At 35.8% G+C, this 72089-nt stretch overlaps 2 protein-coding genes across 2 annotated transcripts in view; both read right to left on the minus strand.

Moving 5' to 3' along the window:
- LOC145031511 (wall-associated receptor kinase-like 6) overlaps positions 1-5433 on the minus strand; it is an 8962-nt gene extending 3529 nt beyond the window's left edge. Inside the window, exon 1 of the mRNA XM_078980082.1 lies at positions 3967-5433. Within this exon, the coding sequence (XP_078836208.1) occupies positions 3967-5398 (1432 nt within the window). The 5' untranslated portion in view covers positions 5399-5433. The remainder of the gene's footprint in view (positions 1-3966) is intronic.
- A 26552-nt stretch (positions 5434-31985) lies between these two features.
- LOC145031512 (wall-associated receptor kinase-like 6) lies at positions 31986-35259 on the minus strand. The gene is made up of 2 exons (XM_078980083.1): positions 33683-35259; positions 31986-33279 (listed from the first exon to the last, which is right to left on the minus strand). Exons 1-2 carry the CDS (start codon positions 35190-35192, stop codon positions 32117-32119), a joined length of 2673 nt encoding a protein of 890 aa, XP_078836209.1. The 5' UTR covers positions 35193-35259; the 3' UTR covers positions 31986-32116.
- Between the last annotated feature and the right edge of the window lie 36830 nt (positions 35260-72089).

Here is a 72089-nt window from a genome sequence, read left to right on the forward strand (position 1 = left end):
TGAGCACGGCATACCACCCGCAAACAGATGGGCAAAGTGAACGGACAATACAGACCTTGGAAGACATGTTAAGGTCTTGTGTTATTGATTTTGGAGGGTCGTGGGAAACTCATTTGCCGTTAATTGAGTTTGCCTACAACAACAGCTATCATGCAAGTATAAAAGTCGCACCATATGAGGCTCTATATGGCAGGAAGTGTAGAACTCCATTATGTTGGAATGAGGTGGGGGAGAAACAGTTGGCTGGACCTGAACTTGTTCAGCAAACTACCGACAAAATCCAAGTGATTAGGGATAACATTAAGGTTGCTCAGGATCGGCAGAAAAGTTATGCAGATAAGCGGAGAAAGCCAATAATGTTTCAGGTCGGTGATAAAGTTATGTTAAAGGTGTCCCCATGGAAGGGCGTTGTTCGTTTTGGTAAGCGGGGGAAGTTAAGTCCTCGCTACGTTGGACCCTTTATAATTAAGGAACGAGTTGGAGAGGTAGCCTATCGATTGGAGCTACCAAGGGAAATGCAGGGCATTCATAGCACATTCCATGTCTCTAATCTAAAGAAGTGTCTAGCGGATACCACCATGGAAGTGCCACTTCAAGAAATCAAGGTTGATGAGAAGCTACGATATACAGAAGAACCCATTGCGATTATAGATCGAAAGGTCAGAAAGTTAAGGAATGTGGAGATACCACTGGTGAAGGTTCATTGGAAGTATCATAAAAGTTCAGATGCAACATGGGAGACCGAGCGAAATATGAAAATTAAATACCCTCATTTGTTTGCCTAATTCAAATTCCGAGGACGGAATTCCTTTAAGGAGGGAAGTTTGTGGTAACTCAAATTTAAGATATAGAGATATATATGTAATTAGATTATATCATTATAATAAAATGATTAATTCAAGGAATAAAGAGGTAATTAGGGGAGAATTATGGAGATTAATGGCAAAAAACCGTCATTCTTCAATATGGTTGTAAATTCGAGCAAACGGGAGGACTCCTTCAGTTTTTGAGTTAGGCACTATATAAAGCTTGAGAAATCATGTGAAAACCCCACTGGAATTGCAAGAAACAACTGTGATTCGAGGGAGAATTCGTAGATTGAAGGTTGTGAAGATATTCGTGATTTCTTTCGAAATTAAGGTAAGTTCTTCTAATTTTAGTTTAAAATTAGTTGAAATATCGCTTTAGATTATATATGGTGTGGTCTAGATCGATCGTATGTCCTTGGTTTGGCTATGAAGATGTTGAATTTGATGGTTATTGAAAGAGTAAAATTTGGAATAAAATGATATAAATAGTTTTTGATTATATGATTTTATTTTAGATTAAAATGGATTTATCTTAGTTAGCAGCGGAGATAACTGTTTATGGGTTTCACTCAATAATTTGACGATTATTGGGACAAAATCAAAGCTGTAAAAAAAAAGATAAGAATGGCAGAAATAGAAAAAAAACGGGTTAAGAAGGAGGAGAATTCGGGTAAATTTCTATGGGTGGGCTTTCAAAACGTATCATTTGATTTGTAAATAGATATATAACAGTAAATTTTCCTAGTGGCCCAGTTGTCAAAGGCACCCCCTATTGTTCCATCCATAAACAGTTACAGAAAAGACCCTTATGGTTTAAATCACTTGTCATATTTTTGAACTAATATATGTTTAATCGTTACAGTTTTAACATCTTGCCATTTACTTTTATTGTTATAAAGGGGTGCATTCTAGCCCTTGAAGTTTATGTAATTAAATATTCTACCCAAATTTATTTAATAAATAATTAGTTTATTATTTCCTTTAAAAAAATTTACGTTTTAATATATATAAATTTTTAGCATGATAACTAATATATTAGCTGGCCAAACAAGGCGTACAAATAGTCGAACCCCACACCATGAAATCATAAGATGTTTTTAGGATTATGTCCTCAGAAAATATATTGGTTAAATGTAGGGTGCGTGTAGCGTGAAAAACTTTGGTTAAGACCTAACGCCAACAAGGTGAGTTTCGTGTGAATTTTGTGGTTGTTTGCATGAAAAGTTGATTCTAAATTATTTGCAATTATATGTTACTGTTGTTATTGCTATGAATATTTGTGTGAAATTTTGTGAATTATTTCATATAAAAGGGTGAAAATGGTGGGTGACATATAGGGAACAGGTGTATTTACACGGTCTTATTATTAGTCGTCGTACAGGATGTTAGTACGCGGCGGAGAGCTTACGCTCTGTTTATCTAGCCGTAAGCATATTTGTTGTGCCCGGCGGAGGGACTCATTCCCTGGAAATGACAGTAGTTCCCTAATATGTCATCAAGGGTGGAAAGAAATGAAAAGATTTATATTGATAAATTGTTGCATTATTTTTATTTTATTGACGTCAATATGCATAAAAACCACGAACTCACTAGGCCCTAGGCTTACCCATTAGAATCTTTAAATGCACGCAACCCAGGAAATAACGTAACAAGTGGCTGCGGGAATGGAAAGGATAAATTTCAGACTTGAAGAAGGCGACAAGTTTTGAGGAAGACGTAGCGCACCAAGTGTTTAATTAAATCTCTATTTGCTTCCGCTATTATTATTAATAATTACATTAGTATTTGAATCTTGATTTTTGGAAGTTTTGGGACTATGTTAAGTTATATTTATATTTGAAATTTGGGGCGTTACAGCTTATTCATGTGTCATACATACATGTAATAAGTCACAATCAATAAGTTTAGAAATCCTTAATTTATTAGCTTATAGGTTATAAGTTATAAATTGAAAATTATTGATGATTTTTCATAAACTTTGCTAAACACCTTCATAAGAGGATGGTCAAGAGAATCTTTCAAATAAATGGGGTAAATGGTTAGTTATAAAAAATGTTATCTACTAAGATAAGTTTTTAATGATAATATTTTTTATTGATTTGATATATTAGGTAATCTATAATATTAGTTAGTTACGGATGTTGTCAAGATATTGAATGATCTTTATATCGTTTAGAATTTTATATTCATGTCATTACCAGGGTTTTGACTATTTTTAATAGAGAAATTGAATATTCTTTTACATTTTATTTCTACATATCATTCTACCCAATTAAATATTGATATGTATAACATTTAATTTTCATTTAATAAAATTTAATGATATTTTAGGATAATAGTATTACATATATCATTATTTGAATATATAGGAGGATTTATAAGAACAAAAGATAGAAGAATATTTAATTTCTCTTTTTAATAATATTTTTATCTATGTAAAGTACTTTCTTTGTTATTGTTTTATATATCCATTTGAATAAATGTAATTAGTAAAAATCATAATATTTAATATTTTAATATAATTATGAGTAAATTATTAAAATCATAATAGAGGTTTGGACAAAATTATGCGTGTAGTCTAGTCTCAAACTTTTATTTTACATTCAGCAATGGTGGATTTAGGGGGCTCACAGGTGGCACCGACAACCCCTGACTTTTCCAACTGCAGTGAAAAAGTTCTCGAAAATTTTTAAAATTTTTATTTTTCTATTATCGTGCAAACCTTAATTTTTTTGTTTAACTGCCACACATGAAACACATGAAACATCACCTTTGCTGCTGCTGCACACCGACTAGCCGCCACCATTTATCCATCCCTTACTTCACCCCCACTGAGATTATAATTTGTTGGCACAAGAACCACCCCCATTGAATTTTTTCAAAAATACAAAACTGATAAAAACGTATATGATTTCTAATTATAAAAAAACGATTATAAGATTATATAATATTTGTGTAATTAGTATTTTATATTAGACGTTAAAAGGAGCTACATAATTAATTACTCAAAAATCATAAAAATTAAAAAATTAAAAATTAGTTAAACAATAGATGAAATGTTGTAAACTAAACGAGGTTAATTATAAAACATTAAAACAAATGGTTAATGTTTTAAGGAAAAAAAACTAAAAATAGAACAAGATCAAGAATGCCTTACCTAGAATAACACCCAGTGATATTTTGTTCTCATAAAGACACGTCACATCCGAGTCCAAGCCCTCGTTAATGTAACAATACCCCCCTCTAGCTTCGCAATCTATGCATTTTTTGTCTTCTTTTGTGTTTCCACCTTCGTCCATGTAGCCCCATTCCAGTGATACTGGAACAAAACTCTGGTCCTCCACAGTAGATTGACTTGAAAATCTTCCTTTCATGTATGAATTCTTATCCACCAAGAAGGCAGACCTACTGCAGCTTACATTTCCAGCATGTGATCCTACCAATTCAGTTAGATTCAAGGTAAACGATTTGAGATCATAAGTCATTGTAGTTTCACAACAACCGATGCCAAAACAGTTGTTTCTTTCACTAACACTCTCATTGCCACAACTAGTTGAACAACCACCGCTAATATCTCCATTCTCATTAATGATGACGCCATTGCCACACCCTTCAACAACGAATAAGTTACCGTTTTTGGAAAAGTAAAACGGACTTCTGTTTAGGTCAAGACTACTATTCTGGATTGGATTCTCGCAATCCGAAATCATAGGGACATTAACAGTGAACCTTTCAGATTTTATATCCAACAACTCAAGATTGTTGAGGGCCGATAAATATGGTGTCGAGGAGTTACAATCGATAGTGAACCATTCATTCCCTGAACAGCTTCTTCCAATCCCGAAAGGATATCGAATCGAGACATTCCCACACATATTTTTGCATCCTACTGAAGTATCATTTCCTTTCAAAGAAAGCGACACAGGAACAAAAAGGTGGTGTTGAACAATAGATAAGCGACCAAAATTATTGTCTTGATATTGATCATACGCCAAGAAGACAGATCCGCACGAGGTTCCATCTCTATCCAGCCTTTCCAAGCCTGTTCGATTCAAGGTAAACGACCGGAGATCTTGAGGAATTGTAATTTTGCAACAACCCACACCGAAGCAATTCTTTATGTTACTTACAGTGTCCTTGCGACAAGTTGTTGAACAACCAGTAACAATACTACCGTTCTCCATGATGATGTCAGCATGGCCACATCCCTGAACCATCAACATGTTATTGTTTCCGGAATAACGGAAAGGACTTGTGCTTAGGTCAAGACTAAGACTGCTGTTCTGGAGTGGGTTCTTGCAATCAGAAATCATGGGGACATTAACAATGAAATTTAAGGATCCAAACCCTTGCAACACCTCCACGTTGTTGAGTGCAGGAAGATAAGCCCTCTGTGAGTTACATTCAATGTTGAACCATTCGTTCAGAGAACAGTTTATTCCGATCCCAAATGGGAAACGAATACTGGCCTGGCCACAGCTACGCTCGCATCTCGGTTGGATGTAGTTATGTGCTTTTGTGAATGTTGTTAACGAAATCAGGATAAGTAAATGCAAAACTTGAAACTGCTGCATTTTATTAGCAACCATTGAAGGTGGAAAATGGAAGGAGGGATATTAATAATCAAAACTCAGTGAATTTCTGATTCTGTGCTAAATTGTGCTGCGAGGTTTATTTAATGGACAAATTTAATTCATGGTTTACCTTGAGTCAACCGGTTGAAACTTTCCCCCTTCTTTATTTACACAAATGAAACAAACCAGTTAGAATAAGAACAACATATTTAATACAGTATTTTTTCTATTGGTTTAATATTTAATTTCTCTTTTACAAAACACTTGCTATAAAGTCTACGCTTTTAATTTGTCAACAACTACTTCGATGGTAAATTTGGTTATTATATTATTTAACTTTGGAGGGAAAGAACCCAGTCCTTTCGGAACAACTTTTGTCAAAAAAATAATCAGTAAAGTAAGATTTTTGTTAGAAAGGATTTCTTGTTCGATGCTAAATAATATAATGAAAATTAACGACATAAAATTATAATTATCTATCCTCCATCCTGTGTAATTTTTTGGAGCACTTAAGAGAAAATATTAGCTTCCTGTAAAAAAAATTATATTAAATAACAAAGATTATTTTTTGTTGAAGTAGACTACCTACTCAATAAGTATTTTAAGTTGATAAAAAATGTAATTATATGTTAAGTTAAAAATGCTAATTAATACTATGATGATGAAGGTGAAATTTTGTTACTCAAATTTTGTCTTCTTCGATGCTAAATAATATAAAGGAAATTAACAACATAAAATTATAACTATCTATCCTCCATCCCGTGTAATTTTTTGGAGCACTGAAGAGAAAATATTAGCTTCCTGTAAAAAAAAATTATATTAAATAACAAATTATTTTTTGTTGAAGAAGACTACGTACTCAGTAAGTATTTTAAGTTGATAAAAAATGTAATTATATGTTAAGTTAAAAATGCTAAATACTATGATGATGAAGGTGAAATTTTGTTACTCAAATTTTGTGTTTGATAATATTTGGTTCACGTGTAAGATGGCACAGAAAGCTCGAGTGTCATGTTTAAATCACTACTAGAAACTTGACCTTTAGCAACAAATTCAGCTATGGATTCTATCCGTAGCTAATCAACGACGACTTACCAAGGGATCAACGATGGAATGCACGAAAATGTTGACTAACATACTTTAGAGAGGCACTAACGAGGGATCATCGACTGACTGCTAATAATATCTAGATAAAAACATTTCATCGTTAATCCGTCTCAGATTAAAACCTTTAGCGAGGGAATAACGATGGATTGCTAAAAACGCTCGCAGAAAATTGACGCCTCGTTTTTTCATTCCCCACTTTTCTTCTTTTCTGGTTCCTTGGTTTATTTTCATTCCAACATATATCTTTCCCAAAGCCCTAATTGGCCTTATGTCGACTCAAATCCCTCTCACATCCTCTTTGGCTTCCCTATCGATTCGTCTCCATTCCTCATTGACTCATCGTTTCCCTGCCAGTGTCGTTCAATCCTCTATTGTCTCTTCAAAGCTCTTAGTATAACTGCTCAACAATCTCCAATCGAAGAGGAAGGAGAGTTAACTCTCAAATCCGTTCGAGTCACGTTTCCGATCATGGCAACTAGGAAAAATCTGACCACAACTAATCACCTCCGTCATTTGGAGTCAATGGCGACTCACCCGTCGGGTGCCGGCAAGATACGAAAGCTAAATGTCGTGATACTCGGTGAGTCTCTTGCATCCGAGGAGGACGATCTCGTATTTCCCGGTCACGATTTCTCCCAACAGGCATACGTACCCTCTCCTCAAAAGGTATCATCCTCAAAATTGATCAATAGCAGATCATCTACATATATTGTTTCATTTCGTCGGAAAAATAGAGTCGATGTCGAGTCAAATACATAAGTTCTTGCTAAAGGTGATACTCTAGTTTTGATTATTGAGAAAGGATTGATGGCTACATATACATATAGATCTGTTATTTCAATGAGGATATATTTTGACCTAACAAGAACAAAGAGGACAAAATTCCTATTTTAATTTGAAGTCTTCTACTTTGGATTTTCAAAATACGAAGTGAACTTTAATCACAAGAAGGAAAATGACCTATTCGATGTTCTTTTTAATAAACATTTTCATCATATAATCGATGATTTGGGGCACCATTTCAGTACTTGGAGTTGGAGATATACAACAGATCAATTGAAGATCCTGGTGGCTTTTGGTATGATATGGCGCATCAGAATTCTATTGGAAAGAGAAATGGGGTCAATAGGTTTACTCAGAGAATCTTGATGTTACAAATGGGAACATCAAAATTGAGGTAAACAATACTTTTATCTTTCTGACATCTGCCTCTTTCATCTTGTATCACAGACCTAAGAAGCCATTGGCCATTCCTATATATCTACTCGGTGGTTCAAGGGTGGCATCACCAACATCTGTTATAATTGCTTGGATAAAAACATAGAGTCTGGGAATTGCGATAAAATTGTAGATGTTTAGGGCTAATTGCAAACATGGCCCTTCTCAGGCAGATGTTTGGGGAATTGAAGAAAACCCTAGTTATGGCCCTTCTCAGGAAGATGTTTGGGGCTAGTACCGAGAAGGTCTTTTTAAAATTCCGTCTCTTCTCTCTTTTGTTTAATTTTATGTCCTTCTAATCGGATGATGAAACTGTCTGTTCTTCCTGAATTTGGTTAATTTACAGGTGAAAGTGGAGAAAAAAACCTGGAAAGTTGATGTAAGTATCTCCCTTCTGAATTATTTGTTATTCCTGATTATGCAGAGGTAGCTAACAAGATTGAAACATGGCTCATTTGCAGGCTGGAAGTAGAACTGTTGGTTTGGAACTGACGACTCTTTCAAGCACCCACCAGTGGAGCTGAACCTAAGTGATGCTGGGTTCCAGGATCGGTACATTGTTCAAGAAATCATTACAGAAATGGCAAAGAACGGACCAATTAACGTTAAAGGAAAGAAGGGTTTCAAAGGTTTGCAAACAAGTATTCTTATATATATATATATATATATATATATATATATATATATATATATATATATATATATATATATATATATCTGTGTGTGTGTGTGTGACATTCGTCCTACCAATGTGCTCATGGTGTTTTATATATGTTGTATCGGTATTAGTACTCAATGAGATTGATAAACTTTCAAGAGAAGCACAACACTCTCTAAGAAGAACATTTGAAAACTTCAGAGAAACTTAAACAAGCTAGTGAAACAGATCATCGTGCTGAAGTTAGTGTAAGTAATTGATTCCTTCTCAATTCTCATACACAAACACATCAAAAAAGATTTACACTCCTTTAATGGTGATTGATTTTTGTTTTTTTGGAATGCAGACTAGCAAAAAGATTATAGATGCTAAACTTGCAAAAGATTTTCAAGCAGTTCTAAAAGAATTTCATAAAGCTCGATGCCTTTCAGCTGAAAGAGAGACAATTTACACTCCTTTTGTTCCTCAAACTGTTCTTCCTTCAAGGTAAATGTCCAATTCACATATGGAACTAAATTGAATTAACTTTGTGAATTAACAGATTGTTATGGTTGTATTTGCAGTTATGCAGCCAATGAAATCGATATATGCTCAGACAAAAACTCATAACAACGTGCACTTCTTGTGGAATCGAGAAGGTGAGGTGTTGTTGTTCTTCCGTTTTTACCTTTTTATGGCCATGTCATCATTATTTTTATAAGTTTTTTCTTTGTGTTGTGTAGACAGGAGGTTTTGTTATTGGACAATGAGATTGCGTTTAATGAGGCGATTATTGAGGAAAGAGAAATACAGAATCAAATTGGGGAAGTAAATGAGATTTTTAAAGATCTTGTTGTTTTGGTTCATGAACAAGGAGCCATGATTGGTAAGTAGCTTGAAAGTACAATGTTGAAATGAAAAAAAAAACATAAGTGCAATGCTATATTAAGGAAAGTAAATTACATGATGTTTGTTTTTTCAGATGATATCGGGTCAAACATTGAGAATTCTCATGCTGCAACTGCACAAGCAAGAATCCAGCTTTCAGAAAGTATATTTATTGGTTAGTTTATGTTATTTGTTATTGTGTTGATGAGCGTTTTAATTTTAAATATTTGTCGTATGATCCTATGTTGTGACAGCTCATCAAAGGTTACTGAAGTTGTTCGTTCTCGTTGTCTTAATGTGCAAATAAGTGCACCAAAAGAAGACCAGATCAGTATTTGCAGTTTCAATTTTAGTAGGGATGAATAACTGATGATTATACATAGGAATATTAATAGGGATTTATGCCGAACTTTGTTTTTTTATTCAGATTGTTAGGGTTCTGGAATTTATTGGCAAAAAGGAGTTTCAGGAGGGCTATATTGTCATTTGAGAGATTTTGTGTCCAGCAGTTAAGATCAGTCTTTCACTTTTTCTTATGGTTTCTTGTGTCCAGCAGTTATGATCAGTTATGACCTTCTCAGTGGTCCATAATGGTCTATACAAATGCTCAAAGATCAAATCCCAAAAGAGAAATTTCTGAAGACTAATATGCAAACATGGTATTTTCTTTCACCAACATGTTTTTTTTATATATTTTTTGGTTGAAATCGGAATTCAATTCCATTCTATTCTTGTATTTAGTTTAGCTTCAAATGAATAGACCATAATGTCCTTCATAAAGAGAAAATCATGTTTCCAACAAATACCATGTCTTATTCCATTGCAGAAAAAGTAAGTAGAACTTGGTTCGCCTAATTCCATGGGGTTTAACTGGAATCGGAATCCAATTCCATTATGGTCCATTCGGATGCAATGTAAGATATGAAGCAATGGGGAATATGTATGTGGAAACTCAAAATATGAGACAAAATTGAGATTATGGTACATTATACTTAGAAATAAAAATCAATAATTAAACTTTGATATTTGATGATTTTGATCATTTTGGTAAACATTGATATTTGATGTTTTTGGATGTTTTGTTAAATTTTGATATTTGATTTTAGTATTTTAATATTAGTGTTTGGTTTTGGATTGTATAGTTATATGATTCCCTTGGTATTAATTTGTTATTGTTTAATTTGGAATTGTATAATTTTTTGATGTTTTTAGTATTTTTTTGTTTTAGATTTGTAATAAAAAAAATTAATATTATATATTTGCAAGGGATCAGCTACGGAAACAAAAAAAAATCACATCTAAAATTTGCTAATGATTAGCGACGGACATATGAAAAGACATATAAAGAGGTTTGCAAGGGATTAGCGACGAAATATTTTTGTTGTTGATGTCCTGAATAAAGGTAGTAATGGACCAATTTGCGATGGATATTCCGTTGCTAAAGTCGTCGCAAGGAAAAACAAGTCTGTCGCTAAATCTCTAGCTAAGTCATTAGCCACGTTATATTTGGCTATGCAGTAAGTCTGTCACAGATCTGCCGCAAAAGACCTTTAGTGACGAAATAGCAACGCATTTATCTGTCGCAAAAACCCTTGTTTCTAGTAGTGAATGGTGTGGAATTCCAATTAGACAGATTTCATCAATTTCTGATTTTTTAAAATTTGCGGCTGCTTGGGTCTCTGCACTTGGAAAAAGATCGATTCTCAAGGTGATTTCCTTTTCTCCACTTTGGTACACTTGGTTAGCAAGAAATGATAAAGTATTCAAGAAACGAGGGCTGACAATTCGTAATACTACCCGGGCTGACAATTCGTAATACTACCCGCGACACGATACAAAATAAATAGGTTTGGGTTTAGTTTTTCAACCTGCCAACCCATTTATTAAACGGGTCATATATGAGTTTCTCAAAAAATTAACGGGTTGACCCGCCAACCCCTTTATATTCTTAATAAAAAAATTATTTTATTTTTAAATGTATTTATGTATCCATTAATAATATTTAATAAGTATTTTATAATATATACCATTGATTTATAGACCATTGACTTTTTTGACATTTTGACTCGTGATGGATGTTCTAAGGTCATAAGTCGTAACATATAAGACTAAGTTGGTAACATGTTTCTATAAATGTTTTTAATTTTCATTTTGATGTTTAAGATTTTAATGTTATTCAGATATGTTTGCATCAACCATTAAGAATTTATTCATGTTTAATTGTCAATTTTATTTATGAAATCTGACCCACGAACCCGTCAATATATGAACCCATATAAATAAATGGGTTGGCGGGTCATATATGGGTTTATGTTCCAAACCCGCCACACAGTGACCAGCCAACCCGTGACCTGTATATTTAAATGAGTCGTGTTTGGGTTGTATATTTTGACCCGCCAACCCGTGACACGACAACCCGAACACGACACGACTGTCAGGCCTACAAGAAACTATGCACATCTCCTTCCAAGATTGTTGATAATGTTATCTTACAACATATGATTTGGTACAAATATAGAAGTTCACAATGTTGTGGTAGTTGGGCTGATTGGAGTGTTTCCTCTTTTAATCATCTTATTTTGTAAATTGTTATTGTACTTTTGCCCTTCCATTATGCTACTTGTTAATCATCCCTTTATGTCCATATATTTGTTGTTTCAAAAAAAAATTGGTATAATCATGTAACACCCAGAATCCAGGAGGTTAAGTTAGGAAAGGAAAAACCATAAGTCGATGAGTCAACTCGTCGAGTCTAATGAAGAACTCGACGAGTCGAAGCGAGTTTCGTGTCATGGGTTAAGTGGCCGACTCGGCGAGTCTGGTCTCGGTTGGGAAACCCTAAATTCAGGACTTGGTGCCCTATTTAAGGATCTCACTCTTATTCAAACAGCCTCATTATCAGCCTCCATTACCCAGACCATAAACCTCGAAACCCTAGTGCCTCCCATGAGTTTGTAAGCCATTTTGAGAGATCTTGGGTTTTCTTGAAGCTTAGAAGAAGAAGAAGAAGAAGAAGAAGAAGAAGAAGAAGAAGAAGAAGAAGAAGAAGAAGAAGGAGATTGAAGGTTCAAGGAGAAGGTGATCCATGGATTTCGTTCCATTCTCATCACTTTGTTGTAATCAAGCTTCTAAGTGGGTTTGGGCCGTGAACTCCCTTAGGGCCGAAAACTCATGCCTTAAGTATGAGTTTACTCTCCATTTCCTTCGTTTTCAACTTCCACTCTCAAGTTTACTCCCCATTCTCTCTCAACTATCATACCGTTCTTCATCCGATCTCCCCAAAATGTAAGTGTTTCTCGACTTGATTTGTTGTTATAAGATAACATCTAGTGTTTATACATCATTTCATCCATTCATTCTTGATTTTCACTTAGATCTTCAAAACACCAAGAACACATACTAGTGTTCTTGCACCTTAAACACCCAATCGAGCTTCTATCTTGTAAGTATACTTGCCCTAGCTTCTTGTGTGCTTAATATGAACTTGATAACACTTGAAAATCATAAGAACGAAGGAGTTCACGACCAAGGATGTTCTTGGGCCGTGAACCCCTTTTAGGGTGGCAAAATGGACCCTAACTCCTTCCAAAGCCTTGGATGCCAACCTTGGTCCTTCCTAGATGTGTGTAAGACCTTAAACAACAATCAGAACAAGTCCCCTTGGGAGTTTATGCCACACCGCCAAACCGGAACGACGGAAACGTTCGGGGGCAGATGACTTCATGTAGTACCGTAACAATTGAATATATAGTAAAGAAAGCAATATAACCATCATATATATAATTGAAAGTTTACATTGTTGAGAGGTACATGTTCAAAACCAATTACAATATGATGTCAAAATATGAATTTAAACTGGCGCCGCAGCATCCCTTCTTCAAAAGTTGTTTGTTACATGTAATTACTGAATCCCTGGGATATACAAGTAATTTTGAAAGAGTAGATCAGCATTTAAGCTGGTGAGTTTCATAAGTATATAATGACAATGTTTGTATGAACTAAAATGAAATGGTTTGTTTTTGTTTGCTTGTTCCTAGAAAATCCCATATTTTCTACTAGTATAAATGTAGCCTTTTATCAAGACCAATGTTTGTTTCTAGAAAATTTATGTTTTTCCGTATGTGGGTGGCAGTTTAGAAGTTCCAAAACTGTAACAAAAAATGTGTTTCATGCCTAGAGTAGCTAATTTATGTACATATAAAGTTGCCAAGACGTCTGAAAACCCCATAAATCAATGTGTTTTTAATACTCCATGTGAGTTTTACAACTATGCTATTGAGCAGGACAACCTATACACAACGTTCTTCAGGCATTGGAATGTTCTAACGTTTGTCACCCTAAATAGTGTATTGTAGCTAACAGTCAGGGTGCGGGGTTGTCAATCCCGTACAGATTCATACACAAACACCATGCTCCCCCTCCAAGGGATTCTGGTATATAATATAGGACTTGAAATGTGTACTCGAACGTACGTGAAGTTTAATGTCTCACAAAACTTAGTATAAAACAGATTTACATATGAAAATGTTCGTTTGTTCTTGTATATGAAAGTATCTCCTTGAGATAGAGTTTCTAGTATGTAAAAGTTTATGATGTTCTCGTAAAACTATACCTATTATAGTTTTCCAAAAGTGTGTTTCGTTTGTATAGTAAACCCTAGTGAAATTGCTCCCTTGTTATGAAAAGTATATCTTTTCTGGTGTCAAAGATGGACACATATACATAAAGTATAAACAAAGTGTTTGATTTGTATATATATATAACAACATATTTCATTTCAGAAGACAATATGTTATCGTGATATATTTTGCATACGAAAGTTTCCATATAGTAGTTATAAATCACATATGATTCACTTGATAAAAAGAGTATAATGAAACTTTATATAACACATAATTATAATCGAGTGTTTTTCTAGCATTTCCCCCCTTTAAAAGCATATAAAAGCATTTATAAAACATTTAAAAGTGTAGATTATAGGGGTATGAACTCACTTGAAAGATCGAAGAAGGCGAGATAAAAACCGAGGAGAACTTTGACTCGAGAAAGCGGATTTTCTCGGGATTCTCGGGAATCTCAGGAGCACAAACGACCTTCGAGGCTTAAGAGTGGGGACCGGGGCTTTGGGATATTACGTGCACGGAAAACGAGGCAAAAACGCAAGAAAGATGAGAGGAAATGAGCATTTTCCCCTAAACCCTCACATCCCTTTTATAGGGACTGGGAACCGCCTCGGTACGTTGGGCGTACGCGTGCGTCATGCGTGACCGGATCCTCGACTGCCTCGGAGCTCAGATGGGACGGGGCATAGCCTCGCATAGGGGGCGACGTGGACGATCCGAGGCCTAGTCCTCGAGTACGCTAGGTGTACGAGTGTACGCTGGGCGTAACTTGGATTGGCCCGGGTGACTCCTCCTTCGGATAATACCGAATTTTGATTTAAAAATTTATATTTTTATTATTTAATAAACTTCAAAAATTCATATCGTCTTCATACGAACTCCATTTTCGATGCTCTTTATATTCACTCATAGGTGAGACTACGCTCTACAACTTTCGTTTAGACTCCGTCGGCAAATTTTGAAAATATTTTTATTATTTATTTTTAAAAGGTCAGGGTAAGAAAATTCGTTAGAAATCCATAACTTCTTTATCCGACGTCTGTTTTTTCCAGACTTTTTATCATTGAAAAACCATTGTCAAGACCTTCGATTCTCATTCAGGTCATTCCGGCCAAAATTCACTCAATCTCTGTTTCGAGTTTTTAGCTGTCTATTGTTATGTCGAACTTGGAAAAATCATAACTTTCTCATACGAAGCCAGATTTGGACGTTCTTTTTATATACGCTCACGGTTTAATGATATCTAACATGGTAGGTAACCAAATAGAGACTTTTGCACATTATATTTTCTAAGTTAATTTCATTATATCAAAAGTGGTTAGAATACTTGACTTTTTAGGTCATTACATAGATTCGAAATATCGGGTTGTCACAGTTTATGACCGTAATCACATAAGGATATGGTCCTTAGGCCGTGAACTCTACAAGGTAGTGTTAGTATTCCCCTAATGCTTTCCTAATTCTTGGACTTGATCATCGGATGCTCAATCATGACTTGTAAGACCTCAAAACACATTTTGGCACTTAGTACCATGAGTTTACGGCCATAAACTCATGGGGAAATGGTCATGGGCCGTAAACTCCATAAGGAGTGGTCCTTTGGCCATAAACCCAAATGACATGCCATACAACCCGTAGATGCAACCTATTGGTACCATTAACACTTGAATCAAAGTGTTTCCATATCCTAAGGTGTCTTAACTTGATTAATTACTTATAAATTGACTAATTAGTTATATATGTTTATTATATGATAACTAGGCTCATTGTGTGTACAAGTCTCCACTTGTCACCTAGCACCTTGTCCAACATTCCGTACAAACCACTCACTACAGGTGAGTTCATACCCCTTAATTAACCTTTGAAATGTTCTTAAATGTTTTTAAATGCTTTTATTAGGGGGGGGGGGGGGAATACAAGTTGAAACATGGTAGTTATTAGATCAATCACATGTGATTAATAACTAGCATACTAATGAATTTTCCATACTTTAAACTGTTTTACCAAACAAATAACTTTAAACTGCTTATCAAACTATTTTACATGTTAAACTCTTTATCAAATACACTTTTGTATACTAAACCTTTCTTTTACAATTTTCAAACTTATATATTGTTAAAACCATGTCTACTTCATGTATAGTTATATAAATAAGGCTTGAAGGACTTAGAACTGATAACCCACTTTACTTCCTATCCTTGTTTGGTTATGGACTTAAAGTACCCGGTTGTTTGTCTGAGTGTCGTTGAATCCTTAGTTATATATTATGTATATAGGTATAGATATAAAGACTTTTATCTCAGTTCAGTACATTCAGTCATACAAAAAAGTCTACTAATAAACTATAATAGGTATAGTTTAGGGTTATACTACTTGGTACTTCTAGTCCAATTAAGCATACAAGAGTCAGTTCATTCATAAGTCATTACTTACTACTATGAGAACTTATACAACTACACTATGATGAGAACATATACAACTATACTATAATGAGAACTTATACAACTATACTAGGATGTGAACATATACAACGATACTATGATGAGAAACAATACATTCATTATACAAGTACATACATTACATATACAATTATACGATAACATAAATGTGATCCACTATATCGGAGCATGCCTTCATTGTCATGACCCGAGTTGTAGCCAGAATCTCCTGGAGGGGGAGCGTGAGTATGCGTATAGATCTATACTGGATTGACTATCCTACACCTTACTGCTAGCTACAGTGGGACCGGCAGGTCTTTGGGTGCCAAATGTCATACCTTTTGAGGACTTACATTGTCGTTTTTCATAGTCGATAGTAGGGTACAATTAATCACATAATACCTTGATATAAATTTGGTTTAAGGTAGTTAGTACAACAGTAGTTCCTATAATACAACACTATAGTAGTACATTAATTTACCCTTTACATTTATTTGGTGATTACTTCACTTAAACATTAATGTACAAACTATATTTGGGTAATGATAGTTACACTTGGGAAAATTACTCACTTTTACAAGAAAAAAAACATACAAAACAGTCGTGCCTTGGTAGAAGGCTACTTTTAGTATAAAATATAGGATTTTCTAGGAGTTACAAACTTTTACAAACACTTACAAACATATTCATACTTTTACTATAACGTTTACAAATTCTTACTTCAAACACTGTTTCAAACATTTTGATACAAATATAGACACTAAATACTTATGAACTCACCAGCTTTAATGTTGATAAACACTTTCAAAATAACTTGTATTCTCAGGTCATCAATAGACAGGTACCGATGCCAGCTTTTGAGAAGATGGAGCGCATACAAGACTCATCTTATATTTTGATTCATGTTTTGGTGTCCAGATCCGGTCAAGGCTTCAAGTTAAACCTCTTGAATTTGTGTAGACAAGTGTGAATGGATAGTCATTGTCAATGATTTGACCCTTCGACCAGAATATTCTTTCCGATTTAGGGCGTCAGCTACTACGTTGCCTTTACCCGGATGATAACAAATTTCACATTCGTAGTCATTGAGTAGCTCGACCCACCGTCGTTGTGTCATGTTGAGCTCCTTCTGATCGAATATGTGTTGTAAACTCTTGTGGTCTGTAAAAATGGTGCTTTTCGTGCCGTACAGGTAATGTATCCAGATCTTTAGGGCAAACGCAACTGCCCCTAGCTCAAGATCATGTATGGTGTAGTTCACTTCGTGTATCTTTAGCTATCTCAAGGCATAGGCGATGACCTTACCCCATTGCATCAGAACACAACCGAGCCCTTGGTTGGATGCATCGTAGTATACAACGAAGTCTTCCATCCCCTCGGGAAGGGATAGTATCGGTGCGGTGCATAAGGCTTGTTTCAGCGTTTGAAACACTTTTTCTCGTTTCTTTTCCCAGTCAAAGGCCACTCCTTTCTAGGTCAGGGTAGTAAGAGGGTTCGCAATCCGGGAGAAGTTGTGTATGAACCTGCGGTAGTAACCAACGAGGCCTAGAAATTGATGAATTTCTGTGGGCGTCTTCGGTGCTGACCAGTTCTCAATGGCTCTAATTTTGGATGGGTCCACATGGATTCCCTCTTCGTTAACCACGTTTCCTAAGAATTTGACTCTTTGGATCCAAAATACACATTTAGAGAACTTCGCATAGAGCTTCTCCATTTGTAAAGTTTCTAGAATTTGTCGCAAGTGATCGCTATGCTCTTCCTTACTTCAAGAGTAGATCAGGATGTAATCAATGAAGACGATAACGAATTGATCCAAGTAAAGACGACATACTCTATTCATCAAGTCCATGAATACTGCAGGCGCATTGGTCAATCCGAATGGCATCACCACGAACTCGTAGTGTTCGTAACGATTTTGGAAGGATGTCTTTGGAACATCCTCCTCTAGCACTCGTAACTGGTGATATCCGGATCTTAGATTAATTTTGGAAAAGTAACTCGCCCGCTGCAGTTAAACCTTGACCGGATCTGGACACCGAAACATGAATCAAAATATAAGATGAGTCTTGTTTGCGCTCCATCTTCTCAAAAGCTGGCATCGGTACATGTCTACTGATGATCTGAGAATACAAGTTATTTTGAAAGTGTTTATCAGCATTAATGTTGGTGAGTTCATAAGTATTTAGTGTCTATGTTTGTATCGAAATGTTTGAAACAGTGTTTGAAGTACAAATTTGTAAACGTTATAGTAAAAGTATGAATATATTTGTAAGTGTTTGTAAAAGTTTGTATCTCCTAGAAAATCCTATATTTTCTACTAAAAGTAGCCTTCTACCAAGGCACGACTGTTTTGTATGTTTTTTTCTTGTAAAAGTGAGTAACTTTCCCAAGTGTAACTATTATTACCAAAATATAGTTTGTACATTAATGTTTAAGTGAAGTAATCACCAAATAAATGTAAAGGGTAAATTAATGTAGTACTGTAGTGTTGTATTATAGGAACTACTGTTGTACTAACTACCTTAAACCGGATTTATATCAAGGTATTATGTGATTAATTGTACCATACTATCGACTATGAAAAACGACAATGTAAGTCTTCAAAAGGTATGAAATTTGGCACCCGAAGATCTGCCAGTCCCACTGTAGCTAGCAGTAAGGTGTAGGATAGTCAATCCAGTATAGATCTATACGCAAACTCACGCTACATAGAACACAGATACGAAAGGCTATTCCTTAATCAAAAGAAATGCAACTTCCACCAGAATGGTCCCTGCCGGGAAATGCAGTCTGCCAACTGCAACAAGAAAGGACACACTGTCCGTTTCCACAAATCTCTAGCAAGTCCGATCACCCAAGTTCCCGGTGCTGGCGTGGGCCAAGCTTGCTATGGATGTAGCGAGGTGGGCCACTATAAAAGGGACTGCCCCAAAGCAAGAAATGCTGGTGGAGCAGGAAGGGTTCTGGCTATAGGCCAAGGGGAAGCAATTGTTGACCCTATGGTGGTGACTCATACGTTTCTCCTTGAAAACTCTTACGCATGCGTACTGTTTGATAGTGGAACGGAGAGAAGCTTTGTAAATCATAAATTTGCTCACCTACTTAAACGAAAACCACACACACTTAAAGAACCATTCACTATAGAAATGGCTAATGGGAAAACGGAGAGCACTAATAGCATATACACAGGATGTACCTGTTTGATTAGTGTCTAAGTCCATAACTATTTTGGTATGCACTTGACTCGATGGTGCATGGTCCTTTTGGGTTGCCTTCACCAAAGCAACTTGATTGGAGAAATAAATAAAGAGAGAGAGGTTATTATGATTTATTAATATGTTATATGAATAATATATTAAAGGAGAAATCATATTTGTTTAATTAATATTGGTCAATAATTAATTAGGAATTAATTTTGTGATCAAGTGTAATTAATTAAACTAGAGGGGCTGATTTGTAATTATGTGATAGTTACAAAATAAGGTAAGGATTATCTTAAATATAGGGTGAACGAATTTAAGGAGATAATGCCTTAGAATTCGACTAGGATAAGGGTTTCTAAGACTTATCTTATGGTTACTTGGTGGGCAATCAACTAGATAAGGATAAGGACTAAAACCCTAATCTTTACAACTATATAAACCCCCTAAGGCTCATGAATTCGTCTAAGCCTTCCCAAGAAGCCCTAAGGACGAATTCCTACCTCTCTCCTCTCTCTTTATACCTTCTCCATTTGCTCTTGGTGTTTGTAAGCCATTAGAGGAGTGACACTTGTGACTCTAAGCATTCCAAAGTCAATTCAAGGAAGAATTGGGATTGCTATTGTTGGGTTATGAGCATTCTAACACTCCTAAGTGTACATGCAACCCTAAATACCTTGGATCTATGTTTTCTCTATTATACATGCAAATATGAACATCCAAGGTATTATCCTAATCTAGCATACAATATTATCAATATAATAAGATAGAATACATACCTCTTTGATAGTGCTTGTCTTCATGAAGCTTGAGTGCCTAGTGCCTCAAGTGTGACACCTCAAATGGTTCACACAACACCATAAACACTTGGAATAACTTAGAGAGAATTCTACACTTCATGAAATCGGCTAGCCCTCTCTAGAATAATCTAGTGTCCGATTTTGGGAAGAATAATATCTTTATATAGTGTTACAATTAGGGTAAACCCTAATTGTCATGACTTTCCATTTCCTTGGATCCATGGGTTCAAATACACCATGGAGCATCCATGGAGCATCATATGGGTTTTGGCCCAACTAGATAATCCATGGAGCATTAGCCCACTATATAAGTATGGATGATTTACACAATCAACCCATATATTTAATTAGTCTTCTTTTGATCACTTAATTAATCCTAGATTAATTCTTGATCAATACTAATTAAATAATCTTATTATTCTTATTATTAATATACTAGAACTTATAATATATTAATAACCATAAGTGTCTTATTTCTCTCATTATAGTCTATCCAAGTGCATGATGCCATGCAACCCAAATGGACCATGCCGGGTCGGGTCAAGTCTTACCAATTATAGTTATGGACTTAGACATTAATCCAACAGTCTCCCACTTGGATAAGTCTAAAACTATTATTGCGTATGACTTCAGGAACCAACTAGCAATCGTAGCTCTCAAAAGCTTCTGTCGAACTCTGACCTTGTAGATGAACTCTGATCTTTGTCAACGACTTGTCCATTAGATAAGGGATCATATATTCCTCCATTCTAGATATCATATGGACTGAGACATGGATTATAATCATTCTCTCTGTCCATTAGTTGTTTCCCGATTTCCGATTTATGACGACTGACTAATTGAACAAATCAAATCAGTCCTGGCCCGGCCGAGCACTTCCATTTGTCATCATCAAATCATCGAGGGGCCCACAGATATCGCTTTCATCCCGAAGGTAAAAGGAATGGATAAACTTCGACTCATATGGCTTGTTCTACTACTTGTTGAATCATACACAAAGACATGTTTTATAACATCGAGTTACCAATGCGTTTTCGTGCAATCAATGTACAACCAACTCATAGTAACAACTCATATCTCTAGGTTTGAAGAATATAAGATATTATCGTCTCATGATCACTCGTGATAAAATCCATGAAGTGATTCCAATGAGCGCGGGTTGAATCCAATACTCAGAACTTATGAGCACTCATGAGTGTTGTAGCCCTTTGTCCAACAACTTAGACCTCTACAAGCCAACCCATGACAGTCTTAATTCATATCTACTTCCAACATATGACCGACTGTGGATGGTTTGAATAACTTAGTCATTCCGGAAGAATAACCTAGTTTATTCAGGAAGTCAAAACATGCAAAGTGAAACACAATAATAATTGAATCCAATATGGTCTCAGAACTTATGAATATAAATAAAACTCCTTTTATTTATCACCATATGATTACACATTATTCATTGTATATTGTTTCAGCTATCAACATTATTCTTGAATTTAAAACAATAGTTGTCCCATGCTCCAAGCATGCACACTATGTTTTCTAAACACTAGTCATGCCATACACCAAGTATGCATAATATGTTTGTCTATGATCTTTATTTTTTGTGAACTAGATCAATTGAACATAACTTCAATGATTCTCTTTTCACACTCCCAAATCCTTACTGCAAATGCAAGAATTCCAAATTCATGTCATTTACTGAAATCTGTTAGATTCTAAACTTATATGCATCGATCCTCTTGTAATGATTATGCACAAAGTCAGAAAGACTTAACAACAATCATTACAGAGCATTCCAAAGAAGATCAAGTCCTTGGAACCATCCTTCTTGCATTAAGTTTCCTTAATCTTACACAGATTGAAAATTCTAACTTTGAAACATTTCCAGATTCCATTTTGACTATCACTTCTGAACAAGAGTTGCCTCCTTACAGATTATGTCAATATGGTCCTTCCAGAATTATCACTACACTTCCAACTGTCCTTGAGAAACCAATCTTTGGTAAACCTTAGATTGTCCTCGACAATTGTTTAATCCTTTTAGTCATATCCAGTTCTAAACATTTTCCCTTCTTAATGCCCTAGGCATTTGGAAAATTTTAGAAAGGATGAATATAGCACAAGTAATCGGTCCTATATCCGAAGCATATGGGACACGATTCATGATGTCTCACATAAAGACTAAACTAGTCTTTTGCTATAACATTTCCATTTCTATTTGCCAAGTTCTCATAATTCAGATTATGAAAAGGGATGCCGTAATCATAATCGAATTTAAGAACGCAAATAATGGACCCATATATAGAATTTCCTTATGTTGAGCCATTCCAACATGAAATTCATATATATTCTTGACTAAATGATTAAAACCTCACGATCTAAGCTTATAGATTTGAGATGAAGTATAATTTCCTCTCCCTTAATTATAGCAAAACAACTTTTTCCCAATTGAAACCTTTTGTTTTCTATAATTAACATTGCTAGCTTGCAATACTTATCATAATTATCATGCTCCCACTAACATGATGATTATTAGCATAACACGTATGCTCCCACTTGCTTTGACATGTACTCAGAAAGCTCGACTTCTAGAAATCAATACTTTATTGACTTTCTTACCAAAGTTCAGATTTCTGATACTAGATTGTTTTGATAAGACTTTATCAAAAACATACACCTTCCCTTAGATAGCTCATGGGTGTGTCAAAACAATTTTAAGAACTATGAAAAGGGATGCCGTAATCATAGTCTTGATCGTTTTGACCTTTGCCATTTCTCACAAGTCCAAGTTAGTGTGCTGGTAAACCACACACGCTCCACTAACGACTTTGAGATCACAATTGCTATCTAGCTAAAATCTACTTAGTGGAAGTGTTTCCTCACCATCATTTTCATGAATCGGAGAGAAACCTTATGACACTTAGATTTAATGGTGTATGAGTTCCTACCCATATGAATTTGTCAAAATCATAATCACAAGACAAGGATAATGACAAATCCAAAACCATATGGATTGAACTCAATCTTAATTTCTTGCCACCTGGCAGCTCAAGGGCCTACCATTGCTTCCAAGTTGTTGTGCAACCAATTGAGAACTATAAGAACTCATATGCAAAGCCAACTTTAATTGGAATGGGCACAGAATATGTCAACACGATAGGTTATAAACCTCAAGTCGTGTGCTAGTGAAGAACTTTAGGTTTCATTCTTGATTAGTTCTTGAGAATTTTAAGACCTTTAAGACTCCCACTGTCCTCTTGACCTATAAGACTTCCTTGTCAAACATCCAAGAGATAGTGTGGATTCTAATCAAGACAAACACTTCACACAATTGGCCGAAGTTGGTCTTTGTTTTATCCAAAACATCACAACTTACCAATTTCAAATGTACAAGAGTAGAAAACTTTTACCCTTACATTTTTCAAGTGTTTTAAACCTTATTTAAGACATGTCACTCATATTACAATCTTGGAGTATGACTCTAAGACTTGTATTGAAACGAAGTATGACTCGTCTTCTTGATTTAACCATTTCAACAATTCAAGATCCCTTCTTCTTAGTCATAAAAAGAACTAAGACTTCCTTAGAGAACTAATTTTGATATGGTTTCTTAATCATTAAGATGATCACAAAACTGATACTAAAGTACTCTCCCATCTTTTCAGATTTGAGAAACTTTTATCCTTCTGCCTAATTTGATTCTTCTTATCCGCTCTGCTATGCATTGGAACCTTTTCCAATGTCTCAGAGTTACACTTAAGCTTGTAAGTATAATCATATTTACTGAGCTTTAGTAAACTATGACGAATAGCCTTACATCTTTTGTGGTGGACTTAATCAGTGCACATGACTATGTACTCGATCCCTTAGTCCATTACTTGACTTACACATTCATGTGAATAAGTAATTAGTCTTAATTTTCCAATACTTGAAAGTTCTCATTCATCATGCTATAGAATTTGCATGATTCCAAGTCCCGGTCCAATTGAGACTTTGGATGATGAGAATCTTTCCTTGTTTGGTAAATTTAGACATTACCACAAATGAAAGAATCAATTTCATATTTCCACTCTTGCTATTAATGGAATCGTATAAGCAACAATTTTTCCTCAAATGCCATTGTAAGGATATTTTAAAATAAATAAAATCAAAATTTTCTTTTTATTTTAAAACTATGCAGAAAAACTTATCCTTACAATCCATACGAAAACTTGTTGTCTATTCCTTAGCAATATCTCATAACTCATAAGAAGTAGCTCAAGAATCCGATCTTCAAACTACACGATAGAAATCCATCTATGCGATCAGATTCAGCATATTCTTTCTTTAAGTTCCTTTACTTTTCTTTGATTCTTAAAACATTACCATGTGACCCAGTCACATCATGTATCCGGAATCTCAGAATAGAAACTTAACAGAGTTAGATTAGTGGACTTTACCTGAAGTAGAGTCAATCTTATTGACTTTAACATCCTTAGGTAAACTTGGCAGCTTCGCAACTAATGACCCTTACTTTGGCAATATAAACATATGGACCCTTTGATAATGGTACATAGGACTATTACAGACTTAGCTTTTCTCTTTACCATTTGTTCAACCGAGTTGACTATGGCCGATCCCTTTCCATTGGGAAGAGAATGCTTTTTCTGTATTTCCAGTGTCACCATTTTCAATGTCCATAAAGTTTCAGGAAGTTGATCTTAACAATAGATAAGATCATTAAGGGTCTTGTCATAGTCTATTTCATAGGTGTCCCAAAGGAACTCACTATGTAACTTAGAAAGTGATTGAACCACCAACTTTCTAAAGACATTGACACCCAACTCTCCCGGCTAGTCAATATGTGACTACATCTCCAAGATGTGATCACACCTAGACCTTGTCTTGCCAATAGGGTTCGAGTGACCTTAAATTTTTCAAGAACTTGTGGGTTAGGGAGAATAATTGGAAGAGGAGAGAGAAGTATGATATCCATGGGACATCATCTTCATTTAGGAAAGCTTGTTTCAAGAGATTTGGGAAGATCATAGATGTCTGAACCAGACATCTTTTGGGAGATATTCAAGATAGTTGATCTTTGAGTCCTTAATATGACACCCAATATGAAAATATTAAGGCTAGGACCCAACAAACTATTTTATAACTTAGAAGAGGTATGCCGTAATCCAAGCTATAAAACAATTTGAAGGTAGGTGAATGACGATTCACCAATTTCCACCAAGATAAACGAAATGTATTATTAGGTTTTAATTGGTTTTGAAACTCCTAGATCTTTTGAGATTCATTGAACTGTTCAATGGCATGTTTCAATCTCGAGTGTGCCCTTCAGGTTTTGTGACTGGGATGCCGAGGATCACAAAACAAGGTGTGAAGTAACCATGCAAATTACTGGGTACCCTTAAGTGTTTATCCCTCAATCGATGTGCCGGTTAACCACACACGCTCCATCGATACTATGATAAACATTAAGTTACCCTTTGCCTACCTTGTTAAATACGAGTTAGTGTGCCGGTTAACCACACGCGCTCCACTAACCGACTCAAACAAAGTGCAAAGTGTAATTTCATGGATTAGCACCTTCTTCACATTTTCCTAAGTAACTAAGATTGGGTATTATTAAGAGTTTAGTTACTTAGTATTTATCATTAATACTTTTAATGAAGGGAGAATTATAGTCCTGTCAAACCCGTTCGGCTAACGACCCTCCACCAGTCAAGCAAGCGGTGGGTGAGAGTGAACACCCATTAAGTTGCCATTTTATAGGCAACAACCTTATACCCACCTTATAGACCGGCTTCGTGAATGAGGCGTACTAGCGGTAAGACCGACTTTTCTCTTATACATATATATATATTATTAACTTATAATATTATAAAGTATAAGGGTTGAATTTTAACTTTTAAAATTCTAAGGGCTAACTTGGAATTAAAGTATTCATAAGAGAAAACTTTACAAATTCCAAAACTTGAGGGCAAGTTTTGAAACTATTCAAAACTAATTAATTCCATAACTTATGTATTTAAAGTAGTTTTAATCCAAAAACTCTTCAAGTTCCATAACTTGTGGACAAATTATGGAAGACTTTAAACTAATAAAGAATTAATCTTTTCTTTATTTTATAACTTATGGAATTAATTAAGGTTACATATTTTATTTATTTATTTATTAATGAAGTGACTCTTGAACCTCCATAACTTAAGGACAAGACTCTTCATCTTTTTTGTAACCTTTGCCAACTTTATGAGTTTTATGAGTCTTTAATGTGACTCTTCATGTAACTTAAGGATAAGTTACACAAACACATTTTATACTCAACTCTTAGATTAATTTGGATTGAAAACAACTTTTTCACTCAACTTTTCTATTAATCTAAGCAACTCATAAGAACAAGATAATTCAAATCAAACTTTTTCATGTAATTAGTCTAACCTTTAAACTAATACAAAACATGAATCTATTGACAATTATCTTAAAAATGGATTAGCATGAACATTACCACATTTAAAAACAAGTTTATAAGTTCAAAACAACTTAGGGTAATGTTCCTAGTCCATTTCTAGCCAAAAACCTCGAAGATATGCTGTCTGGGGTCCAACTCGTCGAGTGCATGAACACAACTCGGCGAGTTGGATGCATTTTTCCTTGGACTCGTCGAGTCCCTTCATGGACTCGGCGAGTCAGCTGGGCTGACAGCATCAAAACTCGATTTTTCAGCTTCTATTGCAGGTATAACAAGAAAACAAGCCTAGGCTCTGATACCACTGTTGGGTTATGAGCATTCTAACACTCCTAAGTGTACATGCAACCCTAAATACCTTGGATCTATGTTTTCTCTATTATACATGCAAATATGAACATCCAAGGTATTATCCTAATCTAGCATACAATATTATCAATATAATAAGATAGAATACATACCTCTTTGATAGTGCTTGTCTTCATGAAGCTTGAGTGCCTAGTGCCTCAAGTGTGACACCTCAAATGGTTCACACAACACCATAAACACTTGGAATAACTTAGAGAGAATTCTACACTTCATGAAATCGGCTAGCCCTCTTTAGAATAATCTAGTGTCCGATTTTGGGAAGAATAATATCTTTATATAGTGTTACAATTAGGGTAAACCCTAATTGTCATGACTTTCCATTTCCTTGGATCCATGGGTTCAAATACACCATGGAGCATCCATGGAGCATCATATGGGTTTTGGCCCAACTAGATAATCCATGGAGCATTAGCCCACTATATAAGTATGGATGATTTACACAATCAACCCATATATTTAATTAGTCTTCTTTTGATCACTTAATTAATCCTAGATTAATTCTTGATCAATACTAATTAAATAATCTTATTATTCTTATTATTAATATACTAGAACTTATAATATATTAATAACCATAAGTGTCTTATTTCTCTCATTATAGTCTATCCAAGTGCATGATGCCATGCAACCCAAATGGACCATGCCGGGTCGGGTCAAGTCTTACCAATTATAGTTATGGACTTAGACATTAATCCAACAGTTATTACTACATAACAATCAAGGTATGATCTTAAACCTAATTACATATTAATATGATTACTTGAATGCTAGAATTAGGGTTTATAGTCTTGGATTCAAAGCATGTACAATAGAGAAACCTAGATCCAAGCATTAGGGTTTGTATGAGGACATAAGATGTCTTATGACCAAAACCCATCAGTGGTATCAGATCCTAGATTGGTTTCTATTGTATTGATGCCTTGTATGTTGAAAAAAATCATTTTTTTGTGGTTCTGCATGATGGACTCGGCGAGCCCCACTGTGGACTCGACGAGTCCATGGGGGTACTCGGCGAGTTCGAGCGTCAGATGGAGCTATTTTCGGGATTTCTTGTTGTTTATATTTGAAATACTTGCCTTTATCATATTAGATCAATATAAATCCGATTTTATGATATATATGAGTATATTCTTGATCTAATTGAAGATATTTATCAATTAATAAGATAATTGTTTCCTTATAAGATAATTGATTAATTATTTTGAGTAAATTGATAAATTGTTTTGCAAGAAATCATTAAACAAATCAAATTGTATCCAGAAAATCCGATATTTTCTTTAAAATCTGTGTAATGTAGTCTTATAACCGAAGACTAAAATGTATAAGTAACCTCCCTTAGTAATAGAAAATGGTATGTGTTTAAATCGAAATAAAACGCGCTTGAATTAAATAAAGTTCCCGTAGATTCTTATCTTTGTTAATACTTTATGTATATGTAGTCCTAAATCCCAGAACTGAGAAATAACAAGTATTGGTCATACGTAAAGGTATAAATGTGGTTTCAAATGATGTGTAATCATAATTACCAAAACCGAAAGTGTACAGTATTATCTGTACTTATTGAGATAAAATGTGATTTTAAATCGTCATAAAACCCATTTAGGTTTTATGAAAATCCCGTAAACTTTATGGATCGTTATATCCCTATGTGAGTCGCTATAATCATAATATGACTGAATGAACCTGCTACGACGTTTCTCAGGCATCGCGAAACTGAAATGACATTTGTCACTCGTAGACCTGCAGGTCCCACTGTAGCTAGCAGCAAGGTGTGGGGTGTCAAACCCAATATAGATCTATATACAAGTATCACGTTCTCCTTCCAGGAGACTCTGATTATAACTACCAGGAATTATATCCCGCACTCGGACGTACGGGAAGAGAATGTCTCACAATTTAGGTTAACAAGTTTACGTGTAATGTGTGTGAATGTAAATCTTTTCTGTATGGATATACCCTTTTTGTACGTGTTTGTTAAGTGATGTATCATAAACTATACCTATTATAGTTTATCTAAAATGTTTATAATATGTAAGAACTCTTTTATGAAAATGCATTATTGTTATGAATCCATCAAACTATACTTTTTATAGTTTAATATACGTGTTCTAAAATGAATGAATAATTTTATCATGAATGACTTAGTTTCAGTTTATGATGATAAACTAAAAAGGAAACACATTCAATAATTAGAACTTATGATTATACACTTTGCTCAACATAATACAAAGTGTTATGATATTTATATGCTGTTAGCTAACTTTAACTATTCTGCACTGTTTTGGAAAAATCATAGAAAAATCATACGAAGTCGAAAACTAGATCCGTAAATTCTGAGAGTTCCCAAAATGTGTCTAGTTTACTCATAATTTTTATCATGATTTTTGGAAGCCTTTAACTTGTATTAAAATGCTCATATTCACAGACTGGTCCGGATTTGTGTTTGAAAAGATAGGCTGTTTTGTAAAAATCACCATAAATTGTAGAAAAATTGTGTGGAGATGTTCAAGTAGTCATTTTAAAGCTAAGAAGTGGAAATACTTGCACCTAAAACAGTTTTGAAAACTAAAATGTTTAAGTTGTCCAAAACAGTCCGTGAATGGAGTTGAACTTTTCTGATGAATGTTGTTAGAAAAGCATAGTTATGTTCTTGGTGTTTTAACTTGTATTCCCCCCCCCCCCCCCCCCCCTTAAAAACTTGAGAAAACATTAAAATGTAGGGGTATGAACTCACCTTGAATGATTTCAGTAGATAAGTGTTGAAGAAGAGAAGTGTTCAACCCAAGAACACTTGAAGAATCACTTGAAGATTCGAAGATCAAATGTGGTGGAAAAACCCAAGATCAGCCCTTGAATCTCGAATTCTAGAGAGAGGAAGTGAGTGATAAAAGAGTTTGATCTTTTTGGTGAAAGGAGGGAAAATGAGGGAAGTGAGGAGAGAGGATGAATGTCCAGCTCTCAAAAACATGGGAAAGAGTGAAAATTGAGTGGAAAGGACATTGATGTGACCTAGGTAAGGTGGGGAGGTGTGGCTGGTCATAGAGTGGGTGTGGGAGTGGTTGCTTGTGTCATAAGGTAAAGCAATGTCAACACTCCACCTCTTTGTACTTTACCCACTTGCTTTTATTATTTAAATAAATATTTTTATGAAAATATGATTAAATTGTGAATATATATGGTTTATTATGTTAAAATATGATTTTGGGTGAAAATCCCGCATTAAAATAATTAAAAACGGGCTTAAAATGTTAAAAATATCAAAAATGGGCTAAAAGTGACAAAATTCCGAAATCTGGCCGAGGTTCGGTCTTCTGATGCTAGAACCGAGAGGAGAGAGGGGTAGAACCGAGAGGGGCAAGGAACCGAGAGGAGGGGGCAGAGACCGAGAGGCGAGGCCGAGAAGGAGGAGCAGAGACCGAGAGGCTTCTCTCCTTACTTTCGGTCCGAGAGGCTTCTCTCCTTAGTTTCGGTCCAAGAGGCTTCTCTTCTTACTTTCGGTCCGAGAGGCTTCTCTCCTTACTTTCGGTCCGAGAGGCTTCTCTCCTTACTTTCGGTCCGAGAGGCTTCTCTCCTCAGCTGCTAAGTCTCGGTTGCTTAGGCTTTCGGTCCTAGGAGGAATTTCGGTTCCTAAGAGGACTTTCGGCCCTAAGAGGGGTTTCAGGTCCTAAAGCTTATTTTACTCGTTTTCACTCCATTTTGAGCCGTTTTTGACCCGGTTAAGGGTTGGAATGACCCGAATGATTCCAAAAAGTTACGGGAACTTATGAGAGAGATTTGAGAGAGATTTCACATACTTGGAGAGATTTGGGAGAGATTTAACATTCTTGGAGAGATTTCTCATACAAAGAGATATTTGAGAGAGATAGAGTGACAACGTTAAGAGAGGTTTCATTTGTGACCTTTTTGAGTGTCCGGCTTCGCAGTGCAAGGTCCGTAAACCCTGTTAAGCCTTGTTTAAGGGTCTTACACACTCCCGATGAGTATGCAACATTGTTTTATCGGTTTGGCTCGCCACGTACCACAGTTTTAGGTTAAGGAGATCTAGACGTATACACTTTTCGATTTATTATCTCTCATTAGAATAGCGAGTTGTTTAGAATTTACATAACGTAAACTCTAGTACGCAAGGGTTTTTGTGGAGTTGACCGGTTTGATTTGTTGACTTCAGTTGACTTTGACTTAACCGGAAATTGACGGTAGTCACACCAAGAGTCTTTTGTAACCCTAATTCTTACACTTAAGCTTATGACCCAACAATTGATTTGGATTATCACTTAATGGACTTTTACATAAGCTTAGTCAAACACAAACCAATCATGGATCATTAGCCTAAACCATATGTTTTACTGATTTACATAATCAGTCCCTGTATATTTAATCAGTCTCTTTTGATTACTAAATTAAGTCCATATTAATTCTTGGCCAATACTAATTAAATAATATGATTTCTCAATTAATATATTATTCTTATAATATATTAATAAATCACAAATTAACCTCTTTCTCAAATATCCATTTTGTCAAATTGTTCTGGTGAAGGCAACCCGAAATGGACCATGCTATTATAGGGTCAAGTACATATCAATTATAGTTATGGGTTTAGACACCTAATCCAACAAAAACCGATGTAGCTCATAAGTCTTTTCAAATTGTGTGTTATATTTAAATGTGCTATGTACTCGTGTATTAAAGTAAACCTTAGAGAGATGTTGATAGAAAATGCTTATATAAGGCTTAGCGAAGTCTTCAAGTGGTTTAATTCTTTCTCTTTTACTACGATTGTTGATATTATTTCTGTAATACCAAATAATAACAAACTCTAATAAAGAAACGACAGGTTTTTTTTAAACCATACTTTATTGTGATCGATTTTCATAGTAATGGTACAACCATGGTAAATTTTGAAAAGATAAAAGTATTGTTGTTACATTATTCATCAAAAGGAAATTATAACAACAAAAACTAAGACTTAATTACAAAACTTATGATTTACCAAATATTCATTGACAATGGTTATGATCAAATGTTATTGATGTTGATGTTGACTCGCCATATGTAAGTTCTACCTCCTCATAATTCTTCACATGTCTAAAAGTAGGTTCGATTGTGGAAGGTACATGTGACAATATGATGCCTTCTAACTCGGTGGCAACTTCTTTCATTGTTGGCCTATTTCTACCATTGAAATTCAAACATCGCATTGCCAAGTTAGCTACGGCCATCAGTTCAATCCTAGAACCCTCCTTAACAACCATTTCATCCAAAATAGACATCACTCGACCTTCTTCCATGGCTAACATAAAGTGTTTAGCTAAATTTCTATTTTCACCAAATCTAGTTAAGGAAATTGGCTTTTCCCTTGTTAAGAGTTCTAACAAAACAACTCCAAAACTATATACATCACTCTTTTCAGTGAACTGGCTCGATTGGAAGTACTCTGGATCCAAGTAACCAATTGTCCCTTTGACTAAGGTAGTCAAGTGAGTTTGATCAACTGATACAAACCTTGAAGTTCCAAAGTCAGAAACTTTGGCTCTATATTTTTCATCTAAAAGTATGTTAGTTGTTTTTATGTCCCTATGGTATATGGAAAAAGAGGTTGCTGAATGTAAGTAAGAAAGTGCTCTTGCAACCTCTATAGCGATTTGTAACCTCATATTTAAAGATATTAAGAACTCACCGATTTCATCATGAATAAGGTCATGCAATGTACCATTTGATATGAACTCTGAGACAAGCAATGGAACTTCGGTCTCTAAACAACATCCCAATAGTTTGACCACATTTCTATGGCTTACTTGCGAAAGAATGACGACCTCATTGATGAACTGTTCTAGTTGGCTTTCGTCAACCACCATTGATTTCTTGATTGCTACAATCCGTCCATCAGATAACATGCCTTTATACACTGTACCTTGAGCTCCTCGACCAAGAATTCTATTCTCATTGAAATTGTCAGTGGCCTTATTCAATTCGTTAGAGGTGAAAAGAATGGTTTTATCAACTAAACGAATATCTGTTGCTTGTTGTTGTTTAAGAAGTATACCACCATTACGTTTAAAAAATCTTTTTTTCCTTCTCTTGGCTTTAGTTTTCTTGATTAGTTTGTATAATGCATAGCTCATCAGTATTATCAATAGTAGCCCAATGCTTATGCTAACACCTGAAAAAGGAAATGATAATACAAAAACTTAACATAGGAAAATTAAAACATTCAACAATATTGTACAATGCATAACTCATCATTACTAGTAATATCAATCACCTCAACAATCTCTCATAGTCTTACTTTCTAACTTCGCATCTTAGTAACATTTCATTTTATCATCCTAATGATATTGTATATTTAAATTAAGAAACATTATTATTTTGTAATAATTAATCTAATTGGTTAAATATGCATATTTAGATTATCATAATTACATTGTATTTTATTTTTGTAGCTACATAATTTGATAATATAACGCCAATACGAAATATGACGTTTGCTTCAAAAACAAATTTTTATTAGAGTATATTTAACATTTAATTTTTCTTGAAAAAAGAGAACATGAGAAATAGCTTACCTAGAATGATACTCAGTGAAATTTTGCTTTCATAACGACAACTCATATTCGAGCCCAAGCCACCTTCATGGTAACAAAACCCACCTTTAGCTTCACACGCTCTGCATTTTTGTTCATCTGGGTCAACTTCGTAAACGTAGCGCCATGAAAGTGCTAGTGGGACAAAAATCCGGTCATCCAAAGTAGATTCACCGGAAAATCCTCCTTCCATGTATGAATTCTTATCCACCAAGAAAGCAGACCCACAGCTTCCATTTCCAGCATGTCTTTTCAAGCCTCTTAGATTCAACGTAAACGACGTGAGAGTATGAGGAATAGTAGTTTGGCAACAACCAACGCCAAAGCACTTGTTTCTATCAATAACAGTGCCATTCCCACAAGTCGTTGAACAACCAGAGACAATACTCCCGTTCTCCATAATAGCAGCATTCCCACACCCCTCAACAACGAATAAGTTATCGAACCTAGATAAATGAAATGGACTTGAGTTTAGGTCAATACTACTATTCTGGAGTGGATTCTCACAATCCGAAACTTTCATGGGGATCTTAACAACGACAATTAATCTTTCCATGTTTACACTCGACACCTCCACGTTGTTGAATGAAGAAAGATAAGGTTTGGAGGAGTTGCAATGAACATTGAACCATTCGTTCCCCGAACACCTCCTTCCAATCCCTAATGGGTATGGAATCGAGACATCTCCACACGTCTGGTTGCATCCTATTGGAGTACGATTTCCATTCCACCATGAAAGTGAAACCGGAACAAAAGTATGGTCACCAACCATAGATTGGCTTGAATATATTCCGGTGATGAAAAACTTATGCGCTAAGAAAGCTGACACACAGGAGGTTCCATCTCCATCTTGCCTTTCCAAGCCAGTTCGGTTTAAGGTAAACGACTCGAGATCTTGAGCAATTGTTGTTTGGCAACAACCAACGCCAAAGCAGTTGTTTAAGTCACTAACAGTGTTGGTGGTTGTTCTACAAGTCGTTGAGCAACCACCGACAATAGTTCCATTCTTGGTGATGATGTCAGCATTCCCACACCCCTCAACAACGAATACGTTATCGCTTCTGGAATAGCGGAAGGGAGTTCGTCTTAGGTCAAGGCTGCTGTTCTGGATTGGATTCTTGCAATCGGGAATTGTGGAGACATTAACAACGACTGTTTGTCGACTTGATGTTACCTCCAACACCTCCACGTTGTTGAGTGCACGTAGATATGGTGTCGAGGAGTTGCAATCAATCTTGAACCATTCGTTAAGAGCACAATTTCTTCCAATTCCGAATGGGAAATCGATGGTGACACTGCCACAAACATTGTTGCATTTCGTCTGGATGTGATTCTGCGCTTTTGTGAATGTTGTTAACGAAATCAGGATAAGTAAATGCAAAAGTTGAAACTGCTTCATTTTGATAGGAAGCATCAAGGGAGAAAATATAAGGAAGGGATACAAATATACAATAATCAAGAACAATTGAATTTGTGTGCTGAAATGTGCCATCTCGGTTTGATTATTTAATGGAGAAATTTAATTCATGGTTAGACCTTTGACTTAAGGGGTTGCAAACTTGCAATTTTCTCTCTTTTTTCCACGAAAACAAATTGCCGGCTGGAATAAGAATAGAGAACGACGCATATAATAATTTTATGTTGATTTAATATTTATATAGAAAGATTGCTAATAATAAAGAATTCCTGACTTTCATAGTTAAATAATTATTTTATCGACGACTTGCCATAAAAGGCACCCTAATTTTTCAACAACTATTTCGTTGATAAATTAGTTTCTTATATTATTGAACTTTGGAAGGAAAGATCCCAGTTCTTTTATAAAAATTCTCAAAAATATCATCGGTAAAGTAAGATTTTTTTAGAAACGACATTTTGTTCGATGCTAAAATAATAGAGTTGTAACTTTCACCCCTTTCCCACGAAAAAAAAAAAAAAAAAAAACCACTAAATGTTTAGTACAAAACGTATTTTTTAATGCGATGAGTTTTTTTTTTTTTTTTGTGCGGTACGTTTTACCCTACGACCGCACCATTAAAACACTTTAGCATTAATAAATCAAGGAATCGCACTAACAAATGTATTTTTTGATGTTATTTTCTTTAAAAACACTAATAAATGCATTTTTTGATGCTGTTTTTCAAAATCGTACTAATAAATATATTTTTTGATGCTATTTTCTAAAACCGCACTAATAATAAATGTATTTTTTGATGATGTTTTCTTAAAAAGCACTAATGAATGCATTTTTTGATACTACTTTTAAAAATCGCACTAATAAATGTATTTTTTGATGCCGTTTTGCAAAACTATAGGAATAGCAAATGCATTTTTTGATGTGGTTTTGGATTGAGTTCCCTCTTTATTTTTATTCCCGGACTGAAGCTCATTCCAAAATTTCATTCCCCGCGCGATGCCTTTCTCTTCCCCTTTATATTTCCTTAATCTAATTTCATTTGGCCACACAAACCCTAATATCATCGACTACTGCCACCCTCACCAACATCCTTGGGTCCTCTCATCCGTGATGAATCTGAATAATCTTTGAGGAGTCGACCTCCACTATAATCATCTTTGTCCATCGCGATCAACCCAGCGTCAAGACTAACATGTATGTTTCTGATTTATAATTTTGATTCATAAAATTATTTAATCTATATGTCTGATACTCTGATTTCTTAAGTTAGGTTGTGGGAGAAAGAAGGGGTTGGGCAAAGAAGCTTGTGACGTTCAAAGGAGAGCACATATCTATGCAGGGGAAGATATAAAGGTAGAAAAAACCTAAAAAAAAGTAACAATCTCATGTCTTTTATCTACAAAAATTGAAACAAGGCAAATTTTTTCCTTTGTATTGATAATATTTCTAACCTGTGTAATTTACTTTTTAATTAAATGGATTGTATGCCTTTTGATAAAATTACTTTGTAATTTAATTAGCTTCTGAATTCCTACCCAAGTGAGGTAACAGAGTCAAAGGTGGGTATCATCTCCAAAAGTCTGCAAGATACCGAAGAGGGGCTATATGAAGATGGTGATAACGAAATTGAACACGTCTATATAAAAAAAAACTTGAATATGCTTCTGTAGTTAACTTCCTTAACAACTTACATATCTTAAGTTATTATATCAATTTGTAAATAGATACAAGGATGAAAAGGTTAGAAAAAAATGTGTTTTTTTATTAAGATAATTTGAATCTCTTGTATGGTTTGTGCCTTTACATCTATTATGATTTTTTGTTGTTTTGTTTCTGTATTGTAAATCAAGCAGTTTATGATATTTTATGTTGCAATTCGTATTGTATTTTAAAAAGCCGTTTATTTTCTAAGGTTGTTCAATAACAGCATCAAAAAATAACTCTATTTTCTAAGGCTGTTTAATAACAGCATCAAAAAATAATTGTGTTTCTAAGGCTGTTTAATAATAGCATCAAAAAATAACTCAATAACTCTATTTTATGAAGCTATATTTTATAAGGCGGTTCTGGACAGCATCAAAAAATAAGTATAATCTATAAGGCGGTTCTGAACAGTAACAAAAAATAAGTATCATTTATGAAGCTATTTTTATAAGACGGTTTTGGATATTTTCTAAGGCGGTTTAAAAAAAAAATACTATATTTTTTGAAGCGGTTGAATAACCGCATCAAAAAATAAAATAAACCGTTTTATTAAACATCTTCTGTACTAGTGTTTCTAAGAAAAATTAAATTAATTCCTATTTGTTTATTGTATACTTATTTTTCTAAGAGACATTAAAAATTTTCTAATGTATAGGTTTTGAGATACGAATCAAGTACCTGAAATTGAATACTCATTTTCCTCATAATAAGAAACATAATAGCTTTTTATTGTTTTAATATTAACAGAAAAATTGCCAAGAATAACGAATTTTTTTACCACAAATTGTAGTTAAATTATTGCATTACCAACGACTTGTTATAAGATTTTGTGGCCCCCCAAATCGCATTACCAAGGACTTGCTATAAAATATAGCAAGCTACCGTATAATTTGGCAATAATTACTCGTTGATGAATTTGTTTCTCATGAAAAACACAAATATAAAACAATTCCTTTATATGAAAATTTTGTTTCACATTAAAAAAGTACAAATATATGAACAATTAGACGGTACTTTACAAAAATAATAATAATAATAATAATAATAAAAACAAAAAAAATAAAAAAACAAACAAACAAATACGGAAAACTCTCATCCTAATGATTGCTAACAGATAGGAAACTTAATTACTATAAGGAAATGCTAGAAAGGTTATTGATACAATAGATGTAGAAAAACTTACGGGGTGTTTGGTTAAGCTTTTGAAAGGTAAAAGTTTTTTAGGAAAAGTTGCAAAAAGTCAGGATTCTCTAACTTTTCCAAAAAGTTCATTTTCCCTTATATAAAAAAGTAACTTTTACTAGATTACCAAACATCTTTTGCCTTTTTATGTTTTCCTAAAAGCTAAAAGATGTTTTAAAAGATAAAACAAACACCCTCATTACCATTGTTTTCTTTTTATTCAGGATGCATGAATTTAGGCGGAAGATAAATTGTTTCATTTTTAGCACTATATCACTTTATATTTTTGAATGTCATGTAATTTTTTTTCTCTCATCTTGCTAATATCTTACTCTTACTTTTTCATACCGAGTTATACCACATTTAGCATGGTTTTTTTTTCAAGTTTAAATAAATTATATTTTTTTAAATACATAAACATTTAATATTATATAAATAGGAAAATATCATTGTAGCCCCACGAACTTTTACATATTGGTTTAAAAGGTCCCTATTGTTATTTTTTGGTTTTATAAGGGCATGAATTCTCTTTTTACCAGCTAATTAGGGATTTTTCTCCAATTCAACCGGTTTCTTTGCCTAGTCATCACCCAACTCAGTTATCGAGTCAACTCACCCAACTCGGATGACACATTACCGACTCACTAACGAGTTGCCTTGCTTGTGTCATAAGGGTTCAGTGGTCACCCATTTCATCACCCAACTTGTATGAATTCAATTCTCGCAATGAAAACCTCGTTTATAAAGTGCCTTCCATAAGGATATCTTGTTAGTTCACATCGATTTCCATTTGAGCCTTCACAATATGGTACATGTAACATAGTTAAAGGAAGCTTCAATTACACTCCAGTTTTTTACTTCCGAAAGAAATAGAGTGAGCACATTGAGTGATTGAGGTCCGATTACGATTCTTTATCATTGTTAATCTTTTGCTACCAACGACTAGGAGTATGAAGCTATTTGATTACAGAAAATTGCTAATTTGTAACAGTTGATACCTGCTTAAGAGATGCAAGCAAATCCCTTTTGCATAGGAGTTGGAGAGATTGGAACAAAACCTGGATCGCCACTAGAATAAAAAGCAAGTCAAGCAATCTCCAACACAGGTGCCGGTGGTGACCAGATAAGCTCATTCTGATAACTTTCAGCGTCACAACAGGGTTTAGAATTCAGCGCGCTCCGCAGAAATCGAATTTCTGATTCGGTTAGGGATTGACTTAGTCGATTTATTAAATTGAAACAGTAATTAGGTGGAGTGTTGGTAGTAGGATTAAAAGGAACGATGAAATTGAAGCAGGATTGAAGTTCAATAACAACTTGGGGGTCGATGGATGCAACCTGTTGAGGTGTGCCAAGGAGTGCGAGTATGTCTCTAGTGGTGGCAGTGGTCGTTGTTTCTTGGAGTTGACTTTTCGGAATTAAGATGGAATGATAATAGGGGTTGGGGGTTGGGGGAGAGTAAGACGAAGAAGAAGCAGTGAGAAAGAAAGAAAGAGATGATGAATGCTATTTTGAGGGGAAGTGTTGATAATGGCGATGGATTTCACATGGTCGTTCTCCCTCAAATTTGTGCTCTCCTGTTTGTCTCATTTAACGATACATTAGGTGGCATCTGATTTGGCAAATGAGTTGGCTTTTTTAATGATGTATACAAGATAATTGGCTGATTGGAAAATGGGTGATCGGGTGACCCCTTCATTTTCTAGAAAATGACCTTAAAAGCCGGTAAAAAGAGAATTCATGCCCTTATAAAGCCAAAAAGTAACAATAGGGACCTTTTAAACCAAAATGTGAAAGTTCGTAGGGTTACAGTGACATTTTCCCTACATAAATTATACTATTTTTGAGACAAACACTTAATATTAAATAAAAAAACTTACAATAATTTAAAACATAATATACGATTAAAAAATTAAAATATGACTTATTTTTAAAAAGAGAAAATGACACAAATGCCCTATGAACTTTCTACGGTTTATCTATTGAGTCTCTAAAGTTTTTGTCGGACTTTATGGAACCTTAAACTAGAATATGACCTACTCTTTTAATCCCTGTCAACCTATAATAGCCGGTTCAGTGACCTTTTAGACCAAAATAACTCACATTGTGCCCTATAAAGGCAGAAAAGTAAGTTTCCGGATCAAGTTGTCCAAAACAAACTCTTCTTTTCTTCTAAAGCCGATTCATATTCAATTCGTATTGATCCCCAAACTTAATTTTTTGGCTTTATAGGAGCATAATGTAAGTTTTTTTGGTCTAAAAGGTCACTAAACCGGCTATTACAGGTTGACAATGACTAAAAGAGCAGGTCATATCCTAATTTAGGGACCCATAAAGCCCGACAAAAACTTTAGGGACTCAACGGGTAAACCCTAAAAAGTTCTTAGGGCATTTGTGTTATTTTCACTTTTAAAAACATACATAAAACCTAAAAACTTGATTTGAAACCTAAAACATGATTTACTACTTAAAACATAAAGTAAAACTACATCTAACACATGAAAATACTACACCATATCCTTGTGATATTGTTTAGCAATTTCATTCTTTGTATTGTTGAGAATCCGACAATCCTCCTCGGACAAACTCGTTTTGTTTCTTAAGAAAAGCTTTAGCATACGGTTCCATTCTTTTTCCATTCCTAATTCGAAACTTTTATCAAGCTTATTGTCCAACCATTAGATGGCAGTCCTTATCACACCTCCACTTCATTCTATGAACTTTGTACTCCTTTCAATATTTTTTTACTCTGTCTCGTCCAATAAGATGAGTTGGAGCTTCATATTAATCTTTGTTGTTGAGTTAAATCCTCTGATATATGTATCAGAGGATTAACTGTTGGTTGACTTGATGTTTTGCTTCGTTTAGAGAAACTAACAAACCATCTTGTAAAATTTGGCCAACTCGGCTAAGTACTCGAAATCAGACTCTTACTGAGACTCAGCCTCGTACTGAGGCGAGTTATTCCAAATCGGATAAATAACATGGAAATCAGTCAAAATCGGTAAGAGTCAGACCAAATCGGTCAACTAGTGTGAGTACTTGGCCGACTTGGCCAAACTCAGCCAAATCGGCCAATGGTTCAAAATTGACTTAAAAAGAGAAAAAAAATCAAGAATTTTAAGAGTAATATGTATAATACACTCAATGATTTTCTATTTAACAAACACATATGACTATTATAACATATATATATCCTAAATTTCCAATAATTATTCACGAAGTGAAACCATTATGTGTATTTCAATTTTTGTGTATTCACATATATCTAATTGTGTTTTATATTTCAACCAAATTATGATTTAGGCATATAGAATTTCCCTTAAAAAAATTTATATGAATTATTGAATTTGAGTACTCTCCGAATACTCAGTAGTCGGCCGAATAAGTACCAAATAACGAGTTCTACAACCTTGCCCGCGAAATTATCAGCACTTTTTAGAACAAACGATTTTTGTTTGTCCTCTACAAAACGCCACTTTTGCAAAATATTTTCCAACTTTCGCCTTACAAATTTCATGACATTTTGCTGCGACATCCACCTCATTTGCATCGCTTTGCGTATTGCTAATAAAGTTCATGTGGATGTCGTTTAACTCCATTGCGTTTTTATTGGCGGTCCTCCATTTCAAGTAAAGTTGATTAGGATTGTCGTACACCTTATTCATTCGGACACAGACATTTCCAAACTCTAAATTTAAAGGTTGTTGAATCTTGGTCGTCTCCCTTCACCAAATCCTCCGATACATATAGCCATGCTTGAGCTAATGTCTTATATTCTTTATCCATCCACCCTTGGCATTGTTTTCCCTTTTCCTTTACTTTTTTACTTTTGGGTTGGCTTTGGACTCTTGAACGGGCTCTTCAACGTGCGCTTCATCAGAAAAAATTGTTGACTCATCGAATAATGGTGTGGCTGGGATTGGAAATATGATTGGGGTTGAGGTTGGGAAAGAATTGCATTTCTTTCACTGAATCAAACAGATCAAGATCAAAATTTCGGCAAGGTATTGGTTGGGATTTGAAACTAGTTTGGGGTTGGTTTTGGTAAAACAGCATGAGTTGAGATTGTAATTGAAAAGAGTACGGATTAAATGAATATATTTATGGAGCCTTAGTAGGATAATAGTAACTAAATGGTGAATAAATGAGTTGATCAAATGAAGGTCGATAACATGTTGGTGATGGAACGTTTGGTGATTGAAGGTTTAGTGATGGAAGGTTAGAAGACTTTTTTTTGTTTCTTCTTGGGGTTTTATTTTGGCTAGGTAAATACATCTTTGTTTGGTGAATTGGGATTATTTGTGAAAGAAAGAAGTATATTTTGCATGTCTAAAATGTTGAGAGTGTAGTGTGAATTTATAATGTTAGTAAAAATTTTGAAATTTTAATGTTTTAAGGGTAAAAATCAGATGTTTGTCTTTAATAAAAGGAGGGATTTATTTTTTTGAATTTCTTCAAAAAGAAAAGTAGGATCTAGTCAAAGGTCAAATGACCAATCAAAACAAAGATCATTGGCTCTCTCTCTCTTCCCCCTCACACACACTCTCTCTCTCCCTTTCTCACTTACTCTCTCACTCACTCACACTTACACTTACACATACACACACACACACACTCTCTCTCTCTCTCTCTCTCTCTCTCTCTCCTTACCTCCCTTCATCCCTCTCTTTATCTCCCTTGCTCCCCCCTCACCTCTCTCTCTCTCTCTCTCTCTCTCTCTGTCTTTCTCTAAGCCGGTAACGCCCTCTCCCTAGTGAGCCTGCTTGTCACACCCCAAACCAAGGATGGCGGAAACGTCCGAGGGTGGAGGACTTCATTTATAATATCATAACAAAGAGTATAATAGTGATCAAAGTAAATACAACCATCATAAATATAATAGAGAAAGTTACATGGTTTAATGAGTTACATGTTTCAAAATCGATTATAATATAATGATTAAGAGAGTTTATCTAACGTCGTAGTGTTCTATCTTCAAAAGCTTGATAGTTGCCTGTGTTTATTGATTACCCGAGAATACAAGTAATTTTGAAAGAACGTCAACAATTAAGTTGGTGAGTGCATAAGCTTTTGTATATAGAGTTGAAAACCATTCTTTGTAAATGTAGTGTATGCTCAAGAAAAATCCAATATTTTCCTTATAAAATGAGTTGCAGTCTTAAGACTCAAAGACCGAAATGTAAAAGTATTTTTCAATACATATAATAGTTCATGCAGCTTTAAATAAATAAAACCCTTTTTAATGTAGAAATTCCCATAAACCATATATGTAGTTATTTCCCTATGTGAGTTATTATAACCATACTATTGACATAGTAACATGTTACGACGTTCTTAAGGCGTTGGAATGTTATGACATTTATCATCCCAGACCTGCCGGTCTAGCTGCTGCAAGCAACATAGGTGAGGGTTGTCAATTCCAATATAGATCTATATAAAAGTATCACACTCTCCCTACAAGAGATTCTGGTTATAATTATAGTATTTTAACTTGTACTCTAAAACTACTATGAAGTAGTGTCTCACAACCAGATTTAACGATTTTCACGTGTAGTGTACATGAAAAATCCTTTTTGTAGTGTAGAATGGAACCTTCCTTAGTATGTTCGTAGTCTTAATGTACCATAAACTAGATCTATTATATTTTATCATATATGTTTGTAGTGAATGAAAAACCTTTTTGTAGTGTATATGGAACCTTTCATAATATGTTTGTAGTGTAACAATCCATAAACTATACCTATCATAGTTTATGATATATGTTTGTAGTGAATGGAAACCCTTTTTTTAGAGTATATGGAACCTTTCACACTGAGTTTGTAGTGTAACAATCCATAAACTATACTTATTATAGTTTATCATATATCTTTGTAGTGAATGAAAGCCCTTATGATGAATGATTATTTCCTTTTCAAGAAATTAAACTTAACAGGAAACAAAATCAATATGTAGTTATTATTGTTATACACTTTGCTTAACATGTTAGAAAGTGTTAGTAAACTTGTATACTATTTTTTACTAGTTTTAACTTTTCTATCACTACTTTTATAAAAATCAAATAAACATTATCGGAGGTCAAAAACTGAATCCGTAAACTCTGGAAGTTCAAAAAATATGTGTAGTTTGTTCATAATTTTTATTATGATTTATAGTGGTCTATAAGCAGTGTGAAAATGTTAATCTTCATAGACTATTCCGAAATCTTTTCTAAAATGATAAGCAGTTTGGCAAAATTCGCCATAAATTGTAGAAAACTACGGACGTGTGCAAGAAGTCATTAGAAAGGTATAAACTTGAACTATTTGCATATTGAATAGTTTTGAATAATATTAAGTTTAATATGGTCAAAACAAATCAATAATGGATCATAACTTTTCTTTTTAAAGCTTTTATTTGAGTTAGAATATGATTTGGTGTTGTAACTTGTATGCTCGCCCTTAAAACTTTAAAAGATAGGGGTATGAACTCAGTTTGATTGATTCGTTGAGGTGGAAGGTTGAAGAAGGGGAGTTCCAAGTCAAGAAAAATTGAAGGATGCTTGAAGGTTTGAAGATCCTAAGGATAAGTATGTCGATATTTGTGTGAATGATCCATGATTTGTATGAAGGAGTGTAGAATATTTAGGAGTAGAATGAAGATACTTAACAAGAATGGAGGATAAGCTCGGGACTTCCTGGGGAATTTTAGTTCCACACACACACACATACAGAGAGAAAGAGAGTGTGGGAGAGAGAGAAAGAGAGAAAGGAAGTTTGTTTTTGGACGGAGCAAATGAGATTGTAAATGTGAAGAATAAAGAATTCTTTGAGTTGATTTGATTAGGGAAATCTGATGGAGTGTTGGGAAGAGTAGAAAAAGACAATGATTTAACTAGGTAGAGTGTGAATAGTGACATAAAGTGGGTGTGGGGATGGCTTGGTGTCATAACTTTATGGCAAGGTCAACAAGCCATTACAGAATATCTTAAACAAAAGATATAATCTATAATAATAATCTCCCAAAAATAGGAATAAAATATGAGTCTAATGGGTCTAATATGTCAAAAATACGAATTGCGTGAACATGTGAAAGGGAGGTTGTATGCAAGAGGGGTCGCAGTTAGTTTAGCAGATGCGAAGGCGGGTTTTCAAGGAGAAGGTTTGTAGCGAGAAGAAGCAGATGTGAAGGTGAGGCTCGGTGCGAAGGTCCTATGTGCGAAAATGGCTGGTTTGCTGCAAGGGAAGTCCTTATGAGAATCATGTCGAGTATAAGTGAAACTCAACGATCAGAAGCGAATGGACCCGGATGCTTGCGACTCTGCCCGGCTAGAAGCAAACCTCCTACTAAAACCGAACTTGGGCTAGGAGGCTGCGAAGGTTTGCGGGTGAACAGTAACCTGCGAACCTTCATGTCTCTTTTTGACTTTTTTCTTCTGTTTTAAGTTGTTTTTCGAACAAGGGAAGGTTCTGGATGGTATGGATGTTCACATAAACATTGAAAATGTGATTTTATTGCCAAAAGGTTTGAGAGAGATTAGGAGTTATTTTGAGTGAGATTTGGGAGAGATAGAGATAGAGTGAAAGAGATTGAGAGAGACTTTGTTTGTAGCCTTCGATAGTGTTTAGACCCATAATGAAAGGTTTGTAAACCCTAATATTCCTTGTTATGATTGTTTTACACCCCTGAAAGGTACATAATAGTGCTTTATAGAGTCGTTTTAACACTCACCCTGGTTGGGGTTTAGAATTTTTAACACATGAAACCTCCAAGTGATACTTTGTATTGAGATAGAGAGTTGTACATTAGTAAACATAGAGTAAGACCTAACATACAAGCATTAGTTGAGTTTACCGGTTTGACCTGTTGACTTGATCTGACTTTGACTTGACTAGAAATTGATGGTTGTCACATCATCCCCCCGTTAGAGGGAATTTTGTCCCGAAATTAGAGTTTCGACTGGGACTTCAAGGGTTGGGGAAAAGATGTGGGTATTTTTGTTTCATCCGATCTTCGTGTTCCCAAGTGAACTCGGGCCCTCGTTTAGTGTTCCATCGGACCTTCACAATGGGAATGCGACTTTGTTTTGTTCTTTTGATCTTGTGGTCAATGATTTCAACCGGTTCTTTTACGAAGTGGAGACTTTTGCTGATTTCAATTTTGACAAGAGGGATCACAAGAGTCTCGTTAGATAGACACTTATTTAAGTTGGACACATGGAAGGTAGGATGTACGTTATTTAGTTCTTGCGGTAATAAGAGTTTGTATGCTACTTGGCCAATCCTAGCGAGGATCTCGAACGACTCGATATACCTTGGATTTAATTTCCCACGTTTTCTAAAACGTATCAAACATTTCTAGGGTGAGTCCTTTAACAGTACCCGATCTCCAACCTTGAATTCTAGAGGTTTCCGTCTATTATCCACATAACTCTTTTGTCTATCTCTAGAAGCCTTTAATCGTTCTCGGATTTAGACAATATTCTAAGTAGTTTTCCAGGCTTTACCAAAATCTATCACACAAGCCCTTAGCATGTCTTCTAGGGTTTGTATAGCTCTCTCACTATGCATGTCGGTTTGTGGGTGGTAGGCTATACTCATGTCCAACATAGTTCCCAAGGATTTCTAGAGTGACTGCCAGTAGCGTGAGGTAAATCGACTATCCACGTCGGATATAATGGATATTGGAACACCATGTAGTCGCACGATCTCTTAATGTATGTCCTGGTCAGATTTTCCATTTTATCGGTTTCCTTTATTGGTACGAAGTGTGCAGATTTTGTAAGCCTGTCAACGATCACCTAAATGGTATGAAGACCAACCGTTGTCTTGGGTAACTTGGTTATGAAATCCATTGTGATCCACTCCCACTTCCACTTGGGTACTTCTGGTTGTTGCAACAAACCTGAGGGTTTTTGGTATTCTAGCTTGACCTTGGCGCAAGTTAGGCACTTGCTCACAAAGGTAGCAATTTCGGCTTTCATGTTCGGCCACCAATAAAGTTTCTTGAGGTATGGATACATATTTTCTGAACCTGGATGAACAGATAATCGAGTCTTGTGTGCTTCGTTCATGACAACGTCCCCGAATCCACTATACTTGGGTGTCCAGATCCGATTCATAAGACAGCGAACTCCGTCACCCTTGATTTCTAGGTTCTTATCGATCCCCCTTAAGGCTTCATTTGTCATGTTCTCTAGTTTCAAGGCTTCTAGCTAAGCCTCTTTGATTTGTGTGGATAGGTGTGAACAGATTGTCATGGTTAACGACCTTACTCAGCGGCCCGAGTATTCCTTTTGGCTTACGACGTTAGCTACTACATTGTCTTTGCCTGGGTGATAATGAATTTTGCATTTGTAATTGTTCAGTAGTTCTACCCATCGCATATGCCTCATGTTGAGCTCCTTTTAGTTGAGTATGTGCTGAAGGATTTTATGATCGGTGAAGATAGTACATTTCGTTCTATAGAGGTAGTGCCTCCAGATCTTTAGGATGAATACTATTTCTCCCAGTTTAAGGTCATCTCTGGCATAATTGACCTTGTGCAGTTTTAGCTGTCTCGAGGCATAGGCAATGACCTTTCCTCATTGCATTAACACAAATCCAAGACCTTAGTTCGATGCGTCGCAGTAGACCACAAAGTCTTCCATTCCTTCTGGTAGGGATAAAATTGGAGCACTGCACAGAGCTCGTTTTAGTGTTTGGAAAGTGGTTTCTTGCTTTTCTCCCCAGTTGAAGGTAACACTCTTTTGAGTTTAAGTGGTAAGTGGTTTGGCAATTTTGGAAAAAACTTTGGATGAACCTCCTGTAGTAGCCGGCGAGGCCTAGGAATTGACGGATTTATGTAGGTGTCCTTGGTGCTAACCAATTTTCGATCGCCTTGATTTTGGAAGGAGTCATGTGTATCCCCTCCTTGCTAACTACATGTCCGAGGAAACCCACTTCTCAGATCCAAAATTCACATTTTGAGAATTTTGCATATAATTTTTCCGCCTTAACGTCTCCAATACTTGTCGTAGGTGTTGGATGTACTCCTCCTTACTCCTTGAATAGACCAGAATGTTGTCCATGAAGATAATCACGAACTTATCTAAGTAAGGCCGGAACACCCGATTCATTAGATCCATAAACACTGCGGGTGCATTTGCTAATCCGAAGGGCATCACTACAAACTCATAGTGATCGTACCGGGTTTTGAATGTTGTTTTGGGAACATCCTCCTCCTATACCCATAGTTGGTGGTATCCTGACCTTAGATCGATTTTTGAGAAGTAAGTTTCCCCTTGGAGTTGGTCGAATAGGTCGTCAATTCGGGGTAGAGTGTATCGGTTTTTGATGGTAAGCTTATTCAGTTCGCGATAGTCGATGCACATGCGTAATGATCCATCCTTCTTTTTCATGAACAGGACCGGTGCTCCCTGAGGTAAGAAGCTCGGTCTAATGAACCCTTTACTTAGCAATTTGTTCAGTTGGCTGGATAATTCTTGCATCTCGGTTGGCGCTAGGAGATATGGAACTTTGGTTACAGGGTTAGCCCCACGGATTAGGTCGATTCGAAATTCAACTTGTCGTGCTGGTGGAACTCTGGGAAGGTCTTCTGGAAACACGTCATAGAAATTACAGACCTTTGGAATGTCCTTGATGTCTCTCACCTCTTGTTTCTTATCCACTCTTTGGGATACGAAGGTGTGGTATTCCTTACAGATATACTTTTGGGCTTTAACGCAAGAGATGATTTGTAGGTTCGTGCTAGCTTTATCGCCATAAACGACGAGAGTTTCACCACTTGGCAAATTAAGGCGAATGGCCCTTTCGTAACACAGAATGTCGACATGATTAGAACTTAACCAATCCATGCTAATGATGATGTCGAAGCTTTTTATTGAAACCGGAATTACATCGATTTTGAATGAATGTTTATCTATAGTGAGGTTACACCCTGTGTATATATCATTAGTGATTTCTGCCTTTCCATTTGTCATTTCTATGACTTGTGTATCTTTTAGTGATTAGGGATTTTGTTTTAGTAATTGTTTGAATTGGTGGCTAACGAAACGCCTCTCCGCTCCACTATCGAATAATATGCATGTATATAAGTTATTGAGGAGCAACATACCTATAACCCCTATGGGATCTTCCATTGCTTCCCCATGCCCCCAATGCCAAGACCCTTCCAACATCGTCGACATTTATGTTTCTCGTTTTTGGGCAGTCTCTTTTGTAGTGTCCGGTTTCCCCATAGCCATAGCAGGCTCGACTTTCCCTGATGTTGGTGGTCGGGGTGGCTTACTGGGCTGATGCCTTGCAGAAACGGGCGGTATGCCCTTTCTTGTTGCAATGCATCTCACGACAAAAGCCAGTGCGGTGAGAGCTGCATTTGTTACATTTGGGGAGGTTTCCAACGTACTACCTCAGGGGTGTTGGAGCGGCGGTGGTAGTGGCAGCACGAACTTCCACTACTTGTTGTTTCTTGGAGGAATACTGGGCCAGATGACTCTTCTTGTGGTTTTAGAATTTCCTTTCGTTACTTCCCCCTTTTGATTGATCGGAGGTGGCCGCCACAATGCCATGATTAGCCCTATAGTCAATGAGTTGTTGTGCCAACTGTTTGGCACTATCAAAGGTAGTCGGTTTTGAAGCCAACACGTTCCCTTGAATCTAGGGGGCGGGGGGGGGGGGGGGTGGTTAGTCCCTAGATGTATTTCTCCACTTTTATTATTGTCCATGGTGACCATCCCGCGACATAGTATAGCCAGATCGTTGAACCTGGCTGTATAAGATGCAATGTTAGAACCAATCATTTTAGGGCCCCATAGTTCATGTTCCAATTTCTGGACTTCACCCCTCGGGTAATATTCTGCAAGCATTAAGGTCTTCAAGTCATCCCAACTCATTGTGTTTGCCACTGGGAGAGTCAATGACTTTACATGACCATTCCACCAGGTAAGGGCTCGGTCAGTGAAAGTGCAAGCTGCAAATATGGCTTTGCTCGCTTCAAGGCAAGCACAAATCTCAAAGACTGATTTAGTCTTCACAAACCATTGCACAAGAGTGATGATGCCCCCGCATCCATTTAAGGATTTGGGTATTCCATTTGTCAAATCTTCATAGGAACATTTCTTTGAGCGTCCCAGACTGTCTCCCTAGTTAGAGTTTGTAGTACCATTTCCTGATCCACCAGCGTCATTCGTACAAAATTGTGACATTGAGGATGCCACGACTGCTGTTATGGTAGCTTGGAACATGGTGGGGTCAAACTGTGGAGGTGGTGGTGGAGCGTTGTGAGAAGGCCTGGGATTTTTCCGCGGTGGCATATTTCTGCCACAAATTTTTAACGAAGGAAAGATGGTAAGCCTTTAATAGTAGTGATAAGTCGGTAGTTATTGAACTAGATGATCTGTGTTATGTCCCGACTTTTAAATATTTTTTGCAAGAAATTCATGATGGAAGTTCATATATTTTGAACTTATGAATTTAATAGTAGTGACTTAATAAAATCTTGTGACTTGATCCATACTCGGTCCTTCTACAATCGCTTTGTGTATGCTTGTTATGTATAAATACGATCGAATAGATCGTTGAATTTAAAGGACCTGCCTTAAGCCCACAACCAAACATAGAACAATACCTAAAGCGAAACCTCCATTTCTAAATCGATAGAATCTTAATAACATACAACGTTGCGCATACACCAAGTAGTTGTAGACTTACCATAAGTAACGATATACACTGTTATAAATTTAGTGGTAGTACTCCCAATGAAATATAATATGCATGCCAACTTCATTGATATGATTTAATACATAGTGTTTGGAAATTTTTTACCTTGAAGTAGGTCTACATCACATGAATGAAAAGATAATTTTTGTTACCATTACGATCCTTCGATTAGTGTAATCAATTAATTGCAGGATTTAACCTACACACATAGAAGAGTAGCACCAACGAACACTCATAAACCTAACTTATAAGGATTTGTGATTAGTATGAACTCTACTTACGATGATCAGTCCCCTACGGTCCTTGAGATGAAGTCGAGGCACCCTCTAGTTCATCTAACCGAAGCTCGGTCGTGGTCACTCTCTCATCGAGATCCATGTACCTTTCCTGATACTCCCTTACCTCCGCCCGAGTGGCGGTAAGGTCCTCAACGAGTCGGTTCATGGGATAGTAGATTCTCTCCAAGTTTCTAATACGCACATTGGTGGTTTCAGCAACAATGCTCAGCTTTAGAACTCAGTTCGTTGTCGCTCTATTTTGAACCGCGAGGTCCGTGATTAGCTGGATCATGACTAGGAGGGCTTGGTTAACTGGTCCTCCATGATTGAGGTTATAATTGATGGGTTTTTGCCATAAGAACTTTCCTATGTGCGCATGCAAAACCCTAATGCTTGGATCTAGGCTTTCTAATTAAACATGCTTTGAATCCAAGACTTCTAATGGATAATTAGGCTAAATAACAACATTGAAACAGATCTAGAATCATACCTTCGAGTTCCTTGTTGATCTTGTCGTCTTGGAGCTTCTAGAGTCACAAATCTCACTCCTCTAATGGCTTACAAACACCAATAGCAAGCAAGATTATTTAGGAGAGAAGAGAGGGGAGGAATTCGGCCAGAGTATCTCTACTTTCGATGGTGTATCGAATTCCCTCACCCCTAGGGTCTATTTATACTTGTAGACTCCTTAAGGGTTACCACCTAAACCCTAATTGGATAATCTTCTCTTAAGGCTATCCAAATCCATTCCATAGATAAGCCTTTGGATGATTTTAGCTATCCTATATCTCATAGAATTCGTCCAAAGCATATCCCAATGGATTTATAGTCTAAAGTTTAACTATCAAACAATTGACAGTTTATACCCCTTTATTTAATTAATCTCTTTAAGTCACCAAATTAATTCCAATTAATTTATGACTTATATATTAATCAAATAACCATATATTATTCCTTATAATATTTACTCTCTCTTAACAAATCATCCATCAAGTTGCTATGGTGAAGGCAACCCAAAAGGACCATGCACAACCGGATCAAATACTTGCATAATATAGTTGCAGCCTTAGACACTATTCCAATAGTCTCCCACTTGGATAAGTCTAGTAACTATACAAGTACAATTCGGTTTGCAATCGTAGCTCTCAAAGACGCTGTCAACTCTAATCTAATCAATCTTGGCCTTTAGATAAGGGATCGTACAGTCCTCTGTTAGATATCATGATGACAATCCTATGGAATGGTTAGTCAAGCATTTAGATTTTCGATCTCTGATTTATTTGACATAGAACTTAATCAAACACATCAATTCAGTTCTGACCGGGCCTGGCACATAAGTCAAATCAAATCATCGAGCAGCCGAGATATCGCTTTTACCTTCTTAGATAAAAGTTACAGATAAACTTCGACTTATATGCATTTACTTATTCATTAACCAACTATACACAACAATGCGTTTTATAACACCGAATTACTGATGCGTTTTCGCATTATCAATGTACAATCAATTAACAAATAATAAACCATATATCTAGGTTTTAAGACTATATGATATTATCGTCTTGCGATCACCTTTTATATCGTATTCCATAAGGTGATTCCAGCAAGCGCGGGTTTATTCCAATGCTCAAAACCAGTTCATAAGCACTCATGAACGTTGCAGCAACCCTTGCTATGTCTAACACCATTTAGACATTCTACACACCAATTCATGACAATCTTCATTCATATCTACTCCCAACATATGAACGATTGTGGACCATTTGAATAATTCGATTATTCCTAATAAACTCAATTATTCTGGAAGTAAAAACATGCAAAGTGAAACAATAGTTAAACAATTAACATGTGACAGTAACTTTACTCATAAATAAAACTCCTTTATTTAATCATCAAATGTTAATTACATCTATCTATTATACGTTTCTAACACTATCTAATCTATACTAATATCATCCTTCAGCCCAATACTCCTAGCATGCTGCAAGTGCTTAACCCTACTCAGTCCCTTCGTAAGCGGATCTGCTGGGTTATCTTCTGATGATATCCTTTTCACTACGAGTTGTCCTTCTTCTACACGATGTCTAATAAAGTGATATTTTCTGTTGATATGTCGAGATCTACCATGATCCCTCGGTTCCTTGGTCAAGGCAACCGCACCTTCGTTATCACAGAAAATCTCCATGGGCTCCTTTATGGCCGGCACAACTCCAAGATCACCAATGAAGTTCTTTAGCCATATTGCCTCCTTCGACGCTTCGCTCGCTGCGATGTACTCTGATTCGAACGTTGAATCAGCTACGGTTTCCTGCTTGGAACTTTTCCATGTCACTGCTCCTCCATTTAGGGTAAAGACCCAGCCCGACTGCGAACGATAGTTGTCCCTGTCGGTCTGAAAGCTGGCATCACTATACCCTCGCACCTTCAAGTCATCACTCCCTCTAAGGACTAAGAACCATTCTTTCGTCCTCCCAAGGTACTTAAGGATGTTCTTCACCGCAATCCAATGTGCTTTTCCAGGGTTCCCTTGATATCTGCTAACCATGCTCAAGGCGAAGGCTACATCAGGGCAAGTACAAGTCATAGCGTACATGATTGAGCCAACTGCGGAAGCGTATGGTACTTGGCTCATTTCTACTATCTCAGCTTCGGTACTCGAACTTTGAGTCTTACTCAACTTGGCATTTCCTTGTATCGGTAATTCTCCCTTCTTTGAGTTTTCCATACTAAAACGTTTTAGTACCTTCTCTAAGTAAGTATTCTGACTAAGTCCAATTAGTCTCTTACTTCTTTCTCTTACTATCCTTATTCCCAAAATGTAAGAAGCCTCTCCGAGGTCCTTCATAGCGAAACACTTCCCGAGCCAGGACTTGACCTCCTGCAGAGTCGGGATGTCGTTCCCTATGAGTAATATGTCATCGACATATAGAACGAGAAAGCTTACTATACTCCCACTGGCTTTGACATATAGACAAGATTCGTCTTCGCTTCGTACAAATCCAAACTCTTTGACTTTCTCATCGAAGCAAAGATTCCATCTACGAGACGCTTGCTTAAGTCCATAAATGGACTTCTCAAGCTTACACACTCTATTCGAATGCTTTGGATCCACAAACCCCTCTGGCTGAGCCATGTAAACATCCTTAGCCAACTTTTCGTTAAGGAAAGCGGTCTTGACATCCATTTTCCAAATCTCATAATCATGAAATGCGGCAATTGCTAGCATCACTCTAATAGATTTAATCTTCACAACTGGTGAGAAGGTCTCATCATAGTCAACTCCGAGAGTTTGAGTAAAGCCCTTCGCGACCAATCGCACCTTATATGTGTGTACGTTCCCATCCACATCGGTCTTCTTTTTGAAGATCCATTTGCACCCAACGGTCTTACGTTCGGGCACATAATCAACCAAATTCCAAACTTGGTTATCGTACATGGATTGGATCTCGCTATCCATTGCCTCTTTCCATTTCGCAGACTCCGGGCCTGCCATGGCTTCCTTATAGCTATTAGGTTCATCAAGATTTACTAGTGTACCATCACTAATATACGTGTCCCCTTCGGTAGTAATATGAAAACCATAAAACTGGGGTTGAACTCTAAATCTATCGGAACATCTGAGAGGTAAGGATTCGTCAATCGGTTCAACCGGAGTTTCCTCCTCGGGTTGAATGCCAGCGGTAGAGGTTCCTTCATCTATCGACTCTTGAATTTCTTCAAGTTCGATTTGCCTCCCACTGTCTCCTTGGCTTATGAGTTCTCGCTCTCGGAAAACTCCTCTCCTCGCAACAAAGACAACATTTTCTTTCGGTCTATAGAAGAGATATCCAAAGGATGTTTGCGGGTAGCCGATGAAAATACATCGCTCACTTCGAGGTTCAAGCTTGTCGTGAGTATCTCGTCTTACGAAAGCCTCGCAACCCCAAACCTTGATATGTGCCAACGAGGGAGCTTTCCCTGTCCACATTTCGTGAGGTGTTTTGGCAACCTTCTTAGTAGGGACTCGGTTAAGGATATGGGCGGCAGTCTCTAAGGCATACCCCCAAAAGAAGATAGGTAGTGAAGCACGACTCATCATAGAGCGAACCATATCCAATAAGGTTCGATTACGCCTTTCTGCCACACCATTCAACTGCGGTGTCCTAGGAGGCGTCAATTGCGAAACTATTCCACACTCCTTGAGATAATCGTGGAATTCAAGACTTAGGTACTCTCCTCCTCGATCGGATCGAAGCATCTTGATTTTCCTGCCCAATTGATTCTCCACCACATTCTTGAACTCTTTGAACTTTTCAAAGGTGTCTGACTTTTGCTTGATTAAGTAGATATACCCATATCTACTATAGTCATCGGTAAAAGTCACATAGAAGCGGTTCCCATCCTTCGTGGTTGATCTAAAGGGTCCACATACATCGGTATGTATTAGGTCCAATAGCCCCTCACCCCTTTCACAAGTACTCGTGAAGGGTGACTTAGTCATCTTTCCAAGTAAACAAGACTCGCATGTGTCATCTTCCCTAAGGTCGAATGACTCCAACACTCCATCCTTTTGGAGTTGCACTATGCGTTTCTTGTTGACATGTCCAAGACGACAATGCCACAAGGATGCTTTATCCATACTAGTGGAAGAATCAATATTCAAAACATCATTTCCTAAGTTATCAACAATCATAACAGTTTCATATATTCCATTACATGGTATAGCTTCAAAGTAAAAGACACCATTTAGATAAGCCAAAATAGAACCATTCTCATTATTAAAAGAAAATCTAAATCCTTGTCTATATAAACCATGAAATGAAATGATGTTTCTAGCCATTTCTGGCCAATAGCAACAATTGTTCAAATCTAAAACCAAACTATTCCTAAGCACTAAAGAATACACTCCAATCTTGGTCACAGGCGATGATCTTCTGTTCCCCATGATTAGATTGATCCTTCCTTGCTCTACATCCCTACTTCTTCTTAGTCCCTGCACATTAGAACAAATGTGATAACCACAACCGGTATCAAGAACCCAAGAAATAGCATGATTAGAATCGTTAGATTTGATTGTGTATATACCTGCGAAAGATGGCTTGATCTTTCCTTCTTTGATCGCTTGCAGGTAATCCGGGCAGCTTCTCTTCCAATGTCCTATCTTGTGGCAGTGGTGGCACTTTGCCTCCTTTGGGTTGGAGCAGGGCTTAGCGGGATCAACTTTGGTCCCACTAGAAGAGGCACCATCTCGGGCTTTCACCTTGCGATAGTTATTTGATGAAGCTTTCCTCTTCTTTCCCTTCCCTTAACCAATAGCCAAGACAGGAGCAGTGGACAGATTGGGAGTAGGTGCAACAGACTTATCCTTGAAGTTGCTCTCAGCGACCCTCAAGAGACCTTGGAGTTTGCTTAGGGTGACCTCTTCTTTGTTCATGTGGTAGGTCATCCTAAATTGGTTGTACATCGGAGGCAAAGAGTGAAGCACCATATCGATCGCCAAGTCTTCACCGAAGTCAACATTTAACTTGCGAAGGCGGTCGACATACCTTTGCATCTTTTGCAGGTGCACGGTAAGAGATTCTCCATGACCCATCTTAGCGGAGATCATGTTAGTGAAAATCTCGTAATGCTCTTGTCTCGCGTTTTGGTGGTATCTCTCCAACAAGTCTTGATGCATCTCGTATGGATACATGTCCTCGTAGGACTTTTGGAATTCGGAGTTCATGGTTGCGATCATGATGCAATGTACCTTCGTTGCATCTCACTCATGAGTTTCAAAGGCGGTGATTTCTTCTGGAGTAGCAACTTCGGGGTTGATTTTCTCGAGCTTCTCATTGAGGACATACTCTTTATCCTCATAGCGAACAATGGTGCGAATGTATCTTATCCATTCGCTAAAGTTTGTTCCATCGAAGGTGACCTTTTGGCAAAGGCTCATCAACGTGAAAGAACTAGCAGCAGCATTGTTTGCGTTCGACATCTATAGAAAGGACAAAGATAGATTAGAATAAGAATCCCTAATTATCACCCAATAAGAAAATTAGGGCTAGGATCCAACAATAACATTTACATACTAGAAAAGGGATGCCGTAATCTAACATGCAAATAAATTGAAGGTAAGTGAATGACGATTCACTAATTCTCCATCACAAAACTTAAACTATTAGTCCTAAGTATTTTTTTTTGAGAATTCCTAGGTTCGGATGAGATTCATTGAAACTATTCAATGGCATGTTTAAATCTCGATATGCCCCTCTCGTTTGTGACTGGGATGCCGAGGATCACAAAGCGGGTGTGAATTACCATGCAAATTCACATGGTGCCTTCATTGTAACGATCACCTATTCGATGTGCCGGTAAACCACACACGCTCCATCAAACTATGATAAACAATGAATCACCCTTTGCCACCTTCGCTTAGAACCAATTAGTGTGCCGGTAAACCACACACGCTCCACTAACTTCTTAGCAAGGTGCAAAGTGTGATTTCATGGGATTGCATCAATTCACTTTTCCTAAAGTAACTAAGATTGGGAAATTTTTAAAACGTGTAGTTACTTTGTATTTCTTATTATACTTTTAATGAGAGGATGAGGTTGCCCTATCCTACCCGTTCGGCTAACGACCCTCCACCAATCAAGCAAGCGGTGGGTGTGAGTGTACACCCATTAAGCGCCATTTTTATAGGCCGCAACCTTATACCCACCTTATAGATCGGCTTCGTGAATGAGGCCTACTAACGGTAAGACTAGCATTTAGTTATACATATATATATTATTCTAGTAATATCATATTAGTATAGGGTTGTATTTTAAAACTTTTTAAAATCTAAGGTTTGAAATTTAAGTTGTCTAAATTAAAACTTTTAATCACAAATATAAATTTCAAAACTTTAGGGTAGGTTTTAAACATTTAAAACATGAAGGATCAAATAACAAATAATTCCAATTAACAATTAATGTCCTAATTATCTTTATTTGATTTATCCAAGATTTCTTTTAAGATAATTATCAAAATAATTAATCATTTATCACATAAGGAAATTAAATATTTTATTAGATGATAAATATCTTTAATTAGATCAAGATAATAGTCATATATATCAAAAAATCGAATTAGGGTTGATCTAATATGATTAAGGTAAGTTTCCATAAGATAAACATGAAAAAATCCCGGTTTTGCCTAATCCAGACGCTCGGACTCGCCGAGTACAGGCCTACTCGCCGAGTCCACTTTGGAACTCGCCGAGTACATGACTCATAAACCCAAAATCGAATTTTGCAGGTTTGTTTCAGTTAATCAAGCAACAATTTAAAGAAAACCAAGCTAGGCTCTGATACCACTGATGGGTTTTTGCCATAAGAACTTTCCTATGTGCGCATGCAAAACCCTAATGCTTGGATCTAGGCTTTCTAATTAAACATGCTTTGAATCCAAGACTTCTAATGGATAATTAGGTTAATAACAACATTGAAACAGATCTAGAATCATACCTTCGAGTTCCTTGTTGATCTTGTCGTCTTAGAGCTTCTAGAGTCACAAATGTCACTTCTCTAATGGCTTACAAACACCAATAGCAAGCAAGATGATTTAGGAGAGAAGAGAGGGGAGGAATTCGGCCAGAGTATCTCTACTTTCGATGGTGTATCGAATTCCCTCACCCCTAGGGTCTATTTATACTTGTAGACTCCTTAAGGGTTACCACCTAAACCCTAATTGGATAATCTTCTCTTAAGGCTATCCAAATCCATTCCATAGATAAGCCTTTGGACGATTTTAGCTATCCTATATCTCATAGAATTCGTCCAAAGCATATCCCAACGGATTTATAGTCTAAAGTTTAACTATCAAACAATTGACAGTTTATACCCCTTTATTTAATTAATCTCTTTAAGTCACCAAATTAATTCCAATTAATTTATGACTTATATATTAATCAAATAACCATATATTATTCCTTATAATATTTACTCTCTCTTAACAAATCATCCATCAAGTTGCTATGGTGAAGGCAACCCAAAAGGACCATGCACAACCGGATCAAATACTTGCATAATATAGTTGCAGCCTTAGACACTATTCCAACAATAATAACCTCATTGTTCGCCAAAAGGTGAACGACGTCGTTGGTGACGACTCCACTTCTCAATCTTTTCCTTCCAACGGGGCATAGGTCCATTGTAGTCGAATCGGTTGGCGGGAACCCTGGAAACATAAGGAGGTTTGATAACCTCCATCTCCTCTTCTGACTCCTCTTCATCTTCCTCTTCCTCTTGTTCCTCTTCAAATTTGTCTTTCTTGTCAAAGGTCAAATGACCAATCAAAACAAAGATCATTAGCTCTCTCTCTCTCTCTCTCTCTCTCTCTCTCTCTTTCTCTCTCTCTCTCTCTCACACACACTCTCTCGCTCTCTCTCTCTCTCACACATACACACACTCTCTCTCTCTACTTCCTTTCATCCCTCTCTTTCTCTCCCCCTCCCTCCCCCTCACTTTCTTCCCCCTCTCTCTGAGCCGGTAACGCCCTCTCCCTAGTGAGCTTGCTTTTCACACCCCCAAACCAAGGATGGCGGAAGCTTCTAAGGTTAGAGGACTTCATGTATAGTATCATAGCAACGAGTACAATAACGATCAAAGTAAATACAACCATCATAAATATAATCGAAAATTTTACATTGTTTAATAAGTTACATGTTTCAAAATCAATTACAATATAATGATTAATAGAGTTTATCTGACGTTGTAGCATTCCATCCTCAAAAGCTTGATAGTTGCTTGTTTTCATTAATTACCTGAGAATACAAGTAATTTTGAAAGAGCATCAACAATGAATTGGTGAGTTCATAAGATTTTGTATATAAAGTTGAAAACCTTTCTTTGTAAATGTAGTGTATGCTCAAGAAAAATCCAATATTTTCCTTATAAAATGTGTTGCAGTCTTAAGACTCAAAGACCGAAATGTACAAGTAATTTTCCATACTTATAGCAGTGTATGTAGTTTAAAATACATAAAACCCTTTTTAATGTAGAAATTGCCATAAACCATATGTGTCGTTATTTCCGTATGTGAGTTATTGTAAGCATACTATTAACATAGTAACCTGTTACGACATTCTTCAAGCGTTAGAATGTTATGACATTTGTCACCTCAGACCTGCCGGTCTAGCTGTGGCAATCAGCTTAGGAGTGGATTGTCAATCTTAATATAGATCTACATACTAGTATCACGCTCTACCTACAAAAAAAACTCTGGTTATAATTATAGGATTTTAACCAGTACTCTAAGAGTACTATGAAGTAGTGCCTCACAACTAGATTTAACGAGTGTAGAATGGAACCTTCCTTAGTATGTTCGTAGTGTTAATGTACCATAAGATATACCTATTATAGCTTATCATATATGTTTGTAGTGAATGAAAACCCTTTTGTAGTTATACGAAACCTTTCATAGTGAGTTTGTAGTGTAACAATCCATAAACTATACCTATTATAGTTTATCAATATGTTTGTAGTGAATGAAAAGCCTTTTTGTAGTGTATACGGAACCTTTCATAGTGAGTTTGTAGTGTAACAATCCATAAACCATACCTGTTATAGTTTATCATATATGTTTGTAGTGAATGAAAATCCTTTTTGTAGTGTATACGGAACCTTTCATAGTGAGTTTGTAGTGTAACAATCCATAAACTATACCTATTATAGTTTATCATATATGTGTGTAGTGAATGAAAACCCTTATGATGAATGATTATTTCTATTTCATGAAAGTAAAATTAACAGGAAACAAAATCAATATGTAGTTATTATCATTATACACTTTGCTCAACATGTTACAAAGTGTTAATAAACTTCTATACCATTTTTACTAGTTTTAACTTTTCTGTCACTACTTTTATAAAAATCACAGAAAAATTACCAGAGTTCAAAAAACTGAATCCTTAAACTACGGAAGTTCATAAAATGTGTATAGTTTGTTCATAATTTTTATTATGATTTTTAGTGGTCTCTAACCAGTGTGAAAATGTCCATTTTCACAGACTAGTCCGAAAACTAGTCTGAAATCAACAGTTTTGCAAAATTCGCCATAAATTTTAGAAAAATCGTATGGATGTGTACAAGTAGTCATTAAAAAGGTATAAACCTTAACTATTTTCATATTGAATAGTTTTGAAAAATATTAAGTTCAAGATGGTGAAAGTAGTTCGAGAATGGATCATAACTTTTGTGTTGAAAGCTGTTATGTGAGCTAGAATATTATTTGGTGTTGTAACTTGGAGTCTCCCCCTTAAAACTTGAAGAAAAAAAGAAATGATGGTGGTATGAACTCACTTTGTGTGATTCCATGAGGTGAAAGGTTGAAGAAGGGGAGTTCCAAGTCAAGAATACTTGAATGATGCTTGAAGGTTTGAAGATCCTAAGGACAAATATGTCGATATTTGTGTAAATGATACACGGTTTGTATGAAGAAGTGTACAATATTTTGGAGTAGAATGAATATACTTACCAAGAATGGAGGATAAGCTCGAGACTTCCTGGGGAATTGAAGCGAACGGGCTCGGATGCTTGTGAACCTGCCCAGCTAGAAGCGAACGTCCTACTAAAAACGAACGTGGGCTAGGAGGCTGCAAAGGCATGTGAAGGTTCGCGGGTGAATAGTAACCTGCGAACCTTAAGGCCTCTTTTTGATTTTCTTCTTCCATTTTAAGTTGTTTTCGACCAAGGGAAGGTTCGGGATGGTATGGATGTTCACATAAACATTGAAAAATGTGATTTTTATTGCCAAAAAGGTTTGCGAGAGATTGGGAGAGATCTTGAGAGAGATTTTGGAGATATAGAGATAGAGTGGGAGAGAATGAGAGAGACTTTGTTTGTAGAATTTGCTAGTGTTTAGCCCCGTAATGCAAGGGTTGTAAACCCTAATATGCCTTGTTATGAGTGTTTTATGCCCCCAAAAAGTACATAATATTTTCTTTATAGAGTCGTTACATCACTCACCGTGGTTGGGGTTTAGAATTTTTAACAAATGAAGCCTCCGAGTGATACTTTGTATTGAGATAGAGAGTTGTACATTAGTAAATATAGACTAAGTTCTAACATACAAGAACTAGTTGAGTTTACCGGTTTGACTTGTTGACTTGATCTGACTTTATTTGACTAGAAATTGATGGTTGTCACACTGTTGGCGAGCGTCAGGGGGTGATGTTCCTTGTATGTATTACGCTCATAGCAAGCCTCCTTAGTGCTAAACTCCATCTAGCGTTTGTGAGTGGCGATGTTACCCTTTTCTTAGGAGCTTAATGCTAGCCAATTTCTTCGAATAACTAATTCATGATAACTAGTATCTAATGATAGTTAGTTGTACTTTTCTTTTAAAAGTTTTGCTAGTTTTCATTGATAAAATTGAACAGGGTGTTAGGTCAAAATATGGTTTATACTTTGCTTTTATGGGCAATTATGTTTTTCTGTAATATTTATGAATTTATGATCTTGTTTACGGCTGAGTTTACGGCCGTAAACACCTTATGGCCGTAAACTCATTTACAGCCCATGTTCCCTAGTATAAATATAAGTATTGGGGTGTGAGCTATTGATTGATGAACCCTAAGGAGTTTACGGCCAGAGAGAAAGGAACGTTTGTGTGGGTGAATCTTATTGTAAGGAACTTAATTCATATTATTAATACGATTCATATTATTCTTCTTCTCCTTCTCTTCTATTTGATCTGACATCATCCGTTTGATTGGGATTCCGCACCATCAAACGGATCTGACTGATACACGGGCAAATTAGGGACTTACAATTGGTATCAGAGCTTGGTTGTATCAGTCAATTTTGTCAGATTTGGAGCATTATTTGATCTTATTTTGGAAATATTTTTGCGTTTTTGGATAGATCTCACAAAAATAAGGGGGGTTTGTTCTTCGTGTTTTTCATAAAAAAGGGTTTTTGATCGAGTTTTGGAGCTTCAAAGGTGAAAAATCGGTGTTTTTGGTCGTAATCAGCGACGGAGTGGCGGCCAGCAGCTAGGGTTTCCGAAGTATTTGCGGCTGGTGTTTGCGGTCAGAGGTTACGGTCCGAGGCCTCGCACGTTTACTGCCCGAGCTTGCGGCTCGGAGTTTACTGCTCAGCATCCTCGCACTTCAGCAGCTCGTGCCGAGATTCGAACTCACGACATCCAGATCAAGAACCTCGCGCCTTATCCAACTCGGCTACATGATCCCTTGTTGCTTACCTTCCGAATTTAAATCATAAAGACTACTTTTCGCACCAAATTTCGAATTTTGACACTTTTAACTCAAAAACTCAATTTTTTTATTATTAAATTCCTTTTTCATCCAACATTAAAATTAATAATAATAATAATAATACAATAAAAAAAATTGACTTTTATTTTTGATTTTTTATTTTGACTTTGACTTCCAAGTTTGATCTTTGATTTTAAACTTTGACTTTTTCGTTTAACTTTTAAATTTTCATATTTAGTTTTTCGGTTTGACTTTTGAGTTTTACTTTTAAAATTTGACTTTTAAGGTTGATTTTTGAGGTTTATAATCAAAGGGCAATTTTAAATTTAAATTTTGACTTTTAAGTTTTTAGTTGTGCTTTTTAATTGATTTTAAGGTCTACGAGGGAGTTCAAAACATGAAAGAGAGTCGTCAGGAAATGTTAAGACAAAATTTCAACATGTTCGATTATATTCCCGGAGAAACCCTCGAAACTCAGTTGCAGCGATTTACTACACTCACTACTGAGATGAATATAGCTGGGATCTTGTTGTCCAAATCTGAGATAAACAAAAAGCTGTTGAATTCACTTCCAAAATCGTGGGATATGAACATGGCCATCATCAAGAAGACAAAAGATCTCAATCATCTTAGTCTTGCTGATGTTATTCAAGAACTTGATGCTTTGAAGTGTAGAGAAAAAATGAGTTCTGAAAACATTCCGGTCACTGAAGTTACATGTACTCCAGCTTGTGAAGCCACGATTAAATTTCTTCGGGAAAAAATTGATTTATTTAAAAGAGAAGTTGAAGACCTGAGATATGAAGGATATCAACTCAGGAAAGGACAGAAATCCCTAAAGGCTGAATTAGAAGCAAAAACCAAGGACTTTAGGAAACTTCAGGAAGAGTATTGCAACAAGTGTGAAAATTATGATTATGTTAAGAGACAACTTGCTGCTGTAACTGAAGAACTTGACGCTTTAAAAATTAAGTGTGGAAAAACTGATGTCAGTTTCAAAAATTATACTGCGTCAAGTCAGACAGTCGAGTCCTTATATGAACCCAGTTAAAATTAAAAGAAAATCAAAACAAGGGTCTAGGGTATGATAGTGTACCTCCTCCTTATAATCATAACTACACATCCATCCCTATGACACAGGACGAAACTGACAGGGAGCCACATCTTCGATATGGCAAACGAGCCGGATTTGTGTCAGGAGGAGTTATTAATGTTGAAAATACTGATGTTTCTGTTACATGTGCAGGTGAAGTAGCAGAGGATGAGAACAAGGAGAGTTATTCTTAACAAACAAACGACCCCTTGAACTCTAAATCTGTTGCTTCTAATCAACCTGTCGTTGGTAAATACAGGCCACCATTTCAAGCTAAACAGAGTGCCTGTGTCAACTGTGCGTGTGGGAAAAATAAGAGACAAGGCAAGGATACGCCACCAGGGGCAGGAAGAAATAACTTCACAGTGATGAAAAAGACTTGTTTTCACTGTGGAACACCTAGACACATTGCCCGAAACTGTCTAAATCGTGCATACGTTCCCTACTGCGCACAAGGATGGAAAAACACACCAAGTGGGAGATACTTCAAAAGAAACCCTTCCAGGTCACGTTCAGACAATGGTGACTGGAACGCGCACAAGGCCAAGAATCAAACCCACAAGGCAAAGAATCTGAATCCCAAGGGAAAGAAGGAAATGTCGGACAAGAAGCCCAATCTAAGAGATGCTCTAGTGAAACAAAGACCGGTTAGGTCAAAATCATCTTGGCAGCCGACTTCAAGTTCCAAATCAAGTGCCGAGGCACCCATCGGATCGAACAAGAAATGGGTTAAACCCGAATATAGATGGGTTCCAAAGGTGAAAACTCCCAACTCTTCTAATGACTCTAATATTTCTACATCTTCTGTTTGTGATAAGCAGGACATGTCATGGGAGAGAGTACCGTGCAAGGATGACAAAGGTCGACCCAGTTTCAAAATGGACTGGGTTCCAAAGACCAACTGATCTCACACTGTGCTAGAACAACTTTGGAGGCATATCATCAAACTTCGGTTTGTTGGTAGGAGCTGCTCCTAGCATATGATTAGGGACATCTCTCAACTGTACAACACTCAGAACATTATTTGAGAGTATGTGTCCTTTGAGGGAAGGGAAGAAAGGAAGGGATCATTCATGGGGTTAGTGCTTAATGATATGAAGAATTTTCGGATTTGTTCTGAGTTTAGGCGTGCTACTCTCAGACCTTCTGGATGCAAATTCAATCGGTGACTTACGGTTTGAGTTTTCTTCTCTATACTTCTGAGTTTTTCTTAAGCTGATTCACTTTAAAGACTATTTTTTTGTTTTAGGATAGTTTAAATTTGTGCATTTACTTTCATTTCTCTTCTATGCAAAAATTTAGGGGGAGAAATAAAAACAAAACAAAAATTTTTAAAAATTAATTTTAAAAAAAATCCAAAAACCTTAGAAAATCAGAAAATAAAAAATATGGTGTTAATGGAATGTTCTTGCAGGAGATGTTTTGGGAAATCAAATTAGCAAGTGATAATGGGCAATCTGAATCGGCGTAACGTACCTAAGTTGAATCGTCTACGCTCTGTGTTCGATGCGTTGGTAGGCACGAAAGATTTTAAATGGACTTAACTAGGGAGAGTTGAACCTAATGAATTTAAGGACTTGACAAACTTTGACCTAGTTAGATCCGTTTAACCTGATGTCACGACGCTCGGATAGGTTGAGCAGGGAGATATACATGGGAATCTACCGGTCACATTAAATAACCCGTATCTAGAACTGTGGATTCACTTTTCCTCGATGTGCGGATTCTGTCCTTAATTCCGGTTGGATGGGGTGACTGGTAAATTCCGATAAATTAGGTCTGTAGAATATCGTTTTCTTTCTTTGTCTGTTAGTCATATGTTGTCTCCTTTGCGTGACTTCCAATCCGACCTGGTATACAACATATGCAACTCTATTTCTCTGCAGGCTATATATATGAAATTCCTCTTATCTGTTAGCCATATGTTGTCTCCTTTGCGTGACTTCTAATCCGACCTGGTACACAGTATATGCAACCTTCTACTTCTCAATCCCTCTGAAATAATAAGTAATAGAATTCTGAATCTATCCTCTCTTTGAATTATTATCTGCTCACCCGGTGTAAGGAGTACTTTGGAAGTTCTTGATGGCTGGGGCCTATCAGGAAGTGGGAAACATGTTCTAGTACACTTAAAATTGAACTCATACAGATTGTCTGTAGATCTCGCTGCTCGATTTAGGTGGACAACAATATCCCTGGTTGTAGTCAGTTAAATGGTCTTACGAAAAATTTATTTAAGAATTAGGGACAATCATGATAATAAAGTTACAATTAGATATATGCATGTATCATGTCATTGGTAAATTGTCCAAAATTGTCACAAATTTTTTGTGTCTAAGTGGACCACAATACTTGCGATCGATCAGACGAAGATGTGAAGATAAGGGTACCGACAAGTGGAATAAGGCTGTCCAACAACTTTGATCCCAAATCACTCTTAAAGTTAGCTATTACTTTGGTTTTTGTTAAGTTTGTTCATAGTGTTCTTCTAATCTAAATATTAGGGGAGAAATAAAAAAATTCAGAAAATTAAAAATTTTAAAAAAAATAGTATTATTTCTGTTTTATTTCTTTTTCAGAAAATATGAAAAATCCAAAAATATTTTTGTTTTTGTTTTAATTTGTGTGCTAAGTTTTCTTTTAGTTTTGTTTTGTATTGAAAAGTGATTTCAGGTGAAGATGAAACTCATGGAGTTTGTGTTGAAGATTTTGAGCCAAGGCTTGGTCCGTGAGCATCGAAGAATTCTCATTCGAAGGAGCAAGAAATGAAGATTATTCTTTCAATATTCAATCTTTCAACCCCAGAAGCAAGGTGAAGCTGAAATTGAAGATTATGTAACGGATTGCATTGAAGCCTCCTCAATCAGTCTGTCGCTATCATTGTACCTACTGAAGTGATCCAGAAGATTATTTCTCTCTGATGTTCTCTCTGAAGATTCTCAAGCTGAAAGCGCCAATTTTCAAGAATCAGTACAAGAAGCCTCCTCACCCAATGGGCGTTCAATGTCAAAATCGTGAAGAAAAGTTCAAGTGCTCAAGATGAAGTCATTCATTGAAGATTCATCAAGTTCATCTTGAAGTTATGAAGAATTTGAAGATAAATGTTGAAGGAAATCTCCCAATGAAGATCAACAAGAAGAGTCAGCTACTTTTTAGGGGGAGCTTGTTAGGTCATTAAGAAAAGAAAGCTATAAACCAAGGGGGAGATTGTTGGGTCAAAATATGGTTTATACTTTGCTTTTATGGGCAATTATGTTTTTCTGTAATATTTATGAATTTATGGTCTAGTTTACCACCGTAAACTCATTTACGGCCGTAAACACCTTACGGCCATAAACTCATTTACGGCCCATGTGTTTCCGGCCTATGTTCCCTAGTATAAATATAGGTATTGGGGTGTGAGGTATAGATTGATGAACCCTAAGGAGTTTACAGCCAGAGAGAAATGAACATTTGTGTGGGTGAATCTTATTGTAAGGAACTTAATTCATATTATCAATAAGATTCATATTATTCTTCTTCTCCTTCTCTTCTATTTGATCTGACATCATCCGTTTGATTGGGATTCCGCACCATCAAACGGATTTGACTGATACACGGGCAAATTAGGGACTTACACAGGGCCAGTCCAACATATATGGGGCTCGGGGCATGAAAAAAAATGTCTCCTCAAAGGCAAATATAATAATAATTCAAAAAATTCATTTTATAAAAATCTTTAATAATAATACAATATCATCAAAAGCACAAATATAGTCACAATATTTATATAAAAAAACTTATTAAGGAAAATATTTCTTTTAGCCTTTTAGATGCAAAATTATTAATAATTCGATCAAGATCAATTTTATATAACCGATCTTTCACTATAATTGGTGCTTTTATCTTTGTCTCAATGCCTCTAAAAGCTTAATCCGACTCCACCTCTGACAACTCTATTTTCGACCTCCATGATCAGATGCAAATATCACTGTCACTATCACCAATCTTTATTAACTTATTAACTTATTTGATCACCAAAGCAACCCTACCGCCACCATCATTGAACAACAACCCACATCCATGAAAATTCTTCACCTATTATGTCGTTCAACTCGAACAGTGACTTTCCATGGTTGTTTTTTACTTCACTGATGATGCATGCATTAGTAATATTCCATGTTTCTTATTTCTTAGGAACTTAATGGTAGCCAATTTCTTCATGTAACTATGATGTGTGGTTAACTATATATATATATATATATATATATATATATATATATATATATATAATTATGATCGAAGTTTTATTATTATAAACTGGTTTTATTGTAAGTAAATTAACTATAATACACAATGAAATAAACTATAATACACAATGACAGTGTACCTAATCATGTAGTAGTATAGTTGAGAGAAGACTAGATGTCGAACACAAGGGAAACGAGAATGATTTAGATAAGAGAATTCAATTAATAATTAAACTATGAATAGTAAATTAAAGGAGGATGTTACTTAAATTCAATTCGACTACACTAGAAACGAAAACTAAACTAAAGATAGATTTAGAGACAAAAAAAGATGAATATGCTTTCATATAGATTTGATTACACTTTTGGTTCTCGGTGATTCTAGTAGAGTGTAATGGATATTAGTAATATTCGTTCATTCCTATATTAGTCAGGTATCTTGGTCCGATTAACTAACATTATAACTATTAAGGCGATTAACACAATGATCACACATTTATCTATCTAACAATTATTATTATGTTCGTATTATGAGAGATTTGATTAGGTCAAATAATCTCAATCGTGGTAAATAGTTTAATGAACATATTTGGTTGTCTAATGCACTGATACATAGTAGAGTTAACAAGTTTATTAACCTATCCTTAGGATTTGGTCCATCTCTAGTCCAAATTGCTAATAGTTATTAACAATTGTGATTCAAGCTAACAAAGTTAGATTGGTCATCAAAACTCTATTAACCCAACCATAGGCAATAAAAAGTCAACAAAACATATATGGATATTTAACCAAACCAACATGATGAATTAAACAAAATTAATAATATGTTTAGAGGAATCACACCAAAACTTCAAGGTTACGTCTACTCTAGTGAAAGCAAAAGGGTTTTACCCCAATACCAGTAAATATAAATAGAAAAGCATCACCAAAGAGTTAGCTAAACAAAATCATCGAGCAAACCAAAGTGACATCCTAATGCTTCTAGCTTCCGATTCTTCATGTCTCTACTCCATATTGCTTCTTCAACCTTGAAATCGACCAAAAAGGGTTTCTAGACGAAAACACATTCTCTGGAATGAGATGTATTTATCTTATATCTTGTATATCATTTTTTTTTTTGAGAAGGGGGGGGGGGGGGGGGGGGGGGGGGGAGTGTTTCTGCGTTTTCGGCAATTTTTTGAATTTCATCCTTATAAGCTTCATTCTTGTCATAGTCCATTCCATTTGCTGTAAACCATGATTTTTCCTTTAATTATCCAATTCAAAGCATATTAATTAAGCATCATTTATCGTTAAATATCAATTAAACTCACAAATATTAAGATAATGACCCAAAATATATGTATGAATATGGTCATAACAAACGATTTCATGTTTCCTAGTTTCTAGTGATAGTTATTTGCACTATTCTTTTAAAAATGTTGTAAGTTTTCACTAATGGAATTAAAGAAGAAGATTGTCTGAGACTCTCACTTAATCTCTCGTTGTCTTTCATTTCTAATTAGAAGAATTGCCAATTTCGAACTTGGTTTCTGAATGCATGATATTTTCTTGAGACATTGAGGAGTGAATATCAGTTTAAACTTGATTATACTTTGTTTGTCTTTAGAAGTCAATTTTTTTTTTCTTTCTTGTTTATGTTATTAGTAAATGCCTGAAGGGTTAGAGTGTGAATGCATGATGTGTTCTTGAGAAGTTGAGGAATGAACACCAATATAAAGTTGAATATAGTTTCATAGGTTTGTTTAACTTTATAAGTCAAAGTTCTTATTCAGGGCCACGTGAATTGATTATTTACCAAGTCATAACTTTCACGGGGTTTCATCTCAAACAATTGAAGTTGGACCTTTTGAGAATGGAGACTGCATTTGAAGTACATTAAATTTATTTGACAATTCAATTCATGAGGTACATTATAGGTTTCTTACTTGTTCGTGTCATCTTCCTTCTGTTCAGACGTGTGAAATACTATATCTTGTTATTCTCCTTTTTCCTTTTCCCTTTTCGCTAATGTTGTCATTTAACTTGTTTTCTTTCTTTTAGCTTTTTCCTTTTAAAATAGTACTAAGTATAATAAAATTAACAGATTTGCCCTCAAGTTGCTGACTCTCATTAGAATTTAGAATGATGAAATGGTAGCGTGCTTTCTTATCAATTGAATAAATAAGTTGACGTCTATAAACTCTTTCGACGGATTTGTTCCTGAAGGTTCCATCAGAATACCACATATACCTGTTTTGGACAGATTTGTTATTGGGTTCAAGCAGAAAGTGTGTGGGTGTGGGTGGGGGGGTGCAAATTTTTTTATTATTTAAAAATAAAAAATTATAATAAATACAAGGGCCATTTTTATCTTCTTTGAGAATATTTAGTTTTTCAGGATGGATGCTATTATCACATACCTTCAAGCCCAAAACCAAAACACGAATGAGATGCAATTAATCATGGAGTATTTAAATATGTGTACATCGAAAGGTTTAGTAAAAGAAATTATATCATCACCGCACATAGCACAAAAACATTTGATTAACAGTCGACAAATTTGTTTGTCACCATCAAATAACTACTGAGAACATGGAAAAGGTCATTGTCCGAAAAAATATCAGCAAAACATATATATAGATCATAGCTGGACTAATTAATTAAGAGTTACATGTGTGAGTACAAAATTAAAATCTCAAGAAGATTTCTTCAAACCTGACTAATTCAAATTTGTTATTATGGAACAGTCGACGAAAAATAGAAAATGCATGACAATGGTTGAATTTCTGTCGCAAACCTGACTAGTTCAAATTTATCAATATCGAACTATTAATGAAAGAGAGAAAATGTATCACAAAGTGTAGTTATTCCACAACTAGAATATTCATGCAAGGATAACGACGTTGTATTCTAATAATAGTTTGATTTAGATATTTCACCGGCACTCCCCTTCATGGATGGAACCCAAATTTCAAAACAAATTATAGCCATATTTAGGAGGTGTTTGGCTAAATTTATTTATGGTTTAAATTTCCGAGCTATTTTTTATAAGCTCATTTTTTCTGATTTATTTTTCAACTTCTGAACTTATTACGACTTATACTAACAAATCCGAACTCATGAAAAATAAATCAGAAAAAATAAGTTTATAAAAAATAAACTTGAAAAATAGGTCATAAAACACCCTTAAATTTAATTTGTTTGGAAGTAATAACATATCAAAAATATAAACAACACAATTAATTTAAGAGTATATTACATGAATGATCCCTATGGTTTAGAGTAATTTGCGCATTTGATTCCTAACTTATTTTTATAATTCGAAATTTCCTTACTGTTTGTATTTATTGTGTGTTTGGTTTCTGTCTTACTTAAAATGACTATTTTTTCTTTTATTTTTAATATAATTAAATAAGCACACTCCCAACTATATCCCCATCTCTCTTTATTTTACCTAAAAAGGCTATTTTAATTTATTTATTTAAATAAGGGCATAATAGTCATTTAGGTAAGACAGTGACCAAACGCATAACAAAAATAAACAATAATGACCTTCCAAATTAAAAAAATAAGTTAGGGTCAA

This window comes from Lactuca saligna, chromosome 2, assembly GCF_052625555.1.
Source record: "Lactuca saligna cultivar CGN05327 chromosome 2, ASM5262555v1, whole genome shotgun sequence".
NCBI lineage: Eukaryota > Viridiplantae > Streptophyta > Magnoliopsida > Asterales > Asteraceae > Lactuca > Lactuca saligna.

What these genes read in the sequence shown, in the direction of transcription:
- LOC145031512 (XM_078980083.1), bottom strand. Translation starts at nt 35,192, where the DNA reads ATGGCACATTTCAGCACACAAATTCAATTGTTCTTGATTATTGTATAT. An exon ending in TTCACTGAGTATCATTCTAG is followed by an intron (nt 33,280 to 33,682) that starts GTAAGCTATTTC and finishes TTCCTTTTTCAG; the next exon opens with GTGTTAGCATAAGCATTGGG.